Here is a 51,754-nt window from a genome sequence, read left to right on the forward strand (position 1 = left end):
TTATCAACATAAAAATAAAGGTTAATAAGTGGATTAATTAATTTTATCACACAAAAAGAAAAATGCTTCCAACAATCCTTTCTTTGGATCAACAGAAAATAATCATTAATGGACTAACCATCAGAATGGAGAAAGCTCTTAAGCTGCTCATATGTACTAAAATAAACCTGCAGATTCATAAATTGATACAATTAGAACATCAATTGAAAAAGTTGTGGACGCACTAAAGATTTATACCAGAACAATAAAATAAATTCTTCAATAATTAACTAACTTTTCTTCAGAAGTAGTCATATTAAGGTGGTTCATAGCAATGGCCAGGACCTTTTTTGGTCACCTATCAGGAATCACTAGGTAACTGGTCAATTAGTTACACCTTTAGTTAAGAATTAAAGTTCACTATTCAGTCTCCATCTCAGTGTTCTATATATATTGTCCATTCTTTTATTTATTTGAATGGCTTTGTGCACTTATTTATTTGAAAACCAATGCAGTATGATACTTACCTCCACATTGAGGAGTTTCTTTGAATGAAAGTGGAAGATGTTTTATTGTTTTGATATGTTCTGTTCACCTTCATTTTGTTTTTCCTTATTATAAGTGTTTTTTAAGTCATCACCCTGAACCAGCCATAAAAATGGAGGTTGGTTGATATGTGGTCCAGGGCACAATGATGCTGTACTCCAGTGTAAAAAAAAATAAAGTGAATCAAAATCAAATCTGACCAACAACCATGAAATGCACATATTTTAACTCATTTCAGTAAGTACTAATGTTTCTCATGAATGACTTCATACCCCAGGCTTTTCAGAGATATAACATGATCTTCATTTATGACAACCTTTCACAAGAGACACGGTAGGCATTAATTACTATAGTATATTTCATTACCAAATTGATGGCTGTAATTTAGAAGAGCAGTTACAAATTTTGGACATGAAAGGTAGTGAATTTGTCAAGATTTTATTTGTTGTTTAATCCATCAAGAAAAATAACACATTCAAACAGAACATAGACGGGAGAAACGACTCACCGCCCAATTTGGAAGTAAAGCCAGCACAGTGGGCGCAAGCCCTCGGTACATTCCACGTAACCCCTCCTTGCGAAAAATTTGCTCCAAACTACCAACTATTATGCTGCCTGCGGACAAATAACAATCATAAGCTAGAATCTCAATATTGAGTTTCAGCAGTTCAACCAATAGTAAAATAAATTCCCCACCGTTGTTTCATCCTTCATATATTACTATTAACAAACTGAAATCTAAAAACAATGGCAATAACTCTTCTTTCGAATGACAGGCTAAATACAGGGCAGGCAAACCTTACTCGTTATCTCATTTATACACCAGAGTTAAAATAAATCAAAGAAATAAAAAAGGAGCCGGAGGGAGGCTTGCGGTTATACCTTTAACACTTCCATTGGTGAGTTGCGGGACACCATGAACCTGAAACCTAGTTTTGATGACATCTAAAGGACACACAAATGTAGCAGCAATAACCCCTGCACCAAATTACATACACGAAAACAAACAATTACAAATCGAATTCAGCAGAACGGAAAATTGAAAAAGAAACTGCGACAAGAATAATATAATTGAGGGATACCGGCGGAAGCACCGGCGGCGGCATTGCAGAGGAGGCCCTTGGGATTGATATGATTAACGGGGTGGGCGTCGGCAGACATTGGCGGCGAAATCGAGGGAGAAAGTGGCGAAAATGAAAAAGGAATCCTCTCTGGAGAGGGCGGTGGCGGAGGAACAGGGTAGTCGCATGGCCTGAGAGTTAGGGCACAGGTGAAAGACAGAGTCTCTCGCTGGATGGATCAATCCTAGAGTTTTGGGATTAGATTAGGGTTTGGATGAGATCCAAGAACACGAGTCAAAAACGATCCTTCTTCCTCTACCACAACACCAAACCAAACACCAAATACATCTCTCTCTCTCTTTACTGGGTCCCGCCTAAAAGAATTCCAATGTTTATTTATTATGCATATCATTAATCAATTTATCTTCCTTATTAATGCTAAGAAGGAAAGAGAAGTTTAACCAGTTAGTTACCAGGAGTTCTCTCTTTTAATCTTTATTTCTCAAATATCACACTTTACTTATTTATTTTATTTATAAATAACGTAAAATATCAAATTATGATTTACAGTAATATTCTCCTTCGTTTATTTCACAATATTTAAATAACAATAACAAGCATAAATTATTATTAAATAATAATGTTCGTGTTTATTATTTAAATTAAGTATTTGCATTTATAATATAAATATTAGTTTTATTTTCTCTCTTTTGTTATTTAAAAATTATAAAATTAGTATTTATACTTAAATATTATTTTAATCATGTTAAATTATTATTTATATAATATTATTTAATTAATCACTTTTATAAAAGAATTATTAATTAAATAATTTTATGTTGATCATCATAATGAGAGATAAGAGAAGAGTTTTACCCGTTGATAAACAATGACAACCGCATAATAAATTGTTAATATATTCCTTTATTTTTTGGATTTGAAGCAATATATTTCCATTGTTTCAATTATATTAGATATTTAAGTCGTTTTGTTTTTATTTCTATCGCATTTAATTTATTTTTTATATGCTTAAGTCGACTTCTTTCAAGGTCATTGAACCTACCTCTATTTTGATCGATTTCTATTTGTTGGATCCAAGTTAGATATTTGTATACTCTAAATGATTGTATCATGACCCGATCATGACAGAATACAATATTACTTTATCATAGTTGTAGTTTATATTTTAAGTAAGATATAAAGAAATCGTAATGATAGAAAATGAAAAATTCGTACACAAATTTGTCTTATTCCTGAAATGTCTATACTTTAGACAAAACTGATAAGTAAAATCAAATGGCTAAACATGTAGGGAATTTTGCATATAGAAAAATTGTCCACGACAAAATAATTGACTTTGTATTATTTGATTAGTATGAATTACACTTTCATGACTTTCTAGCATATCAATGGATAAAATTTATCATGGAGATCTTATCAAGATATGGAGATCTTATAAGATATTTTATTTGAACTTGAAAGTTATTGATCCATCTGGTTGTTCAAGTTTACAAAAATAAATATCAAAATCAAACCTATTGATTATGTAACATTCTAGAAAAAACAACTTAATAATTAAATAAACACTGGTGTTTATTATGCATGTAAACAATTGAGTGTATAATTTTGAGTAAATAATGAGTTATTTTTCTTACTATGTTTGATTTTTTATAATAACTTTGTAATAATTTAGAAATTAATAAAAGTGATAAATAAGTTTAGAAAACCAATCCTAATTAATTGCATTATGTGACCCTGCATTATACCTTGTTAGATGAAGTTCTAAGTCATTAACACGAACGTCTAAGCTAATTATGTTATATTTATCACTTATGGTAAAAACATTTTATCTATTTTTTACCTAAACCTATCTTAGCCGAATTTGGCAAGGAAAGACAGAAGTCAAAATGGTTAAAAGAAGGGCATTACTTCTTGGTACAAATAAGATTACATCATTACCATCAATTTTACCTACATCACACTTTTTCCTTTAGATAATCAAACTAACAAATAATTAAACATTGTCCCCAATTATCCACATTGTTTGAGACCACTATAAATAGGAAGTTTGACCTCACAAAACTCATGTTTGTCATTACAAAACCAAACAACATTTAGGTAAAAAGAGATATTGTGTTGCTTCTTTTACAAATCAAATCTTTCATACTTGAAACCATCTTAGCTAAGTGAGAGTATGAAGTAGTTTTCCTTTCATTTTTTGTTAATATAAATACTTTGTTTCATGTTAATTAGTTTTAGTAAAATCAGTGTATTTTTGTGTTTGGAATGTGTAAATATATGTTATTAAGTGTTCTAGAATGTTAGAAATTGTATGGTTGAATATACTTTTTGTAAATCATGTGAAAAGATATTATTGATGAACATGAAAAACAAAATAGTTGATTGTTTCTAAATATAATAAAACATTTTGTGATTATAAAACTCTTTATGTCAATTATGCACAAATAATTAATTAACTTTAGTAAGCATCAATATCCTATGCATATTTAATTTATTACTTTTGAAAACAACCAATTAAATGTAGTAGTATGGGTTAAAAGCACCATTCTATTTAAAATCATTGATTAAGTGAATAAATTATGTATAAATTCACGGTCATATTTAATGATAAACATCTAATGTTTATGCCTAACCTAATCTGAGATTGAAAGAGGACCTGATAGCTATGACACAATATACCTAATTAATTCTGTTTATATATTATTAATAAGTTCTAATACAATTCTTGTAAAAATAGTTTTTAAGTTTAATTATACTTCACAAACCTGTTTAGAAAATTAAATTTCACTTCACTCATTTTGTTAATATTAGTGTAAAATCTTCATAAATATTTGTTTAGCTATTTTTTTATTTTATATTTGCAACTCGTTAAGCACATTCAAATATTTAACTATTTTTGTTTTATATTTAAAACTAATTAAGAAAATTCAAATTTAAAAGTGAAAGAATTAAATTTTCTAAATTCATAATGTTCTTATCAAATTTAACTGTTTGAAAGAAATTTAAAAATCTTGCTATACTTCTATAACACTTTTAATTTACTTAAATATTTTCATATAAATTATATATTAAATCATTAGTTAATTAAAACAATATATAAAAGTTGATACATAACCCCACTTTTTAATTTATTAATTTTCGGAATACATTTTTTATAATTTTAATATAAAGTTTATAAATTTTTTATTTTAATAATTATTGTAGTAATTATTTTTTATTACAAGGAAAGATGGAATCATTATTAAAAAAAATCATTAAATTGCAATTAATTTTAGAGACAAAAATAATTAGTTGCTGAATTAAATTACAGACCATTTTAGAGACTACAAAAATTATTGATATCTAAAGTTTCTATTACTCATAAAAATTTATAAAGTAGTTTTTAGATTGATACTTAGATACAAAGTTTTTATCCACTGATAGTTTAGATTCTAAATTAGTCTCTAAAAGAATAATTGAGATCAATTTAAAATATCTAAAATATTAGTAGCTGAAACTTTGGTAACTAATTTAGATACCAATCTAGAAATCATTTTATAAATTTTTATTAATAATAAAAACACTTTAGATACTAATAATTTATTAATTTCTAAAATAATATATAATTTAATTAATATGTTGAATAATTATTTTTTATCTAAATTTGATTATTATTTAATGATTTTTTTTATTGCGTGTTATATATATATAATTATAAAAATATCTACTTTTTTTCCTATAAAAAATTATATAGTAATACTTTACTAAAAACATTTTTTATCTTCAAATAAAAATGTAATATTAATTTAATAAAAGTAATTTGGTTTTCGTAGACAACTTTAATAAAGTTTTAAACAAATAATTAGTAGATATATATGTGTATATTTGAAAAAGAAATTTGTTTGGAATATTAATTTTCCTTCGAGAGTATAAATGATATTATTTTAAAGACTTAATACTATTTTAAAATTATATACTTTAATATTATTCTCCCCTACAACTTTAATAATTTTAAATACGTTAAAGACATATTATTTTAACATTATTTTTCTAATTATACAGTTTTCAGTGTAATCTGTATTTTAATAATAGTAAATATAAAATGATTAAACATTATGTTTAAAAATACATTATTGATCAGAATCATCTTAATAATAAAAAATTAATATAATTTTTTAACATAGTTCATGCCTATAATAAAATAGCAGTAAATTCACAAGAAGGATGAAAATTATGTATTTCCTAAAATTAAATTAAAGTCTAAAAATTAATATACAGCATGAACATTTTTTAAATATACCCACTACAATTCAAAAATCCAATATATCTTTTATAAAAAAAACAAATTAATAAAAAAAAAGTTTTGAAAACACTTTATAAATTATTTTTTGAAAACTGATAACATAAAGTTAATTTTGTAATTTAAGAGTATTTATTATTGATGAACACTTTTTAGAACATGATCGAAGAATAATTTTTTTCTTAAACAGGTATATAAATTTATCTATACATTATAATATATAAATAAATAAAATCATATTTTTTAAGGGAATTATATTCCATATTATGAGATTAAGTGATAACCCTAATAAGGTTAGGGTGCAATCGTATCCCCCCTCAGAGCAGATTCAACCTTGTCCCGGAAATCACTATCCCCACCAAAGCAAACTTCAAACTCTTCAGAAGGTGTTCTTTTTTGTTATCGCCATAGTTAATTGTTGTTTTGGAAGAATTGTGATAGATTCTGTTCTCTTGTTCTTCTTCATGTTTTTTTATTTGCCAGATCATGGTTACTCTTATCACTAACCAATTTCGGAATTATTACTTGATTATCAACCATAATTATATCTCCAGAAGATTACAATTATGCTTGCCTTGAACAATGCATGTGCACTGGTTATGATTCTGTATGAAATACTCATCAACCATGTTAGTGATATAAGTAATCTTGTGCTACATTGTAGAAATGGCTTTAGGAAACGGCACTGAACGCCTAAGAACAATTTGGACACCCGAGATGGATCGTTATTTCATCGATCTTATGTTAGAGCAGGTTAGTCAGGGCCGGGAAGTTGAGGATCATTTGTTTAGCAAAAGGGCGTGGAGGCATATGTCTTCAAAGTTCAATGCTAAGTTCAATTTTCAGTACGAAAAAGATGTTCTTAAGAACCGCCACAAAACGTTAAGGAATCTTTACAGGAGTATTAAGAACCTTCTTGGCCAACCAGGGTTTAGCTTGGACGAAAAGCGAAATATGGTCATTGCTGATGATCAGGTTTGGGATGAATATGTCAAAGTATTAAAATTTTACATAATTTTAGATGGTTTCAACTGTACTAAAGTATTTCGATAGTTTATTTTCTGCATAACAATAATGCAGGTAGATGTGAATGCGCTATCATGTAGAGTAAAAAAAAGCTTACCCAATTTCAAAGATTTGTGCACTATTTATGGACATGTGATGGAAGGGAAAGGTAGGTCTTGTTAAACACTAATTTGTATATGTCATGCTTGATTCTTAGGAGGTCCAATTTATGTTTCATCATCTAGTGAATGTGAATTTCCAGGTGATGCTGCATTAGAAGAGTTATCTAATTCAGGCGAAAGGGGAGCAATTGTTCCTTATGTATCAAAGGATGTATGTGAGGATGCTGATGAACTTCTTCGTGATGTTAGGGCTGATGAAGACTGTGGAATCTCTACCTTGGATAAAGCAACTGATGATTGTGAACAAAGAATATCGAAGGAAACAACACCCTCTTTTGGTACCCGGACCCGGACTTATTGGCAGCCACCGATGGATCGTTACTTCATTAACTTGTTGCTTGCTCATGTGCGAAAAGGGAATCAGTTTGATGGTGTCTTCAGCAAACAAGCTTGGATGGAGATAATTTCATCATTCAATGAAAAATTTGGTTTTGAGTATAGTTTGGAGATTCTTAAGAATAGGTACAAAACTCTGAGAAGGCAATACAATTTAATTAAAAGCCTCCTTCAGTTGGATGGCTTTGCCTGGGATGAAATACGCCAGATGGTTATTGCCGATGATTATGTCTGGCAAGATTATATTAAGGTGCGTATCATTTAAATCTGCTGGGAAATTGAACCTCTTTGGGCATACACTTAGAAGTATAATTTGTTATATTGTCAATAAGAGTTGCCTGTCTTTACCCGAGTTCCCTTTCATGACGATTTATGGAGTTTGGGATGAATGCTTCTGGAAAATGGTTTTGAGTGAAGTCTTATATTTTATTCTTGTTTTATTTTCCTGAAAATAATTGTATCTACTCATTTTTTTCAGATGCTTTCTTATAATGAATTTAGTAATAGACTCTCACTCTTCCTCTGCAAGTTGAAAAGGCAAAATCTACATATTTCATAAATTCTGCATAGCTTAAGGGTGTTTCTGGTGGTAAAGGTGTAAAGCAGATAGGTGTAGGAAGGTTTTAATTTTCATTTAGTGATAATGTGTCATGATAGATGAACATTAGGATCAATAAAAATATTTATTTTTACTCCTGCCAAGATTTGTCCTTCTTCACTGCATTGTATAAGATAAAATAGTCTGGAATAAGAAAATGAGAATAGGGTAATCTTTTGATTATTCTTAATGTTTGGATTTATTACCTAACTCAATCCCATAAAACCAAATTTTAAGGAAAGAGTTGTCTAAGTTTTATAAGGACTACATTGGTCATATCTTTAATGAATGTGAAATTTAAATCCACTAAGACCAATGCCTTAGTGATTGCACTTTGTGATGCTTTACTCAGCCATTTTGGTCTGCCCTTTTGTAGATAGTCCTTTTTGAGATATGGGTCACGAAGACAGGCCAGAGTTAAGGCAGGCTAGGATGCTTATAAGTTGCCTTTCCAACACTTGAATTATGTGAAAGCAGATGTTAGAAATCCTACGGTCACTATAGTATATAAGTATGTACAAATCTTACCTTATAAATTGGTTTTTGAGAATGAGTTGGACTTAAAGTCTATTTTCTAAACAGAAAGATAGACACAATATCTTGTGCAGGGGGGTCAAACTCTATATTTAGTCCCACAATTTTTAATTTAATAGGTGTTTATTTATTTCTTAACATGACAAACTGACAAGAGATTCTTTAGATCCTAATAGGTTTTACAATAATATACTATCCTCATTGGCAAAGCTTGTGAGCTAATCTAGGGTAAATAAATTTGTTTGCTGAACTGTGGTGGACTTCTAGGTGTTGAGCTTTCATAGATGATGTTTGAGCATGGAATGAAGTTCTTTCTAGAAAAGACTCTTCGACGCTTAAGTCAACAAGAAACCAAAATGATAATTATGAGCTTTCATAAATAATATTTGATCCTAGGTGATGTGCTTTGATAGATGATATTTGAGCCCTAAATGAAGTTTCACCTAGAAAAATTTCTTTGACGCTCAAGTCAGCAAGAAATCAAAATAATAATTATGAGTGATAGAGCGAGCATGAGAAAGAGATGGTACTATCTTGGATGAAAGCATGTATAACTAGGCCTTTAGGCCTCCATAGATAAAGATAAATAGTGGAAATGGATATTAAGTTGTATTTAGGAGACTTTCTTACTACGCGTTAGTTGAGTAGCTGTTATTTGTAATCAAGTGGTTACCAAATGACATTGGTTGCCTATATCTGAGATACTTGGGAGTGTGTAGGTACAAAATTAAACACCTAATTTCTATATTTTTGTTTGAATTCTCTACATTTTATTTTCATTATATTTTTCTAGATTCAAAATAAAAACAAATGCTTCTCACTTCATTTTCCTTTATTCCATGTACTTAAAGCCATGCAATGATTGTATTTCATATTTATCAACCTTCCCATTTTCATCCTTTCCTAGCATGCCTTGGGAAATTTCAATACTTTTCTAATATGTTAATTATTTACAAGGTTTAAAACATTTGAGGTGTCTATGCAGGTTCATCCTTATGCACGACAATATATGACTCGACCTTTGCCATACTATAAAGATTTGCGTGTCATATGTGATCCAAGTTTTGATGAAAAAGAATATTTTCTGCCTCCAGATAAGCATCAAAATGCAGTTGATTTTAGGATCGAGTGTCTTTCAACATCTAAAACTGGTCAGTCTCCATTTACACCCAGTTCCAATGAAGAACAATTTAGCGGTGTCAATGAGTTAGCTTATATAGGTCAGAAACAGAAGCGCCAATTAGAGAACTCTTCTAGTTCTACCAGTCCTAAAAAATCAAGGAATGATGAACAAGGCATGGCTGCTGCACTCCATGAGATGGCAGCTGTAGTTTCAACGGTGTCTGCAAAAAAGGATGATACCTCAATATCAATAGAGAATGTCATAGAAGCAGTGCAAGCATTGCCTGATATGGATGACGATCTGGTTTTGGATGCTTGTGATTTTTTGGAGGATGAAAGAAAAGCTAAAACATTTCTTGCATTGGATGCCAAGCTTAGGAAAAAATGGTTGATTAGGAAACTTTGCACATAGGTGTATCCTACTCCCCCCTTCATTTTTTCATTTGTTACTGATTTTGGTCCATATTCTAAAAGAAGTATTAGCTGATTATATTTTTTTGGGAGGATTCTAAGCAGATTAGTGCTACTAATCATTTTGAGAATAGAATTAGTATTTTGGAACTCAAATTAATTTGTATATTCATCATGTTTAGTTAATGACTGCACAAAATGCATATAGCAATACTAAGGTTATGTGAATGTAAAGTGTTTCAAAAACTTGCATCCTGCAATTGATTACAATAGATAGGAACTAGATATTTATTGCAGTAAAATAGGATAAATCCCGATTACAACAACTCACAAAACAAGGAAAGTAGGATACGAAGGGTAAACAACTGCAGTGCTTGAGAGTCTGCGTCCCCCTCATCCCTCCCTACCTTTCTCTTCTGTTTATCTTTGCCTTGCTTACTCTTTCCTTTTCCTTCGTAGTTCATACCCTCCTTGCTACATTAACAAGGTTTATCAACCCAGTTCCCTCTTATGCCCTCTACTCACACGTCCCACATGTTCTGACACATGAACCCTAATATAATCCCTTCCGTGAGAGTTTATCATCACAGCTGTTATTCCAGTTTATCAGAGGTAGCATAATGATGGTTATAGTTTTGCTAAGGTCTCATATTTTAGTTTGATGCCCTTTTGAACACTGGTCCTTATAACGTTAGTCGCTACTCATTCTACATATATGGACCCGTCATTTTACATTTTAATTATATATAATTCCTTTTTTGGATGATGAATTGGAAAAGCGTGTTCTAATAAAATTTCCCTTGTTTTTTAAACAAGAAAAAATGGGAAGACGGTATAATATTATTTTTATCTTTCTATGTTGGATGATCTTCCTTGCATTGCAAGCCAATCACTCATGGTATTGGAAAAACTACGTTTCCGAGCCTTCATGCACTCTAGCATCTGTTAAAAGTTACTCCGAAAATTACAACACTACAGATGATAAAATGATTCAACCAGGATTTGAAATGGTGAAAAGTGTATTAAACAGGATGAGTTAAGGCATTCATTTTACACTATAAAAATCAAACTACCGTTAAACATTAATGGAGTTAATACAATGGCCACATTTGTCAACGGATTAAGCAAATTGCACATTTGAAAACATCCATTGGTCAATCGACTACCAGAACAACTCATCATTATTGGCACGCTTTTATCACATAATTTAATTATAGCAAATAGCAAGAGTAAGGCATTAAGCTACTAAACCTGTTATTACAACGAAACACAAAATCCTGAGAGAATACAAGTGCGTACGCAATTGTTCTAAACCAATAATAGCTTTGTCTTGAATATACATTACATTTAATTCCTACATAAAGCTTACTACTCTATACTAGGTGTATCTCAGTGCCATAGAACAGGAAAAACATTGGTCCTGTGACTAAGAATAATTTTGAAGATTGAAACTACTATATATTTCCTTTTTTTACCCATTGAATTGAAACTAGTAACTGATGTCCTTAATTGTCTCAATCAGAAGCCAGAATCAAAGATAGTAGACATCAAAAGTCCCTGTACAAATTTACTGCGCTGTGCTTTCTCTATTTGGTCTTTGTCAGATAAATGTGGCTGAACATCCCTGCAATAATTAAAGTATTAGGTACATATTTAAGAGAAAGATGAAAGTAGTTACGTAAAATTAAATATCTAATAAATAGGTAAAAAGTCAAACAAGAGAAAGTCAACAAGAAGATAATGAATGTCTTATTAAAAGGTACAAGTAACAAAAATAACCATTTTCCCTGAGGTCCTAAGCTTAACAAAGTGTAGAAAGAAACAAAAAAAGACCAGCGGTTTTTCGGGTACTTGCATATGCAGCTATGTTTTTGGTTCGAACCATCATTTGCCTCAATGCACCTACCTATACTAGATGTAGAAGGATGTGGTCCAGACAAAGAACACTTAAATTGCCCCCTGATTGATGTATTATCATCACTACTGCGGAGCTACAGCTTTAATTGCATTAATCTAAAAATTACTTGAAAATAGCAAGCATATCCAACTGTTGCAGGGGATGCTTCTAATGATTTCAGGTGGTGTGCCTGTTTTGAGTATTTATAGATTATTGCTTCACAAAGTGAAAGGTGGTCTGCGATAGATTATTGCTTCACTGGATGAAAGGTGGTCTTAGAAAATCAAGTTTTTTGGTACTGTTGATCATCTAAAATAGGATTTTATTTTTTGGTCCCAAAACTGACTTTTTTTCATCCACAAACTCTATAATCATGGATCAAAATAAATTTGTGATTTAGTAGTTGATGTTTGACAGCACATGAATAATGCGAAAGGACACATAGTTGATAGAGTGATACTTCATCATACCTTTCTAACACTTTATCATTTGAGTGCACTTCTTCAACGCTTATTTCACTTGAAGAATCTGGCAGCACATTTTCACATTCATCAACAGCAGATGCACCACATAAAAATGACAGCCATGGATCACTTGATGTGTTGGAGGTAGACATCCCAGCAGAAAAAGATTGCCAGTGTTCATCTGGTTCACCCTTTCTTGAAAAGGAAAGATCTGGGTAGGATTCATCTTTGTAGCATTTTGATTTCAGCTGACTGTAATCTCCAGTAAAGGAAGTACATACTTGAATGAAGAACAAAGACTTTGGTAAAAAGGAGATAAAAGGGAAACAAACTAATACTATTTATCAATAAATAAAACCATTCCTATCAAGCAGATCAGAAAGGATATCTTAAACAAGTTCCCATGTTGTGCTGCTATATGATCAACGACATTTGACCCAATCCACACGGTACATACAGGACAAATCTGCATGAACAAACAGAGATAGAGATAGTTAGTGCAATTCAACAAGCACAAACATAGATAGTAATGCAAATTGTAAGCAAATTGAGAAATATAACAATTGTATAAGAAAAGAGTACACACACACATCTGAATTTTAAGGCTAATGCAAGTAGCCAGTACAAACTTCTAAATCCGCCAACTGAAACCTAAAATTAGGATAAATACTACAACAGATCATTTTATGCCCCTTTCTAACAAGTTTTGTAAATTATGTGATAATCATGCATAGTCTACCTAACACACTTGGAACGTCCCTGATATTGACTCGATATAAAATTATTATAAATCCATTAAACGTTTTGATATTATAAGCATGACCATTAAAGAAATTATCATGCAATGAAAAACAAATTAGTGATCTAATTATTACTAGGAATTGTTTGACAGCTCTGGATTATTTCTCATAGTTTGAGGGTGAAGAGGGGTTGCACAGTTGATGGATTTAAAAGTTCATGGTGGTTACTTGCAATCTCCCTAAAGTCCAAGGTGTGTGTGTGTGTTTGCCTAGTCATACTCAAATCAACCGACAATAAAGTAACATTATCAACTTTACATGGAAGCTCATTCTAGATGTGCCAAAGATCTAAATTGAATTCATGTGTGGAGTAACCACTTCAGGTTCTACAAGCTAAGATCTTGTCAGGAACCACATCTTTAAGGGCTTCTGCATAGATGCAAGATATATAAAAAGCTAATAAGAACATCAGAAAAAGGCTTCACTTTGACAAATCCCATCAATGGTTAGCCCCAAGTTAAGATAAACATGCTATTAGTCGTGAACTAGAAGTAATAATGAATATTTTCAGAGGCAATAATGGAATGCAGAAATGCAAAGGTCAATTTAAAAAGCTGTCTCATTTTTTCAAAGGAAAATTTCAAGCCTGTTGTCCGCAATGATGGCAAGGAAGCTATTGAATTAAATTACAAGCATCATAAACATGGCCGATGATTAATCGCAAGGTAATACTTTTAATAAAAATATATGTAATTTGATGGATACAATTAGCATATTTCAAATGAAACTACCAACACTAGTTTCTTTAGTTCTTCGTGAATTTGTTGTTCAATAAATCAATTAAAAAGCTAATAACTACGAAAGGAACTTTCTTGCAAAGCACCAAACCACCCAATCTGAATGAGACAGTTTCAAAACTATAAGGCTAACAATGAACTGAGATATATCTCTATAAAAACATACCAACTAGAATAGATTAATCACAGTCACGCAGCAATAAAGAAGCATCAACAACAAGGTAAAGGGTATGGAAAAAGTTCCCATGCAAAGCTAAAAAAACAATACCAAAGGGGAATCAATTAAAGTGAAAGAGAAATCAAATACCCCAGACTTGGCTTCTGTTGAATGGTCCAAGTCAATATGACAACATAGTTCAAGAAGATCAAAATCTTCAGCGCAAAAAGGGCATGGATAAGCCCACCTAAAATCCTCATCCCCATTGACCTCATCAAAATCGACGAAAAGCTCTGGTTCAACGACAAAGCAAAAAGGTTAAACATTTAGCCAGAACAAGACACCCCACAAAACCAAAACCAACAAAAACAGTATCCACAAGACTAATGAACAAAACGGAGGTTTGAAATAAAGAATCACCGAAGTGTGACTTGAGCCTGGATTGGTAGCTTCTGGAGGCAGTAGAGCGGCCAAAACTGAAATTCTCGTCTTCCATTGACTTGCGCTAAGTAGTACAGGCACACGATGGAAAAAAATAAAAGGGTATTTCCGCTACACGGCAAAGTTGTCTGAGAAATCGTTGTTTGTGTGTTTTATTGAGGGTGCCGGTGTAAGATGGGAGTGGTGTGTGTACTATGTGTATATATATATAATGTTAGTGTGAAGAGAAATAGGACGAGGAAAATACTAGGGACTTTCGGTTTGGGTTTGTGCGTGGTTGTTGCCTTGGGGATCTTAGCCTACAAGAATTCTTGTTATTTGAAATTTACCCAAACGCCCTCCGTGTCCCTTCTGCACCACCACCACCACATATTAATGTAGCCTCCCTTGTAGGCCAAAACCCATTCAAATGTATTCTAGTCTTACCCAAACAGGAATATAAAAGTATTTAGTGAATAAAATTAAAATTGAGTAAATAGCTTCATAAGATGAAAATCTGCATATTTGCACAGCTGCTTTATAAGCACCTAAAATATTGTTAATATTATTCTGTTATGGAATGGTATATTGTATTTTTGCATATCGTATAGAAACTAGTAGAATTGAAGCACAGAAGAATTATAACAATTTGGTGCAATTAAATAGATAAGTCTAAATATAAGTATGGAAATTATTAACCCATTTGATCAAATATTATTATAATTTATTTTTTAAATTCATATAAACTCAGGCCTAAAGGTAAAATTATTTTAGTTTGGACAATCCTAACTAATTTGTATTTTTTATATGTAATTATTTGAAATGTTTAAATAACAAAGGAAGAACTCTGATGTTAAGCGTTCTCGGCCGAGTACTAGGATGGTTGACCTCATAGAAAATCTTGATGTTGTATTTATTTTATTACTAATGTATGCCTAAAATGTGATTCTGTTTTGGTTTGTGCTGCGTTTACTGCTATAACTAATGTTCCTTTGATGCTTCGTAATCGATGAAATACTAATTATTGTGAGAAAATCAAGTTTAGGGTTACTAATATTTTTCGGGAAAAAAATGTATGTGTTGATAATTTGGCTAATTCATTGGTATAATAAGGTACCATCTAGACTGTTTTTAGAATTCTTTATGAATAAGTATAATATACATATGTATCGTTTTTGTTAACATATGAGTTTTGGTTTATTCTTCCACATTTTTGTATTTTTTTTAATAATATTTTTTTCATGTGATAACAAATAATTGTTGTTACTTGAGATGTCAAAATAATTAAGATGTCAAGTTGCACAATGATACCTAATATGAGAATTTTTATTTTAAAAAAATATTTTAACCGAAATAAAGTAGTTAATCTCCAAATTTAGAAAAGAAAAGGGGAAAGGAAGGTTTAAGAAAGTGTAGAGATAAGTATTATGTTATAATGTACCTAGGCATACCTTTTTATTAAACTTTATACTCATTTAGATTAAACGTGGTATCAATTATTTAACTTTTTATTTTTTATCTTCTTAAAATCAAATACCATTTATACTATCATGAGATGTAAAGTTTGGAAATCTTTTAATTAGATGATTTTACTTTTTAATAAATAACAAATAATTTATTTTATATACTCAATAAAATAAATAATCAGATAATTTTTCTTTATTTTCAAATAATTAAATAATTTATATTAAAAAAAATAACAATTACGTAAACTTTTAAGTATTATTTTTTTAAAATCACACATATATATATACATTTAAATTGTATTATTTTTATATTTTTTAATCAATTAATATCTCTATATCATTGTGTAGTCATTTTATAATTTTTAATTAAATATTTTAATTTTTAATAAATATGAATGTATTTATTTATTTAAATAATAAAAAAGTTGTTTCATTTTTGTTCTCGAACTAGGTTGGGGACTGGGAGAACTATTGTCTTCAGATGTCACTCGGTCGGTCGTATCTCACTTCCTCCTTCGGTTCTTCTCGCTGGATGACTCCTCAGGCGGTTGGGGTACCTGCAGATGACACTCCAACGCTCAAGTCAGTGGGGTATCGTATTCGGCTGGCTAGAATACTGTAGATAATGACGTACCTTCTTCCTTGGAATGCGTGATATTTATATTACCTTGATGGACTCTCGCTGTTTGATGACTTTTTACGGCAAGTGCACCGCGTTTGTCAAAAGTAATAATTGTCCCTAAGGACAAATATCGTCGATCCCACAAGGAACAGTGAATTATCGAGTACAATAATCGTTAAATATAAAAACAGAACAATTAAAAGAGTTTTGAATTAATTGTGTTGGCACTGATCAATAAGAAAACAAACAAAGAATTAGTTGTTTCAATTGAAAAAATAAGGATTAGTTTCATCTCTCTCACTCTCAAGTATTTTGATTAGCATGTCAATATTAAGTTCTTTGATTGAAATTGATGCCCGTATAAAAATCATTTATATCGATTCCTCGCATATAAAATCCTTAAGAATGTCCCCTAACTATCGATCCCTCGCATAATTATAAGAACAACTTAGAACGAAGCTCAGACGTTTAATAGCAATTAACATTTCAAGTCTATTCCTAGCACTCAAATATGTTAAGTATTGTTGTTTAGGTCCGAACCCTAAAAATACCTCCCGGTCAGATTTAAGATTCTCAATTTGTCACGGAAAATTAAAAGTAAAACAACAATACCAATAATCAATCAAGAACTGAATATTAATATATAAAATATCACCTCAATACATAAGAGTTTGAGCAGATTACTCCCAATTCCAAAGGGTAGAATTAGCCACGCATACTTCTATCACCTTCCATTCTCCCAATTGGGTTACAATTCACTCTATGGTGTTTTCCTCTCAATCTGGCACACTAAGGTTGAGCCTCTAGCCCTCTATTTATCCTAGTTTTCTAGGGTTAGGTTGTTTCCTATGTCGCGCTAATGGGCTAAATGATAAAACATAAAAAAGGCCCAATCTTTCTTTGCATCTTTTTCCATTCTGGGACCTTCTATCTTTATCTTTTTAGCTCAAATCATTCATCTTTAATCCAAATCTCCAATCTTCCTTAGAAATCTGCAATTAACACCAAATTTAAAGATCATAAAAAATGTAAAAAGGTATAAATTCATAAATTAGGGATTATTTTATATGTAAATTACCAATAAATCCTCATAAGTGCCTATATTTTAATATGAAATATTACAGCTTAATTCACTAAACAACAAATCAAATTAGAAACTTATGATACTTCCAATTTCAAATATAGAAAATTATAGACACACTCAATTTCCAGAATCAAATCAAAACAAATAAATGAAAATTCATCAAGGAATATCTTCTCATATGCTCACGGGTAAGTGTTTATTTCTCTTTATTTTCACTGAATCATAACAAATCACAGTTGCTTTTCATTTCATCTTCAAATCACAAACATATTAGAAACATGAATCTTGAGGTCTTTTCCAGGGTTGTAATGAGGTTGGGCTTCCAAAAAATATTGGTTTTTCTTAGATAACAAAATGCACATATTAAAGAAGAAGAACATATCTACAATTCAATTATAGAGAACATATATGTTATCTAATTACCACTTTCTTTCGATGTCACATTTTCCCTCATTTTCTTTCTGACTTTTCATGATTTTCATGAAATTTTTCTATCTTTCTTTTCTATTTATTTTTCTTCTTCTGTTCCTTTTTTTTCTTTTCAATAATAGGAAAAGATTCTTCTTCTTCTTCTTCTTCTTCTTCTTCTTCTGCTTCTTCTTCTTCTTCTGCTTCTTCTTCTTCTTCTTCTTCTGCTTCTGCTTTAGGTTGTGCCCTCCAACATCGAGGGTGAGATCCGGTCGGTCCCTGATGACGACCTCCTTGACGGCGGCATCAAGATGATCTGCCGGGGTCTATTTTTGGCCCGCCGGGGGGCGGACGCTCAGAGGAGCCGGGTCGAGGACATATCACGCCTCGAGCACGATCTCCAGGAGGCCAGGCACAACCTAAAGCAGGCCGTGGAGGCCAACACGACTTACGAAAAGAAGTTGTGTGCGCAAGCGGCCGAGCTGGAGCTGCGCCAGAATAGGTTGGCCGAGCTTGAGAAGGCCGACGCCGACAAAGCTGCGGAGGTTATTCTCCTTCGCAAGGCATTGGAGACGGCCGACCGTCGGGCCACCTTAAGGGAAGAGGAAGCTGCGGCCGAGCGCGAGGCCAAGAGGGCGGCGGAGGCTGAAGTTTTGAAGACTATGGAGGACACCATGGTGCTCATTGGCCAGAGCTTCGATCTTGCCGTTCGACAGGCCGAGGTGCTATACGGCGGTCCACCTCCTTCTGGTCAATTTGACCAAGACATGGAAGTTGTGGATGGCCGTTTGGTCCCTGTAGCGGCCGGTCCACCTCCTGGTGAAGAGGTTGAAGCTGATCCCTCTAATGAGGTTTTGAATATCGTAGATTAGGCGGCCAGCTTTTAATTTTGGACCCTTGGGGCCGGGGTGTGGCCCCCACCTATTTTCAGTTTAATATAAGTCTTTCTTTCTTCAATTGTTTCTGCATTTTCTGGACGATCGAGCCTTTATGAGCCGAATGGTTAAACTTAAATCGTAAAATTAACAAAGTAAAAAGAACTGAGCGACCGGTCGGTGGATGAAATCAATTGAGTAACTTGTGATAAGTGAAATCAACCAAGTGCGTGTAACGGACTTCGATAGGTCGGCCGTCCTTTAACGAATTCGATTTAGGCGTTTATTTTAGGCGGGCTTTTGCCGATCGTTGTGTATGCCTCGGGGGGTATGCCGGTTAAGGCTACATCCTGGCCGAAATGGGTGCAGGTTCGGGAGGGTATGCCGGTTGAGGCTACACCCTGGCCGGACCGTGTATGTTACGGGAGGGTATGCCGGTTAAGGCTACATCCTGGCCGAGTGGGTTCGGGAGGGTATGCCAATTAAGGCTACATCCTGGGCGACATGGTTACGGGTTCGGGAGGGTATGCCGGTTGAGGCTACATCCTGGCCGGACCGTGCGTGTGGCGGGAGGGTATGCCGGTTAAGGCTACACCCTGGTCGAAATCGTTCGTTGTATACACTTATGTACGAAACGCCTCGTTAAAACCTCTCTGACCGATGGATCGGCCGGGCGAGGAAAGAGTGCGTAGATTTTATTCATGTTTAGCTGAAATAAAACTTTAGGTGCGTGACATTCCACGTCCTAGGTACAATTTTTCCCGATAGGTGTTCCAAGTAATAAGCTCCCCCTTCTCCCACTTCTCGGATTCGGAATGGTCCCTCCCAATTTGATGAGAACTTGCCGTCCGACTTCCTAGCGTTGCTGCGCATTCTCCAGACGAGGTCACTTTGTTGAAAGCTTCTGGGCTTGACCTTTGAGTTGTATCTCCTTGCCGCTCGGAGCTTACATACCGCTTCGCGTATCTTGCTTTTATCTCGAAGCTCGTTCAAGAGGTCGAGGCCGACCGTCAGACTTTCCTTATTGAGGGATAAGTCGAAAAGTTGGCGTCGGATGGATGGCTCCCCGACTTCTACTGGTATCATGGCCTCGGTGCCGTACGTGAGGCTGTAAGGGGTCTCTTGTGTGGTGGATTATGGGGTGCAGCGGTATGCCCATAAGACCTCGGGCAGCTCCTCCGTCCATCTTCCCTTGGCAGTGCCAAGCCTCTTCCTTAGTTCGTTCAACAGAACCTTGTTGGCCGCTTTAGCCTGTCCGTTCGTCTGTGGGTGCTTAATGGAGCTTGTGAGGGATTTGATGCCGAGGTCGCCGTAGAAAGTCATGAGGCCTTGATCGATGAACTGTCGGCCGTTGTCGGAGACTATTGAGTGTAGTATGCCGAACCGGCACACTATGTTTTTCCACACAAAATTTTGGATGTTTCGGGCGGTGATTGTGGCTAGTGGTTCGGCCTCGATCCACTTGGTGAAGTAATCTACTGCGACCAGCAGATGCTTGGTCTGGCCTTTGCCTGGTGAGAATGGACCGATGATGACCATTCCCCACATGGCGAACGGCCAGGGTGATGTCATGCTGTGCAGTTCTTCTGGTTTTTGGTGGTGGAGGGGGCCAAACTCTTGGTATTTTTGGCATTTCTTAACGTAATTAGCGCTGTCTCCGTAGACGGTCGGCCAATAATACCCTGCGCGGATTATTTTGGCTGCCATCGTTCGGGCTCCGGAGTGGCTCCCGCACGCCCCTTCGTGGATTTCTTGTAGCACGTATTGGGATTGTTCCTTGGTGAGGCACTTTAGGAGTGGCATTGAGTGCCCCCTTCGGTATAGGTCTTGACCGATCATAGTGTACCGGGCGCACTGCCGTCTGATGTTCTTCTCTTCCCCCGGTTGGCATGTCCCGTGCTCCAAGTACTGAGTGATTGGGGTCATCCATGTGTGGGTCTCGGTGATTGTCATGCATTCGGCGTCACCTACACTCGGCTGTGCTAGTCGCACCTGGACGACCGATCGGTGGTGGCTTTGCTTTTTTGTAGATGCCAGGCGAGAGAGTGCATCGGCACGTTCATTTTCCTCCCGTGGTATGTGCTGGACCGCCACCGTGTCGAATTTGTTCATGACGTTACGGACGGTGTGGTAATATCGTTGGAGGAGGGGCTCATTGACTTCGAATTCTCCTTTGATTTGACCGACGACCAACTGGAAGTCGCTCTTGCATGCGACCTCCTGCGCGCCTAGATCATTTGCTAAGTTGAGGCCGGCCAGTATGGCCTCGTATTCCGCTTGGTTGTTCGTTGCTTTGAAGGAGAACTGGAGGGCTTGCTCAATCAGCAAGTCCCCAGGCCCCTCGAGGACGACCTCGGCTCCGCAAGCCGTTTTGTTGGAGGAGCCGTCCACGTAAAGGACCCATTTGGCTGAGGTTTCTGTGTTCCTGGGGAACTCGGCTGCGAAATCCGCCAGGCATTGGGATTTAATGGCACCCCTCGGTTCGTACTTGATGTCGAACTCTGAAAGCTCGACCAACCACCCTATCATTCATCCTGCAAGATCGGGTTTAGACAAAATTTTGTATATGGGATAGTTGGTCCTTACCCTGATTTCGTGGTTCTGGAAGTATGGGCATATTCTCCTTGTTGTCAGCACTAGGGCCAGTGCCACCTTCTCTATCATTTGGTACCTGGTCTCGGCTGCATGGAGCGTCCAGTTGACAAAGTACACCGGGTGTTCTTCGCGGTCCACCTCTTGGACGAGGGCGGCGCTGACCGCTTCCTCAGATACCGCTAGGTAGACTACTATAGGTAGGTCTAGGCGGGACTTTTGGATAACGGCCGGCGAGGACAAGAATTCTTTGAGCTGACCGAAGATTTGTTCACACTCCTCGTTCTAGCTGAATTTCGAAGTTTTGCGGAGCATTATGGCTATCGGCCTGATCCGTTCGGCGAGGCGGGGTACGAATCTGGAGAGTGCTGTCAGTTGGCCGAGCAGCTGTTGAATTTCTTTCAAGTTTTTCGGGCTTCTCATTTCCGTTATGGCCTTGCACTTGTCGGGGTTCGCCTCGATTCCTCTGTGGGTCAGCATAAAGCCGAGGAATTTGCCGCCTTCAACGCCGAACGCGCATTTCTCGGGGTTAAGGCGCATGTTGACCCTTCTTAAGGCGTCGAAGACTTCTTGTAGGTCTTTGATGTGTTGGCCGCACGAGTCGGACTTCACCACGATATCGTCCACGTACACCTCTACGCTTCGGCCGATCATCCATTTGAAAATCTTGTCCATGAGCCTCTGGTAGGTAGCCCCGGCGTTCTTTAGGCCGAACGGCATTACCTTGTAGAAGTAGTTTACACCGTCCGTCGTGAAAGTCGTTTTACCTCTATCGCTATGGTGCATGCTGATTTGGTTGTAGCCGGAGTAGGCGTCTAAGAAACTCAATATCTTGTGGCCGGCCGCTCCGTCTACGAGCCGGTCGATGTTGGGAAGGGGATATGAGTCCTTGGGGCTCTCCACGTTCAAAGGTGTGTAGCGGGAGAAGCGGGGTCCGCGATTGTCCCTTTTCTGGTCCCGACCGGTTCGGGACCTTCCTTGTCGCTCCCTATCTTCCTTCTTTTCCCCGCTTGCCTCGGCTCGGGCGTTGTTTCTGAATTCACGAAGTTCCTCCAGCTGCATGAATTTCGCCGCTCGTCGTCTAAGATCGTCGAGGTTGGTAGCAGGCTGCATGCACAAGCTGTCGGCAAATGGGCCAGGTCTGAGGGCGGTCAGCATGTGATGCATCGCCACCTCAGGGCTGAGGTTTCGAATGCTCATAGCAGTCTTGCTGAACCGGTCAATGAACGTTCTGAGGGACTCCCCCCTCTCTTGACGAATGCCGACTAGGGCTATGCATGTCAGATGGTGGGGGCGGCTTGTTGCGAACTGGACGTCGAACTTCGCTATTAGGGTTTCGAAGCAATCTATAGAGTGCGCTGGGAGCTTGGTGAACCAGCTCAGAGCGCTACCCTTTAGAGAGGTTGGAAAGACTCGGCAGAATACTGCGTCGTCCGTGGTGTACAGGCTCATGTGGGTCGTGTATGCGTCCACGTGCTCATCTGGGTCGGTCGTCCCATCATACCGGTCCCTGTTGAAGCCTTTCCACTTGTCTGGCAAGGGGGTTTCCATGACACGGTCGGTGAAGGGATGGCGTCTGTCCGGACCCGCCGGAGCGGTAGTGTTGATTGTCTTGCTGGGATGGGACTCTCCATCCATTTCTAGAGTGAAGTCATTCTTGGTGTCTTTCTCGGCTTGGATGCCGACCCCGGTGGCGTGGGACCTGCCGGCCTGATTAGTCATGGCAAGGGACGGCACCCCCTCGACCAGTTTCTTCATCCGCTTGTTCTCTTCTTGGAGGTTTTTGATTTCCTCCTCATTCTTCTTAGCGGCTTCCTCGTGCGCCTTCTTCATCTCTGCTAGTTCCTTCTGAAGGGCCATCATCATTGCTGTTTGATCTGCTTCGATCATGCTTGCCATGCTGCTGGTTGATACCATCTACTGCTGTGGTCTCTGCTAGATCTCCTCGACCCCACGGTGGGCGCCAATTGTTCTCGAACTAGGTTGGGGACTAGGAGAACTATTGTCTTCAGATGTCACTCGGTCGGTCGTATCTCACTTCCTCCTTCGGTTCTTCTCGCTGGATGACTCCTCAGGCGGGTGGGGTACCTGCAGATGGCACTCCAACGCTCAAGTCAGTGGGGTATCGTATTCGGCTGGCTAGAATACTGTAGATAATGACGTACCTTCTTCCTTGGAATGCGTGATATTTATATTACCTTGATGGACCCTCGCTGTTGGGCCGGATTAGGGGGTTACTTAGCGATTAGGGTTGGATTAGGTCGTTTCCTAACCACAGGTTAACCTTTGCTAATTGGGTCAACCTTTGACTTGAGCACCTCATGTCGGTCGGCCACGTGCGATGCACGATCGACCTCCTACCTTAAAGTATGGTCTTGACACATGGGTTGACTGGTTCACAAGACCGGTCGGTCATCCCGTACAATTTCAAAATGATTAAATAAATTATATTTTTACAAAATAATGGCTACATAATTTTTAATACTATTTTTTATTAAATTATATGTATATATTTAAATTATATTATTTTTCTATTTTTAATTAATTACTCAAAATTAATAAAATTGTATATATTTTAATTTAAAAATTTAAAGCGTATATTTCAAGAATTACAAACGTATATAGACCAATTAAAATTTACAGTTTTTATGAGATAAAAATAAAATTTAAAATAAAGAGAAATTAAGAAAAAAAACCCGAATAATTAAGAACACGTTAACCAATATTCTTCTGAGGTAAAACATGCTTGAAAGTTCAATATCTTATAGAGTAAGGTACTTACGGATGTGTTAATTTACTAATATAACCCTTGTTAGTGACTCTTAATCTGAAAAGCTGGTACCATTTTTGTTGCTGGTAGTTTTGCAGGGAAAGCAGAGAGTGTGGTTACTTGAAATAGGATTCAATGGCGACGAGAAATCGAACTGTGGAGTTTAGGAAGCACAGAGACGCCGTGAAGAGCGTGCGTGCTCCTCTCTCCTCCTCCGCATCTGCTTCTTCCACCGGTCCCGTCATTGAAATGGTTTCACTTCTTCCTTCCAATCGATCATCCTATGCTCCTTTAAGCACCGAGGACCCATCCACCTCTAGGTTTTCCCTTTTCACCAAGTCACACTCCATTTCGTTTCTGCAAAAGTCTTTTTGGGCTTTAATTTCGTATATTCACATGCATAATAGCGATGCCCTATGTGTAAGTGCCTTAAACCTAGGTGTTGAACGCTGTTGCATTTGATAGTTAATAACGCCTTTAAAATGTTAGGGATGCGTTTACTGTGGGGTTGCCACCGTCTTGGGTGGATGATTCTGAAGAAATAGCTACGGCTATACAACGTGCTCGGGTTAAAATTTCTGAGTTAACTAAAGCTCATTCGAAGGCCTTGATGCCTTCCTTTGGGGATGACAAAGAGGATCAGCGTCTTATTGAGACACTCACCCAGGAAATTACATCTCTTCTTAGAAAGTCTGAAGTGAGGCTGAAAAGACTTTCTGCTGCTAGCGGATCATCTGAGGATTCTAATGTTAGAAAAAATGTACAGGTAGGGTAATTTTGCTGTAGAAGTATTATGTACTATCATTCTATCATATGCCGTGCAAACTAATTTGTTCAGACTTTAGCTTTTTCTTCAGTTGAGGTTGCCTGTTATTGACTTCCTGTTCTTAAGGTCGATATAGGTTCTTCGGCAATTATTTGTTTTGGGTGCAAAAAAGGAAGTTACAAGTTAGTTTGTCGATGAGTAGGTAGCCCAAGCTCTGCTTGCTCTCAGTCAGTTCAGGACTCTGGTGACTGTTTTAAAGATATATAAGCTATTGCGTAGAGTTTATCATCTATTTGACTATGATTATGAGGCCTTATTTTGCCTTAGTCTCTCCCATCGTTTGAAGGCCTATTCATATATTTTTCTTGTTTCTCCTTGTTTTTCATGTAGTACTGTATGTGATGTGAAGTTACGTGTTATCCTCATTTGGATTTTGTTGTTGGGTGTTTAAGAGGGTTAAAGGACAGGGAAAGTGTAGGGTGAACCCCTATTCATGTTTGAATGTTACCAATTCACCAGGTAAAGGAAATAAGGGGATAGTGAAAAGAAAATTATTAAAAACAATATAAATTTATTATTTCACCCCTCTATTTTTTGAAAAAAAACCCTAATGTAATTTAACTTCATATACTTTTTCACCTTAGAAAAGTAAGGAGGGGTGTGTGAAAAATCTTCATTTCCTTCCCTACTTTTAGGTTACCCCGACAAGAGAATGGCTAATCAAGGCTTTCCCCTCGTTCTATTTTCCCATTATAATCCCTCATCCAAATATAATGTTAGTTTCATCACAATGATTTTACACTCTTTATTTTGAAAATGGTTTCTTTGGTGAGAAGTGGTTTCTAAATAGACAAGACTTTACTTCGATCTTGGTTGCTTGCTCAAAATTTTAGTCAATTTATAATATACCAGTTTTGCTTTTGACTTGAGATTGGTATGATTGGCTCTTTTGTATCTACTTTTGGCAGCGTTCCCTTGCTACAGACCTTCAGAACCTATCAATGGATCTTCGGCGAAAGCAGTCAGCATATTTAAAACGTTTACAACAACAAAAAGAGGTTGCGACTTTTTATGTGTAGCTTATTTTCCACTCCAAAATCTTCTGTATGCCGCCACTTTTGTTGGTCTGATTCTCTGTTTGATAACCTATCAATCTACTTTTGTATCATTTCTTGATTTATTTTCTTTCTATTGTTAACTCTATTGGTATTCAAATGCTTGAATTTATATCCTGATTCTGTTGTGTCTGCTGCATCAGTGGGACTGCGGTGTTATTTTTTGTGTTAGTTTTTATGTCGCTTCCCTAATGTCTATCTTTGTGTGTAATCATGCAGGGTTATGACGGGGTTGACTTGGAGATGAACTTTAACGGGAGTAAATTTGGATCACATGATGATGAATTCAGTGATGTGGTATGCGTTCTTTTTGGCAACTAATTTATCTGGCAGGACCATATTTTTTAAGATACCGTATGCTGTGTAAACAATTATAGGAGACGTAGGTACTGAGGGAGGAGAAGGATAAATTAAAAACTGTTTGCAGTGAGTATAATGTAATGGTTACGGTACAAATGATGAACCCCTTGTACTTGTACCAAATTCTGAACCCCAGTTAAATAAAAAAGAAAATGAGATAATAAAGGAAATATAAAACCAATCATTGAGATGATAAAGAAATGTCAATTAACTGTAAGATACTTACTCTTAAAATTAATTAAAGGTATTATTGATATATTTCATATTATTCTAACAGTGTGTAGGATGCATTTATTTTTATCTACCAAGTGATGAGTGGTGATTTATTTTCTTTCCTAGCAATTATTGATGCAAAATTCTAATGATGAAACTACTAGATTTCTGCCCATATGCAGTGATCTCTTCTGCCTTGTCAATTCAGAAAGGATGAATAATGAATAAGACATGTAACATGAATACTATATGCCATGGACATACGGCAAATTTTAAAAATTGTAAGACACAACATAGGTATAATATAACGTATAAAATTTAATCTAAATTAACATATATTAAAAATCTTTGATCACAAGAGAGAACTCATGTTTTAAAAATGATCATCATTCATTGTAAAAATAATAATATGTTAAATTTATCCAATTATTTCAGTGTCCAATTTGTATTGGCAAAAAAGGTTTTAAAAATAGAATTAAAACCTGTAAAGATGAAACCAAAAGTATTCAATGTATTTATGCAGTGTCTTACATGAAAATGTGTACAACACATGATTTGGCTGGCTAGTATTTTGTAGTGTCCATGCCTTTTAGCGTTCAACCTTGTCTGTTGTAAAAGGGGTGTAGGTGTGTGGAGGACTTCACCATTTCTTGAATTAACAAAAATATAAGGATATATTTACCACTTATTTGAATCTGAAATGATGTTTCTCTTGAAAGGAATAGCTTGATTCATTAGGTTCATTTTACTTCTGATGAAATTGTCTCTCTGGACAACATTCTATCATTACAATGAAGTTGACAGTTTAAAAGGAACATTAAATGATATGAAATGTTTACTTACATTCTTCTTCATCCTGGATGAATTTATATCCAAAGTAAGAGATAATGATATTTGTTATTTGATTAACTCCAGGGTTTTAGTGAAGAGCAAATGACAAAGCTAAAGAAAAGTGAGCAGTTCTCAGTGGAAAGGGAGAGAGAAATTGAACAGGCAATTTGAATGCATTCGGTGTGTTGCTTGAAGACTAATCACTTTGTGTACCATGTCTTACTAAGTAAAATTTGCTGTAGGTTGTTAAGTCAGTTCATGAACTTGCCCAAATCATGAAGGATCTCTCGGTCCTAGTGATAGACCAGGTGAATGCTCCACCACCCTTGTATAAAATGGATTTCTAGAATAAAAAGGTGACTCATGAAGCTGGTATTCATGCAGGGAACAATTGTGGACAGAATTGACTACAACATTCAGAGTGTTTCTACGTCCGTTGAAGATGGCCTTGAGCAGTTGCAAAAGGTTCTGTTTTCTCTCATGCTATTACTTTCTTGAGTAGACCTTACTCAGTCTTTATGATTGCAAATTGGAGTGCTTTTCTTTCGGAATCTTTAGCTGCTGTTTAGCCTGTTAACATCATTTTAAACATATACTTTGTGCATTGCAGGCAGAAAGAACGCAGAAAAAAGGAGGGATGATTATGTGTGCCACGTCGCTTGTTATAATGTGCTTTATCATGCTAGTTCTCTTGATACTCAAAGAGATCCTCCTCTAGTCATATAACGGACCACTTTCCCGGCCAGCAGCATGTTAATTCTTCCATTCTATGTGAATCAAATTGCATTCTGTTTAAAGACAACTATGATAATGCCCTTCAGGTACGGTGAATTTGTTTTTAAAGTGCTTGAGCTCACAATTTTGCCTCCTTATTGAGAGGCAAGTTGGTATGACATTGTACAGCATAGCATCGTGTAAAACATAAATAGTAGTTAATCTCGCAGTGGCCAATTTTCTTTTTAAAAAAAGGAAAGTAGTTCTAGATAGACACAATCTTGCAGGAGGATACGAAAGACGAAGCAGAAGAGCAACTTGTATACATCCGAAAGTCATCAAGCATGTTAATATTTTGTCAGTTTTTCTTTTTCTGTTCACCTCTTTACAAGCTAAATGCTTGCTTTCTGCCACTGTTTATATTCCGCGAGGGAGAAAATTTCAAAATTGTATAGTGATTTGGCCTTATGAGTATTTTACAGCAGCAAAGTTAAATGTTATTATTTTTATTTATAGGAATATAATATTTCATGGGTTTAAAAGTCGAAACTTAGATTTTATGAAATGTTAGCTAAGTTCAAATTTATGTTTGTATTAAATATTAGTGAAATTCATTCATATATTTCAACTAGAAATCAGATGACAACGGGGAGATAGTAAAATGGGTTTTGCTAATATTAATATTCTTTTATATGTCTGTTTTTTCTAGAAAAGTAATAGCATTTATTACTGTGGAAAATAATTCTCCTTTTTAGCAAAATTATCTTTATTAAAATACTTAGAACGGAAATGTAAATATTTTTACTTTAGCATATTATTATTAATGTATTATTGAACTTTTATATTTTGTATTAATTAGAATTTCTTTAGTATTAATTTTAAAGTACTTTATTTTATTTTATTGCAAGTACACGGACTAATCGAACTATTGATCTTTTTCATTTTCTTTCTTCATCTAGTGATAAAAGTGTAAATATTAGTGGCAACTAAAAGTTGAAGTTCTTTTTTGAAACAATTTTTCTTTTCATGTAACGATTGGATTAATCTGAATATGCTATCAATTTTTGAAACAGCTTTTTTTTATTTTCAAATATTTTTTAATAAAATGAATGGAAATAGTGCATCAAGAGACAATTTCTTCATTTTTATAGGAACAACACTGATTATGACTTTGTTAGAGTTATAAATGATGATGTCTTTGTTGGATCCACATAAAATGAGATACATATATGTGGGACTTGGGTACAATGTTGCTTAGGAGAATATCCTAACTTATCATAAGAAACCTTTCTCCTTGTTCTTTGCCTTCTGTGTCAAAAAATTTGCATGGTAGTATTATTTTTATTTTAAAAAGTAAAGAAGTCGTGATTCATATACAACTTTCACTCAATTTATTAAAAGAAAATCATGCTATTTTATACACCACTTCTATAAAAAAATAAAAAATAATTAATATTAAAATCGTGTTTTCAATGATAATTTTAGTAAAAAATCTAAGCAAAAATCATGTTTGACTATTCGATTTTTCCATTTCAAAGTCTCCATGCATTATTTATCCATTTTTGTAAAAGAATATTTGTATTCATTTTGATAAATTTCCAAAAAAAATTACACCAAATCGGTATACGGAGCATGTACAAAATTAGATTATATACAATTTAATTGTATGAGAATATATATAATATTATTTTTGTTATTAAATAATATGATCTTATAAAACTAAAAAATGATTATACTAACTTATCATTCTATTAAATAGTTATTTTGTGTATTGTATTGTTTTAGATATTTCTTTTACGAAGAAAATGAAAGAAAAAGCTTTGTAAAAATATATATGAATACGTGGAAACGAGAAATATTTAAAGTTAAATAGAATTTGAAATTGTTTAAAAAACCAACTGTAGAATTAAAACATACAGAAAAAAATATGGTATCAGTAATAATATTTTATTTTAATCACTAAAGTATAAAAAAAGTAAAACATGGAATGCGTTTCTTGTATTTTAATTACAATGATATGCTTTTATTTAATACAAACGTTGCAATAAAATTTTAAATATTTTTGGCTCCATGTTTTCCTTCAGACCAGATCTGTCTTTGTTAGAAACTATAAAATGAAAGCAACTATTAAGTAAATTAGTGGTCCAGATCTATCAACTCCAGAATGTAGTAATTCAGCGGTCACGATCTATCGACCGTTGCATTTAAGTCTCAAATCGACCGTTGCACCTTTCTTTGCTACTTCTACTTCTCTGCTTCTGCTTCTTTCTCCAATTTCAAATTCCACACTCTTAACAAGCTTATGTTGAGGCCATTGAGGATTTCCGTTTTCTCACTATTCCTTCTTTAATCTCTCACGCCTTCTCATTTTAGCAACATGGTCAAAACGGCGTCGTCCCCTTCTTCCTCTCCGGTCACCATTACGGTGTCGTCCGGAGGACGACGCAGAAGCATGGGACTAACCAGTCCCGTTCCTCGCGCCTCAGTCTCCACCAACAACCCAACTTCTCCTCTCAGAGCTTCCGGCGGAGGTAGGAGACTCTCTGGCGCCGGCGCTTCCAAAGGCGGTGGCATCGAAGAAATGAACTCTGAGTACGTGTCGTACACCGTTCACATTCCCCCGACGCCGGACCGCAAGCCCCTGACAATCTCGGAAGACGGAAAAGGAAGCACGAGTTTCATCTCCGGCACGATCTTCACCGGAGGCTACAACTCCGTGACGCGTGGCCACTCCTCCGTGGAAATCGAAGCGCTGCCGAAATCGACGTCGGTTTGCGGAAATAAGGGTTGCGACGAGGAAGCAATGAAAGGCTTGTGTAATCCGTGCGAGTGCGGGTTCAAGATCTGCAGGGAGTGTTACTTTGAGTCTGGTGGGAACAATGGTGGAGGAAAGTGTCCTGGGTGCAAACTGCTTTATAAGTATGCGAGTGATGATGAAGATAATGAAGAGGGAGAGGGGTCTGAGGGTGATGATCAGCCTCTGCCTCTGCCTTCCATGGCGGAGGTCAAGTTGGACAAGAGGTTTTCTCTTGTGAAGTCCTTCAAAGCGCAGAATCATCCTCAGGAATTTGACCACACGCGATGGCTGTTTGAGACGAAGGGGACATATGGCTATGGAAACGCTGTGTGGCCTAAAGATGGTTACGGTGCTAACGGGTTTGGACCCCCACCGGATTTTGGAAAGAAAGCGAAGAGACCCTTGACCCGCAAGGTTGGAGTTTCAGCTGCTATTCTCAGCCCTTATAGGTCAGTTCAATTCTAAACCTTTTTTCACACTTTCTTTTCTGCATTCTCTCTTCACAACATGCTAATAGTGGTTGTACTTTTAAAAAAAAATCTTGATTCTTTCACATACATGCGGGCTAAGGAATCAGACTGTAAACATGTTCAAGAGACTTAGTTTATTTATATGCTAACCATAGCATACCATGTTTCCATGTTTTAGTTCTTTCCTGCATTAACAATAAAAGGAAAAAGGCATTGGTTTGTATATCTATTATTTTTTATTAAAACATTTAAATCACATAGGATACTTGTGATTGCATCAGTGTTTAAAATATGGCAACTTATAACTATTTCTGTACTTGCCTATTTTGGTTGATGAATAAACTAGTTTCTAATGATTTCAGGATGCTTATTCTGCTGCGTCTTGTTGCTTTGGGTTTATTTCTTACATGGAGGATAAGACACCCAAACCATGAAGCGATTTGGCTGTGGGCAATGTCTATAACTTGTGAGCTATGGTTTGCATTTTCTTGGCTTCTTGATCAGCTTCCTAAGCTGTGTCCCGTGAACAGAGTCACTGATCTATCTGTTCTGAAAGAGCAGTTTGAGTCTCCAAACCTGCGCAACCCAAAAGGGAGATCTGATCTACCAGGAATTGATGTGTTTGTTTCCACGGCAGACCCTGAAAAGGAGCCTCCTCTTGTGACCGCCAACACCATTCTCTCCATCCTTGCAGTTGATTATCCAGTGGAGAAGGTTGCCTGTTACTTGTCTGATGATGGTGGAGCTTTGTTGACATTTGAAGCTCTTGCTGAGACTGCTAGTTTTGCTAGAATTTGGGTTCCTTTCTGTCGTAAGCACCATATAGAACCCCGAAATCCTGAAGCTTATTTTGGGCAGAAACGTGATTTCCTCAAGAACAAGGTCCGGTTGGACTTTGTGAGAGAGAGGAAAAGGGTGAAGAGGGAATATGATGAGTTCAAAGTGAGGATAAACTCCTTGCCGGAGTCCATTAGGAGAAGATCCAATGCTTACAATGCTCATGAGGAGCTACGAGTCAAGAAGAAACAGATGGAAACAGATGCCAATGTCTCCGAACCCGTTAAGGTTCCTAAAGCTACGTGGATGTCCGATGGCTCTCATTGGCCAGGAACTTGGGCATCAGCGGAACAAGACCACTCGAGGGGGGACCATGCTGGCATAATTCAGGTTTCTAGACATCTAAAATATCATATTTTAGTAAATGTGTTTATTAAAATCACTGTACATGTTTTTAGTTACACAGAATCAAACGAATAAAATTTCTGTAGATATTTATACTAGAGATTTTTTAACATTTTTATGCACCAGAACTAAAAAGTAAAATGACTAAATTTTAGTAGAGATAACACTTGAAATTTTAACATTTTTGTGGACAAAAACATCATTAACCTTGTCCTAAATGTTAAAGGACTAACACTGAATCCTTTCTGGTATTTGTGTAGGCAATGTTAGCTCCACCAAATGCAGAACCGGAATTTGGTGCAGGAGATGATGGAGATAACTTGATTGATGCAACAGATGTTGATATTAGGTTGCCCATGCTTGTTTACGTGTCTCGTGAAAAGAGGCCAGCATATGACCACAACAAGAAAGCAGGGGCAATGAATGCTCTTGTTCGCACCAGTGCCATCATGTCCAATGGGCCATTCATTCTGAATCTTGATTGTGATCATTACATCTACAACTCCTTGGCTCTAAGAGAAGGTATGTGCTTTATGCTTGATAGGGGTGGTGATAGGATATGCTACGTTCAGTTTCCTCAAAGGTTTGAGGGCATTGACCCCAGTGACAGATATGCAAATCACAACACTGTGTTCTTTGATGTGAGCATGAGAGCTCTGGATGGCTTACAAGGTCCCATGTACGTGGGAACAGGCTGCATATTCAGAAGAACAGCTCTGTATGGATTTAGTCCTCCTAGAGCCACAGAACATCATGGGTGGCTTGGCAGGAAGAAAATTAAGCTGTTTCTGAGAAAACCAAAGGTCTCAAAAAAGGAAGAGGATGAAGTTTCTGTGCCAATAAATTTTGATCATAATGATGATGATGCAGACATAGAGTCCTTGCTTCTTCCCAAAAGATTTGGGAATTCTACTTCTCTTGCTGCGTCCATTCCTGTGGCGGAATACCAGGGAAGGTTGCTTCAAGATTTGCAAGGAAAGGGAACACATGGAAGGCCAGTAGGTTCTCTTGCTGTGCCTCGTGAGCCATTGGATGCGGCCACTGTTGCTGAGGCAATAACTGTAATATCTTGTTTCTATGAAGATAAAACTGAATGGGGCAAACGAGTGGGATGGATATATGGTTCAGTCACAGAAGATGTGGTAACTGGTTACAGAATGCACAATAGAGGGTGGAGATCAGTGTACTGTGTAACCAAAAGGGATGCTTTTAGAGGATCAGCTCCAATCAATTTAACAGACAGGCTCCATCAAGTGCTTCGATGGGCTACAGGTTCCGTTGAAATCTTCTTTTCAGCTAACAATGCGTTATTAGCTAGTCCTAGAATGAAGTTCCTGCAGAGAGTGGCATACTTAAATGTAGGAATGTACCCTTTCACCTCAATGTTTTTGATAGTCTATTGCTTTCTACCTGCGTTGTCTCTATTTTCGGGTCAGTTTATAGTCCAATCTCTCAGTGTAACTTTTTTAGTATTCTTGCTGGGTATCACAATCACACTGTGTTTGCTTGCACTGCTGGAGATCAAATGGTCAGGAATCACTCTACATGATTGGTGGAGAAATGAACAGTTCTGGCTAATTGGTGGAACAAGTGCACACGCTGCTGCTGTTTTACAAGGGTTACTGAAGGTAATAGCAGGAGTGGAGATATCATTCACTTTAACTTCGAAGTCAGCCACTCCAGAAAATGAAGAGGATGAGTTTGCTGACCTCTATGAGGTGAAGTGGAGCTTTCTAATGATCCCTCCCATTACTATTATGATGGTGAACGCCATTGGTATTGCTGTAGGAGTAGCTAGGACCGTGTACAGTCCCTTTCCACAATGGAGCAGACTAGTAGGAGGGGTGTTTTTCAGTTTCTGGGTCTTGTGCCATCTTTATCCTTTTGCAAAGGGCCTCATGGGAAGAAGAGGAAAGATTCCTACCATCATTTATGTCTGGTCTGGATTGCTCTCCATTATTATTTCTTTGCTCTGGGTATACATAAACCCTCCTTCAGGAAGAACAGAAGATTATATGAATTTCAAATTTCCTTGAGTTTGTGGTAGACGAAGTTTCCTTGAGAGGTAGATGTGTATGTAGTAGATTAAATTCAATTATGAGTATAATTTTTAGTTTTTGATTTCTGATTATTTGTGACCTACCCTCAATGTTCTGTAGGTCAGATGAGAAATGAAGTTACTAACTTCAATATCTTGTAGCCTTGAATTTTACTGTTAAACATCTCAAATGATTGAGATGGTCTCCTCCTCTTCATCTAATGCATGCTTACATTTCAATAATTGTACTTATAATTTCCTATTCTAATTATAATTCACGCAGTCACTTTTTTACATTATATTTTTAGGAATGAACACATCATTTTTAGCTTTTTAGGTGAAACAATTAATTATCAAAACTTGTTAAACAATTAATAATCACATAATTAGACATTTTTTCATTTTTTTTGTTTTTTTTTTTATAATTTTAGGGATATTTTTTATATGTATAATTTTATTTTAAGTTTTTATTTTCTTAATTACTTTTGGGGATAATTATATTTTAAATTACATATTTACTTTTTTATATTATTGTTAAATATGATTGAGATGGTCTCCTCCTCTTCATCTAATCTAATGCATGCTTACATTTCAATAATTGTACCTATAATTTCCTATTCTAATTATAATTCACGCAGTCACTTTTTTACATTATATTTTTAGGAATGAACACATCCTTTTTAGCTTTTTAGGTGAAACAATTAATTATCAAAACTTGTTAAACAATTAATAATCACATAATTAGACATTTTTTTATATAATTTTAGGGATACTTTTTTATATGTATAATTTTATTTTTAAGTTTTTATTTTCTTAATTACTTTTGGGGATAATTATATTTTAAATTACATATTTACTTTTTTATATTATTGTTAAATATGGTTTGAAAAATCTATAATTATGATCGAAATTTTCTCAGGAAAGCTAGCTCGCATAAGAACGATATTAAACCGAAAGCTTATCAAATCAGAATTTGTATAAGAACCTTTTCATTTCCTGATTAGTAGGTGCCCAAGTCGCCACTAAGACATTGCATCTAACGGGATATAAGGCTCGTATTATTTATAGAGTTCACATTCATTATTTTATTTGCAAATACCTACAATTGAAATTAATTATATTAAGGTCAATAACTACTCATTTAACATAATTTTTTAAACACTAAATTCGAAAATATTTTTGTAAATTTTTTTATTTTTCATACAAACTATTCAATATATTTTTAAACTATTTAAATCAACAGAAACCTATAATGAACAACCACTCTTAATAAGTATCTAAACTTTTACATACTCATGTCAATGATCACTTATTTAACATAATTTTTAAACACTTAAGTTGGTTACATGATATTATTATAAATTTTATTTTATTCAATACATTTTTTAAAGTATATAAAATATATTTTTTATACTAAAATATTTTTATATTTTAAAAATGGAAAAATCTTTTACACGTGTAATTTACTCTTTTCCAGTGATCATTCACATTCAAATGACTGTGTGACAGTGGAGTCATCACTACCTCGGGAATTTTTTGACTTATTCTTGATAAGAAGTTCAGGCAATTATTGATGTAATCTTTTTAACACTTAATTGGGACAAAAGACCTATTTCTCATTGGCCACAAAAACACAATGTTCCTCTTAAGTGACAATCTGGGTTGTCATTTTGCCATTCGAATATCGCACTATAATACATCCCAATGTTTGGCCTCATCTAATGCCCCCTCTTATGCTTATCTCCACATTTCATATCCGCCAAAACACGTACAAAATAAACCAAAAAGTCGTGTTTGCAAATTGTGATTATAATAATGCCAACTAAAAAGAAAACTGATCTTTCACCTTTTGCCTGTAGCTTTAGCTCCATCGATAGACATGTCCTAACCCTTCATTAGAATAGTACATTATCTTAATAACCTCAACGCAGATCTAGAGAGACTTTATTCCCCACTTTAACTTATTACCATATTATTATATAGCAACAGCTAGCAATGCTGAAAGCCAACCACAATAGTTTTTATTTATTTATCATAAAACTGTCAATAAAAACCTTCAAAAGTTTAACTTTTAAAGTTTAATTCATACGGCAAGAAACTTTTGCGACAGAGAATTTCTAAATGCTAGAATTCTTAAAGCCTGCAAGTAAGCAATGGCCCCTTACTTTCCAGTTTTCACAACGAAAATGTTTAAAAAAAGGGCAGATGTGAACATTAAGATTAACGGAATTGGACCCCGAAACATCTCAGTGACAGTGAGAAAACACTTAACAGCAACAATGACTCCTAGACCCCTCATCCAATTCTAGCAGATGTAAAAATTGAACTTAATTTGTTCCACTCCTAGCTATCACAGCACAATCTTTTATGTAATTTTTTATTAATAAATGAAAGCATCGAACAAAGTCTGGATTGAGGAATAGGAGTAGGACCCAGTTTTTGTTTCATTAATTGTAGGATAGAAAAATGTGGGAAGCATAAATCCAATGATGGAAGAGAACACAGAAGACAGAGAATTGCCAGCTATGCATGCGGTGCAAGGGACAAAGCGAAAGTGACAAGCAATGAAAAAGAACGCAAAGGTTGAAAGATAGCTAAAATGTTCCGCCACTGCCACCCAAGCATGGTTTCCCCTTAGACTACCTGCCAACACAATCCAAAGGCAGAGGCTCCTTGGATTATTCTACTGCCTAATTTAGCAGCGTTGCCGGCCATATTGGATGCCTCATTTAGCCATCAACTTCTATTTTAGCCAGTAAGCAGCAGCACTCCCTCTCCCTCAGCATAGATACTATTTTACATGACTTATACTGTTTTTTATATTGAAGTATTGATATTTTTATTTAAAATATACCTTAGTTTTAATTTTATACTTCTTTAATTCAATAATCTACTTATATATTAGACCAAAATTAGACGTATCAATGTAAGAGTCGTAGAACATGATGATATATCATATGAAAAGATCATAAGATGTTAAATGATAAGAATAAAAAATTATTTTTCATAAAAAGGTTATACTTATATTAAAGTTAAATAAAAAATTACAAAAGTAACTAGAAGAAGATCTTCAATATACTATGATACGATGTTTAGTCTGTTAAGACTACTTCAAGCTCGTATATCATAAGTATTAATGGATTCAAGTTTTTCTTGTTTTTAGTTCTCAACTGTATTTTCTTTGCGAGAACATCTTTTTCAAATTCTGACTGTCAAATACTAAATGCAATGTAATACGGAATAAAATTGTTATTGGATACCAGGTCTATCTACTAAACTCCATTGGTATAGATTTAAGTATAAATAATCCTCACAACAATTTTCAGTTCACACTTGGGACCTAAATGTCACCAATTACTAAGAAATTAACAGTACACCACTTTATGTACAAGAAGAAATCGGGAGATCTAGTTTTTCTTTCTTTCATTTATTTTTATTTTCAAGTGAGGAATGACGGAAAAATAATAGAATACAAATGACAGAAAAAGCATATACAGAAGAAATACAGAAATAATAACATCTAACTAGGGACAAATGATGACAGAGGAGAAAGAAATTGAGTGTAATACGTATGTACCAGGCAGCAACAATTTAGTTAAGAGGGAGAGTGTGCGTACAAGTCAAAGGGAGCCCACAGAGAATCGAGAGGGCAAGGACGTTTGGAGTGTAAACGGAGCCAGGGTTTTCCACTACCGGACCAATGCAACAAACTAACCGGACCAGGGTGCAACCCACGGCAACTACCCTTCACGTTATCCCCGCCCAAACCGTGCTGGTTCCATCGGTGCTCAATGGGCGCCACGTGTCCCGCGAACACCAGCAAAAACGGCGGCAGCGAACCCAGCTCGTAGATCCGATCACTCTTCTGAATCTCCATCCACCTCTCGATTCTTCTCGTGTACCCCTCCTTCCTCCACTTCACCAGATCCATGACCATCACCCCCGTGTTGAAGTAACACGCCCTCCGCTGCGCGAACGTCCCCGATAAACTCGGCTCCGACCAGAACGCCGCCGTGAAGTACTTCGTGAAGTTCGCGTGGCAGTACTCCGGCGCGCCGATGGCGCGTGAGCCCAGACTCGCGCTCCAGAGCTTGGCCACGTCGTCCACCACCACAAGATCGGAGTCCAGGTAGATAACTCGCTCCACGCAACTCTCGAGAAGTTCGGCGAGGTAGTTCCTGGCGTAATTGAGAGGCTGCTCCAGCGCCTGGCGCACGGAGGAGGAGATCAAGTGGGAGACGGTGTTAGGATCGAAGTAATAGACGTTGAATTTCAAGTGCGGGAAGGTGGACTCCACTAGGGTTTGAAGATTCGTGTCGGAGACGAGGAAATGGAAGAAGACGTTCTCCGGACAGAGGGAATGGCGGAGGATGGAGTGCACGGCGGCGATTGAACCGCGGAGATATTCGACGTCGAGAGTTATTGCGACGTGGACTAAAGAAGGGTCGCACCCTTTTGTTTCGTCGGGAACCCAGGCGCATTCGTGGGCATTACGGAAGGGAGGGGCTTTCCGGAAGGAAAATCGGTGGGAGGATCGAATTGCTTCGGATTGGAAGGAGGGGGAGAGAACGATAAGAACAATGACAAACATTGCGGCGGAGAAAAAACCCGAGAATCTCGTAATCCGAAACATTTTATTTCTGTTTTTTGGTTTTTGCCCCCTCCTCCGCTAGGGTTCAGGTTGCGGATGGCGTGGGGGGGAAGCGAATTGGGGGAGAAGAATAATCCATGCGGAGCGGTGCTAAGGTGCGCACCGTGGCGCTTTCTAATCTTCCTCTGCTTCTGTTGTTGTTGTTGTTGAGGTCATGTGTGAGTGGTAATGGTAATGTGCGTTTGGTGTGGAAGGGAAAGGAGGCGATAAGGGAGGGAGAGGGAGTGTTTGGCGATTGCAGTTTCTACTTTCCACTTTCCACCACTCAAACACAACTCCACCCTTCAACAAACAACACTATTCCCAATTTTATGACCATTACCACTGTGGCATTGTTTAATGGCTAAAAACTGGATTAAATCAGGAATTACAATTAACACTTCTCCTCTTCTTATACTCTCCCCACTCCCCGCGTATACCATTTTCAAACCCCCGTCTTTTCCTCGCTGAACTGGATTATGCCAAAATCCAAAAATTAAAACTAAAAAAAAAAATTAAGCTCAACAACCAATTTTTTCAATTATTTAAACTATTACCATTATGATATACTAGCCCACATTTTACTCAATTTTATGATGATAAAAATTTAATATAAATGTAGAAATAATTTTACATATATAAATTATTTTGTATGAGTTGAAATTAAAAAATAAAAATAATAAGTAAAAGAAAAATAATAAATTGATTAAACAATTTTTTTTTTTAGTTTGAGTCTCTTTTTCTTTTAGTTTTTTCTCTTCTTTCATTAGTAATTTTAGGATGAGAGTGTGATAATGTTTATATTAAGATTAATATTGACTTGATGATAATAATAATAGTATAATTGTTTGAAATGGAGTTGTAGAGGATGATTTTTGCAGTGAACAATTTCCTTTCAACTAAATCAACACCACCATCTCGAACCGCTGTGAGGCACGACCAATGTTCTAAAGGACAAATTATTCATTTAAAATTGTATAGGGGTTTGCAGGTTTAAATTCATTAGGTGCATAATGCAAAACCCCTCCTTGAATTGAACTTTCCCTTATAAATGGGCTCATTGGCCTATTATACCAAGACTATTTCTTCCTGCACCTCCATACCTTCTTCTCTCACCTTCATAAATTTCTAAATTTCCAAAAATGCCCTTCTATAAAAATTATGAATTATATAATCTGGAAGTCATTTTTCAAATTTATAATTAGCTTCCGGATTATGTAATCCAAAAGCCGTTCTTCAGATGTATGATTACTTTCCAGATTACATAATCTGGAAGTCTTATTGTTTCTGGATTATGTAATTCGGAAGTCTTTTTTCAAATGTATTTCGGATTACATAATCCAAAAATTAATTTATGGAGATGACAAAAAAAGGATAAAAATGTATTTTCATATTGTGTATAATCGGAATTTTTATTTATTTTGATTTATAACAACAACATATCAACTCACTGATTTATTTTAACATTTCACGAAAAAATATTTTTTTAACTATTTTGTCATTGAAGAGGAAAAGTAAACAAATCAAGATGAGAAAATTAGAAAATAGGAACTTCACTTAACACTGTAGGGTTGAGCTGAATTGTTAAGTTAATAATCGAAATAATTGGATTAGGTATCTGATTTGGAAATTTCTCAACCATGCTAAAACATGAAAAATACTTAGTATTTCCTGAGATTATTTTCACTAAATTATATCGTAATTTTTTAAGTAAATAAATAAAAAATTACGTATCATGACTTAATATTTATTACGAAAGCACAATATAATTATGCATGTCAATAATAACATATATTTTATTCTTTTAATTAAATTCATATTTGATTTTTCTTAATCTTCTATTTTATTTATTTATTTATTACATATCTAACTAGACAATATTTTATTTCTTAACTGACTCGTTTATTTATAGATTTTACCACCCAAATCTTATTATTTCAAACCATTTTTGTCAATCAGCATATTTTACACATATTTTGACATTAAACTTTACTGTTTACACATTTCTACCTTATTTTTTAAAGCATTTTTCATTATATATTTTTAAATTTTTTACATATTTAACCATTGTATATAATAATAACAAAATAACACTGTTTAATAAAAAAATGATAAAATAACGTTACACTTTAAGAATACCAAACATTTTATTATACAAAAATGGTGATAATAAAATGTGCAAATATTAACAAAGATGGTGAAATCTACGCGAAAAAAACAAAAAAGAAAATGATACTGAAAATTTTAACGCAAAAATCCTCAACTTGAAAAGTAAAATTCACATGACCTAGTCCAAAAAATGTCTTTACTATGAGAGTATGATTACAATATTGGTTTCTCTCACTCTCTCAGGATAACACTTAATCTCACCGAAAAAGGATGAAATACAATGTCTTTCTAATTTATAATCTATGGTTGATATTTGTTCTCTTATTTCTCTTTATGTTGCTTTTTTCCCTTGCTTGTCTTTCTCTCCTTCACAGGTTCCTTTATATAGAGGACGAGAGAAAAACTTATTCATAAAGAGATAATGGATAATTAATATTTCTCACATTTTCAAGATACCTTGAAAACACCATCTTCAACTTTATACGTTGAAGTTCAAAATTTTCAAGAGAGATACAATTCCAAAACTTTGAAATGTTCATCATTAAGTATTCAATTAATCAATTACCAATATCATTGATCATTTGATCATTATCTCTCACTAAATTAAGAAGAGATTTTCTAACCATTACCATTAGTAGAAAAAAAAATTTGTTATGATAAATTTTTTTTAATAAGACAGGGTTTCAACCTATATCTGTTTAACCCTAACACAAGTTGGATTATCCACGCCATGATATCATTAAGATAGAATAGAGATAAAGTTCCAGTGTTTCTAGCGCAAGGACTCGTTGAAAAAAACACTTAAATAGCCTATAAATAGACCCTTGAGAAGGACTAACCCGATCCCATTACTGTTTATTGGGTCTATGCCAAACATTCCCAATAGATCCGCGTTTGCGTCAAGGACAAGTTAAGGCCAGCTTAGCTTTTAAGAGAATGTTTTTATTTATTTATTTTGATACTTAAAAATATAGTTTTTTTTTTCATTTTTTTTTCTCTTTATCATATTGTATAAAAAAAACTGTAAAAGTAGTTTTTTTTTTCAATTATACTATTTCCATACAAATCCTTAAAAATGAAATAAAGATAAAGCGTGTTTTTGTAATTAAAAAGAAATCATGAGAACGTGGTAACCATTGTGGTGATACCGTTGGGTGTTGGATCTCGTGGCAGCAGCTGTCCCTGTGCCATAATCAAGGACTTGTACATATGAACGATCATCTTCTGGTCGTACTCCTTCGGCGGTGGGCCCCTCCCGAAGCCGCCGGTGGTGGAGGTAGAGTCGCCGGCGCCGTAGCCGACGGCAGAGGCACCCATGGAGCTAGCCAGACCCAGCATCATCCTCATGTAGGCGTCTCTGACCCACAGCACCAACTTCTTCGGGGAAGAGATTTTGCGGATTTTCATCTTACGATTGATCTTTATGCGCCATCTTCTTCTTCTGTTATCTCCAAGCTGAACCGTTTCTCTCTCACGTTCTTCCCACCCATGCAGTCTTTGGTATCCCCCTATGCTTCTCCTCCAGTACTTCTTCAACCCCACAGAGATACCTTCCATTGCTTTATCCTCTTTCTCTAACTCAAACACAGAATATGTAGACCAAACCAAACAAAAACAGAAGAGAAAGAGCTAAGAAGGGAAAGCAATGAAGCTTGCCACATGTTGATGCTCTTTATATACTCGCTACACAAATAGAATAAACAATAATAATTCTTTCGTATCCACTTTTCTCTTACTTTCACCTTATAATTCCTTTTAATAATAAAATATTATATTTAACTAACAAAAATTAATATAAAAAAATTGAAATAAAATAATAATATTATTAGTTCTTAAGTAGAATGTGAAAAAAAATATAGTAGCATTCTAGGATAAAAGGAAGGAAGAAAAAGGATAAATAATATACTGTAATTGAATAAGAGATAAATGATGTAATGGATAAATAAACCAACATTTTCAATTATTCAACAGTTTTTAAAATCTTATTTTTTATCTTATTTTTGTTCGGAAAAAAACACTAAATGCACAGACTTAAATCCATGCGTTCATTAAGCTAATATCAGTAGTTTGGTGAGAACAGCTATCTAGTATAATGTTTACGTCACGTAACATTTAATAATAATGATGATAAAAGTGTTATTATTATTAGTTCCTAGCTATACACTTGAAGTTAATGCATACTTGTGATGGTTCCAAACCGAAGATTCATCAGAATTTGTTTTCGTGTTCTAAAAAGATTGTGCGTATCAATGTTTTAATTCATTGCATGAAAGGAGGAGAAATTATAAATAATAAGTATGAGAAAAGAGTGGTTGTTTGTGTAGTGAATGTTAAATCAAGTATACCTACTTGCACTTGTCTATCTAAAGAAGTTATAATTTGAGGATGCATCCTCTTTTTTTTTTTTTTTCTCTCTTTCATTCTTTTGGAAAGGAAGAAAGTCATTTAATTAAAGAAGCCCCTACAAACTTTTATATCGATTTATGCATAATTTTTAATATAAGTATGATATTATACCTAAAAGTTTTAGTACAACTTACACATTTTTCACTAATATACCCATTTATCTTTTCCTTTATTTGTTTTTATTGATGATAAGAATGTATAATCCTTAATGAAAACCTTAAAGGTATTCTACGTGGATAACGAGGTGGGGTAGCTTAAAGTTGACTTTTTGAAGGTTATCTTCCTTCATATGTTCCTCCGTCTTTCAGCTGGTGGTTGAGGAGACGACATTTTCATATTTTCGCCCATAAGTCCTTGTCATTTTTTATAAGTTTTTTTTTGGAAAAAAATCATTAAGTAATATTTTAAAATAAATATATTCTAATATTTAAGAAAAAACTTATCGGTTGTGGATAATTTTTAATTAAATAAAGCTTGAAAAGAAAAGTGGGAAGGCACCTGTAAATGAATTAATGTTTTGCGCATAGTGTAGGTATAAGTGTATAAATGTGGTCGGCATGCATGTGGAGGTATCAATTAATTTCCACCGAGTTACTTTGCTTTTATTAATTACATCATATCTGCAAACCAGATTAACCAGTTTCCAATAAATGCCTTCCTCCAAAAATATTCTTACACTAGTAATATTTGTTAGGACTGAAAATCACTGCAAAAACACCATTTACCACATTATATTTATTTTTACACCAATTTTATAATTTTTTCTCTTTCTATATCAGTTATAAAAATATTATTAATTATCATTTCAACTTGAGTTTCTCCATCATTCTCCTTTTTTAATTTTTTTTTTTTTAAAGTTCTTGTTCTTCTTGTAACAACACTTTATGAAAGCTATTCCCGTAAAAGTGTTGTGTTTTCTGTTATATTTATTACACTTACTTCCAGCAGTTGCGGTGATTAATTGAGTTGACATTGACGGAGACTATGGTGTTTACATGGTCATGTTAATTAATAGCAAAACATCACTACAATACAAAAGTTAATTAAAAAGTCTTATATACTGCTATTATGAGTCAATAACTGGTTCCTTATTCTTGTCTATATGTACTTTATTCCATACAAAATAAACTATCAGAATTAAAGTTGTAGTATAATAAATTTAGCTAAATAATACCGACATTTAGATTAAGTCAGAATTCTCCAAATATAAATATATTTTCTAGGTAGAGTACGTTTGAACGAGTATTTTCATAAATATTTTTAAAAATTAAAACTAAAATTTGATCACATATGATTTGGTCAATTAAGATTAAAGACGAATATATGTGCTTGAACTTGCTATCTAATTAAACTCTTAGTACTCCTAATATTTTGTAAATGTTCTACATTTATGACCAAATTTTACTCTTTAACTTTTGTTAGAAAGTTTTATTTTCTATACCAATTATAAAAATAATAAAAAAACTGTTATAAAAACTTCTTTAAAGAACTCATATTACACAATTTTTATAACTCTTTCTATGACAATTATACAAGAACCGTGTGTGTAATTGTTTTTAAAAATTGTTTGTTTTAATAATTTTCTTACCTACATAATATATTTCTTGGATGACAAATAAAATGTTTATTTAGATATTTTCAAATAAAACAAAAGGTTAAATATACTGTGGACAGTTAAATGTGTAGGTGGGAAGCTTAACACACTATTTTTATCCTATTATTACTACTAATTATTTTTTACATTTATTATTAATATTACTGTACCGGTGACGGTCGGACGACTGATTACATGTCTCAGTTTCTATCATTGGGCTGACCGATATCATGGTCCGCTTCAATGGGTCGACCGACATCTCAAATCCAGGTACGCTCAAGCAGAGTTAGTGAAGCTAAGTGTATTGGCGAGAGTTGAACGACTGATTACATGTCTCAGCCTCCATCACTGGACCGACCGACATCACGGTCTGCTTTAATGGGTCAACCGACATTTCAATTTCAGTTACACTTAAATAGAATCAATGAAGTTAATTCACGATTAAGGACTAGGTAAAGTAGCCATAAACGCAATCCAACTCCCTAATCTGACCTAATAAAAAAAGTTCACTAAGGTAATATAAATAGCACACATATCATCATCAGATACAGTACTCTGACAATCGAGTGTTGAATACCTTTACTGACTTGAGCGTCGAAGTGTCGTCTACAGATACCTTTATTCGATATTTACGAGAAGGCCGAAAGCCGAGGAGTATAGATTACGAGAAGACCGAGAAATAAAGCGAGTAGAGGTGAGGAAAAAAGTGAACGACCGACTAAGGAGAAGTTACATAAATTTGAAAGTTTATTTGGATTCCAAGGATCTAACTCTCAGTTATACCATCACTATAGAGAAGACATTTAAACTATATTATTTTTCACTAGAACTGAAGGATAATGAGAGACAATTGGGCATCTATTTCCATGTTTATTATTTTAAATTTTTAAAAACTTTCAAGTAAATATGCAGATTATTGTTGCTATAAAAGACTTCCTCATATGAGAAGAAACTAGGACCTGATTTAGTACGCCTCATATGTGAAGAAACCAGGACCTGATTTAGTACGCTAGTGGACAACAGAGTTCCACCCTTATTTAATTTTATTAATATAATAAAGTATTTGTCATTTTAAATTTAATTTTATTAATATAATAAAGTATTTGTCATTTTAAATTTAATTTTATTAATATAATAAAGTATTTTTCATTTTAAATGAGATCAGACACTGCACTCTATTTTTATTTTCTCCTTTCAATTTTAATTCATCTAAAAGTAAATAAAATAATTTCATTTTCAATTACTCTAAATTCCATTTTTTATTTATTTTTATTTCAACTCCTCATTCAAATTATTTCTCTATATTAAATTTCTATCATTATAAAAATTAAATAAAAAACAATTATAAAAATTAAATAAAAGACAAAAATACAGGCGCAAGATACTATTAATTTTCTTAATATATCTCTAAATATTGTTATTTTAATATTTTAAAATATATTTAATTACAAATTTATTTTTTATTATATTTTTATTTCAAAATTCTTAATTTATCTGACATAAAACAATTTATAATATCATTTTTGTTTTAATAATATAACGGAACGTCCATATCATTTCTATAGATTGTGAAAGTATCATTTTTGTTTTAATGATATAACGGAGTGTACATATAATTTCTATTCAATATACTCATCAATTTTTTTAACAATTTATATTTCAATTAAATATTTTATTATTAAAAACATTTGTAATATGATTGTTTCTTTAAAAGAGGGTTGTTATTTTACAAATGGTGAATTTTTGTCAAGAGAGTATTATGTGCACACTCAACTTCTCTTATTTCAGTATGATTAAAATAAGTACACATTTGATTTGCTATGATTCTCAGAATTCCTCCCCACGAAGAGCCCTCAGAACCCTCGAATGAGGTGCATCAGGGTCACCGCACATGGCCCGTTGCCGCCACATCTCCGCGGCCCTCAGCAGCGTCTCCTCCGCTGTCTCCATCTGCTCCGGTAGCCACCCAATGACATCGACGCCTCGTCCAGAATCTGCAGTCTTATGAGAGGCTCGAGATATCGGCTTCCGTGAATCCACGAACTCTATCTCCGATAAGGGAGATGCTTTATGGTGCTTATAGTAATCTTTATCGTCCTCTTTTCCTTTGTTTTCATCCTCCGGCCACGGACTTCCATCAAGGCCAGCACAGCTCAAATCTTCAAAACCTTTCCAACTATGCTCCCGTTTCTGCTGAATGTTTGGGTCCAATCGCTGGTTCACCCCCTCGCTCTTCAGTTTCGGGAAAGGTTCACATGGAGATTTTGGAGACTTCAACATCTCGTGTGCTTTGCTTGCTCTGCGTTCTGTTTCAGCAATCTCGGCATTCTTAGCATTATCATTTGTACTTATACCCTGCAATACGCATACCAAAAGTACGTGAAAATTTGAAACCCTTCGAGACAGAGAGAATGAATGTTATCACTTACTTGGGGTTGTCCCCTGTGAACTCTTGGCCCAGCTTCTTGTTCCCCGGAATGAATTTCAGGGTCTGCAGTTCGACTTCGAGTGCCGGAGCAAAATCCACGTTTTAGAGTAAAACGAGTGGTTGATGATAACGCAGAAGAAGCTCTTCTTGTTGCTTCTACCAATCTTGACTGCATCGCAACGTTGTTGCTTTGTTTCTATGCCTTGTCTTTGTTTTTGGACTTAAAACTGTTTGGGACACCTTGACATCAACTTAAGATTTAATGGGATTGGATTGCACCATAGCTACAGCGAAAAAAGAGAAAAAAAGAATGTGAGGGACGTTCTGGAAATCCTGCGACACGTGTTCTGGTTTTGACGTGATAATGTTTATCTGTTGCCACGTGTAATGTGTGTCTAAATTAAGAGAAGCACACTAGAAGGAAGCACATTTTCCTAGAATGCTCCATTTTTTTGTCGGAAAATTAACACTACTAAGAAAATGGTATGATGAAAACCGATGTTGGTTTGGGCTATCTAACAGTTTTGTGTCAGCCCAAACTTGGTTACATTGATTAATTTTTTTAATTTGGAATGAATTTTGTGTTTAGATCAGCCCAAGAGAAATGAACAGCAAACAGACTGAATGAAGGCAATTTCTTTCTCAACCATATCAATTCTAACTTGCACCCTATCATTTTCTCAAATTTCCAAAATTATCCTATCATTGTTAGAATTGATATGGTGCAGGGGAAATTGCCCTGAATGAAAACGTTAACGTTTGTTTACACAAAAAAAATATAATTACCACTAATTCACACAAAAAGTAACAATAACCTCAACTGAAATAGATATAATCAAACTATAGTTTCCAGTCCAGTACATGAAATTCCCATTATCAAATCTAATCAACATTTCCTTTGGATAATAATTTTATAAATTTTAAAATATTTAAATATATTAAACTTGAATGGATCATATTTCAATTTTTTTTTATAAATATTCTATTTGCATATAGCAATTCAAATTTCAAGAATTTTAATTTTCTTAGATAAAATATTTTAATTATCAATAAATACAAAAAAATATTTAAATAGTTGTTAAATTTAAAAATATTAATATTAATTTTTTAGTCAATTTTTATTGATGTCAGTTTTCGGACAAAGTTTTTTCAAAACTATTTGCAAAATAATTTCTCCATTAATAGATAACTGATATTATTTTCTATTGATATCAATCATAATTATTTAGATTATCATCTATCAAAATTGGTTTTTATGACGTTGATGGTTGAGAATATTTTTTCCAATTTTTATTATCAATTGAAAAATTCTTCATTTGATATTGGTAAAAACTAATCCTAGTTAGTCTGACTAAAACTTTTTCGTTAATATCCGGAATAAAAATCATAATAAAATATTAATAAAAAATAACATGTGTGAATAATATGTGTCTATGATAAAAAAAATCTCTGTAAACATAGACAAAAATTAATAAAAAATTGTAACAATTTAAATCATAATAAAACTTCAATCAACATCAATAAATGGACTTTAATTGACATCGAGAATTATTTTATTAATGTTTTAGTTTTAGTTAAGTCACATAATCAAAGTTTATCAAAGAATAAATTACAAAGATATGAGAATATGAAAAAAAAATCAAATTCTTATTTATTATGTTGAATTTAAATTCTCTATTTTAAGTAATTGAATTATTCAAATAAAAATTTTAGAACTTTTAATAATTTGTAAAAATTCCTTAAGTTATATGAATTTTAAATTCTATATAAAATAAACTATTTTCTTAAAAGTTCGTATTAAAAAAGGTCTGTGAAGCAAGCATATCAGTTATGAAATATTTCATAAAACTAAAAGAATTAAAATCCAAAATAATTAAATAATCTATTTAAATTTTAAAATAATCAAAAGTTGACTCAATAAATACTATTCGTCCAAAAAAAATATCACACCACCATCGTTTAAAGTTGAAGTCTATAAGCTAAAAATATATCAGACTCAAGCAACTGTTCATGAATAACACACAGCAACCACCACCGATGAATTTGATCACTACTTTTTTTTTTTGGTTAAAATATATAAATTGTTTCTGCCTCTCATTAATTTAAATTTAATATAGAAACTAAATATTTTTTATAAAATTAATTTTAGTTCATAAAACATAATTAAGACATACGTTTAAATTACTTCATCTTCAAATGTGTTTTTTTATCGGGAAAAAAAATTAATGAAAGATCTTTCTCGTATCTTATAAACAAATTTGCACCAATTCTTTTATATTACTTTTTATTTTAGATTGACTTGATCGTACATAAGTATTTATTATTTATTTTATTTTACAAATATATTATATGAATTAAAATAAAACAATGTAATTATTATGTACACATAGACTTGGGGAAACTTCTTGAACTTCAAGGGAAATTTTGACCTACTAATGGGAAGAGGTGGTACCATCTAAAGTAGACCAACCATATTCTCGATAAAATGTGATCCCATTGAATAAAGAAACTAAAAGTTTCCCTTGTTTCAAATAAAACATATATTTATTTCAAGCTCGAATTTAAACTCATTTATTATTATTTAATGAAATAATATCACAAAAATACTATTTAATGAAAGGTATCAAGTACACTCTAACCCCTATTCTGAATTATAGTAATTCTTCTCTCACAGAAAATTTCTTTGCAAGAACTATCTAAGTGTTGTTCATCACAACTTAGAAATACCCATTTCGTCATCCAAAATTTCGGTAACAACATAAAATATATACAAAAATTAAATATTTAATAAATTTTGTTAAATAGAAATGTTAAATGTTTTATTTAAAGTAAAAGCATGGAATTTGAGAATAAGAAAATTCAGAACCAAAATTATATTTAAGAATAGTAAGATATCGATATTAACATATTTTATAATATATAAATGGAGGCAAACCATTATCTTATAAATTATTTTTATAAAATTAAATTAAATTTAAAATTAATATTAATATTAATAGTATCCATATCTTTTTTATAAGAAGAAAAAGAAAAGAAAACTTTCCCTAACATAATAGCGCCTTAACATCCTAAACGATGTGGTACGTGTCCAAAGTTATGTATTTTATCATCTCCGACAGCTATATTCATACTAATGCTGAACTATTATTTTCTACTTTTCTTTCTCTTCTCAACACAAATCTTTGATCCAAACATTAGTCATTGATCAGAAAGTTGAATCCAGAGAGAGAGGCAAGGGGCCTATGTTTCTTAAGTTACACGACACAAATCACATGAATTGCGGTTTGGGTCTGACTCCAAGTGGAACAACAACCATGAACCCACTTCCAACTGTAAAGGTAAACCAGTGTGTCTTCTACGTGTGAATCTCTGGCCCCTCCTCCCAACACCTTCAGAAAGATGAGGTGCATGCAACACCAAATAAACATTTCTAAAACCCATCTCCAGTATTATTACTAGTAGTAGTACTTGAGAGAATAATTATTACTCCTTCAGAAAGACGCTGCACCTTCACACTAGTTCAGTGTCTTGCTTCTTAGAGCTCATACTAGAACCAATCTTCATGTTTATTAATGACTCTGGTCATCCACCAACGTAGCCATTGCATTCATGTCACGTCTCGATCATTGCTACTTTCATGCTACCAGTTTTATCTTTGGTCCATCAATTCCACTATATATATGTGCACAACCTTAGAAAGAAGAAAAATATATACGTAACATCTTTCGATATAAG

At 34.5% G+C, this 51,754-nt stretch overlaps 8 protein-coding genes across 10 annotated transcripts in view; 3 read left to right on the top strand and 5 right to left on the bottom strand.

Annotated features, from left to right (window-relative positions):
- The window catches only part of LOC137814772 (nicotinamide adenine dinucleotide transporter 1, chloroplastic), a 3,952-nt gene extending 1,959 nt beyond the window's left edge, over positions 1 to 1,993 (bottom strand). The window contains exons 1-4 of the mRNA XM_068617673.1: positions 1,608 to 1,993; positions 1,408 to 1,503; positions 1,034 to 1,140; positions 119 to 167 (exon numbers count right to left, since the gene is read on the bottom strand). Coding sequence (XP_068473774.1) covers positions 119 to 167; positions 1,034 to 1,140; positions 1,408 to 1,503; positions 1,608 to 1,686 — 331 coding nt within the window. The 5' untranslated portion in view covers positions 1,687 to 1,993. The remainder of the gene's footprint in view (positions 1 to 118; positions 168 to 1,033; positions 1,141 to 1,407; positions 1,504 to 1,607) is intronic.
- Positions 1,994 to 6,156: 4,163 nt separating this feature from the next.
- On the top strand, positions 6,157 to 10,320 carry LOC137814773 (L10-interacting MYB domain-containing protein). Of its 2 annotated transcripts, none has more exons than XM_068617674.1 (5): positions 6,157 to 6,272; positions 6,551 to 6,861; positions 6,940 to 7,060; positions 7,154 to 7,659; positions 9,527 to 10,320. In XM_068617674.1, exons 2-5 carry the CDS (start codon positions 6,553 to 6,555, stop codon positions 10,073 to 10,075), a joined length of 1,485 nt encoding a protein of 494 aa, XP_068473775.1. In that variant the 5' UTR covers positions 6,157 to 6,272; positions 6,551 to 6,552; the 3' UTR covers positions 10,076 to 10,320. The 2 variants fall into 2 exon arrangements, with proteins under 2 accessions (XP_068473775.1, XP_068473776.1); XM_068617675.1 differs by having other exon boundaries at positions 6,967 to 7,060.
- Positions 10,321 to 11,304: 984 nt separating this feature from the next.
- LOC137814774 (protein DEHYDRATION-INDUCED 19 homolog 2-like) lies at positions 11,305 to 14,845 on the bottom strand. The gene is made up of 5 exons (XM_068617676.1): positions 14,550 to 14,845; positions 14,280 to 14,422; positions 12,823 to 12,901; positions 12,442 to 12,688; positions 11,305 to 11,698 (listed from the first exon to the last, which is right to left on the bottom strand). The coding sequence occupies exons 1-5, from the start codon at positions 14,623 to 14,625 to the stop codon at positions 11,593 to 11,595; spliced, it is 651 nt and encodes a 216-aa protein (XP_068473777.1). The 5' UTR covers positions 14,626 to 14,845; the 3' UTR covers positions 11,305 to 11,592.
- Positions 14,846 to 24,372: 9,527 nt separating this feature from the next.
- Positions 24,373 to 28,889, top strand: LOC137814778 (syntaxin-43-like). Of its 2 annotated transcripts, none has more exons than XM_068617679.1 (8): positions 24,373 to 24,686; positions 24,856 to 25,132; positions 26,101 to 26,190; positions 26,467 to 26,544; positions 27,736 to 27,813; positions 27,894 to 27,959; positions 28,036 to 28,116; positions 28,262 to 28,889. In XM_068617679.1, the coding sequence occupies exons 1-8, from the start codon at positions 24,502 to 24,504 to the stop codon at positions 28,367 to 28,369; spliced, it is 963 nt and encodes a 320-aa protein (XP_068473780.1). In that variant the 5' UTR covers positions 24,373 to 24,501; the 3' UTR covers positions 28,370 to 28,889. The 2 variants fall into 2 exon arrangements, with proteins under 2 accessions (XP_068473780.1, XP_068473782.1); XM_068617681.1 differs by having other exon boundaries at positions 24,426 to 24,786.
- Positions 28,890 to 30,520: 1,631 nt separating this feature from the next.
- LOC137814776 (cellulose synthase-like protein D5) lies at positions 30,521 to 35,095 on the top strand. The gene is made up of 3 exons (XM_068617677.1): positions 30,521 to 31,611; positions 31,995 to 32,799; positions 33,075 to 35,095. The coding sequence occupies exons 1-3, from the start codon at positions 30,743 to 30,745 to the stop codon at positions 34,848 to 34,850; spliced, it is 3,450 nt and encodes a 1,149-aa protein (XP_068473778.1). The 5' UTR covers positions 30,521 to 30,742; the 3' UTR covers positions 34,851 to 35,095.
- A 3,023-nt stretch (positions 35,096 to 38,118) lies between these two features.
- LOC137814777 (probable galacturonosyltransferase-like 7) lies at positions 38,119 to 39,967 on the bottom strand. Its single transcript, XM_068617678.1, has one exon. It carries the CDS (start codon positions 39,483 to 39,485, stop codon positions 38,448 to 38,450), a length of 1,038 nt encoding a protein of 345 aa, XP_068473779.1. The 5' UTR covers positions 39,486 to 39,967; the 3' UTR covers positions 38,119 to 38,447.
- Positions 39,968 to 42,707: 2,740 nt separating this feature from the next.
- LOC137816093 (uncharacterized) lies at positions 42,708 to 43,148 on the bottom strand. Its single transcript, XM_068619188.1, has one exon. The coding sequence runs from the start codon at positions 43,146 to 43,148 to the stop codon at positions 42,708 to 42,710; it is 441 nt and encodes a 146-aa protein (XP_068475289.1).
- A 4,200-nt stretch (positions 43,149 to 47,348) lies between these two features.
- On the bottom strand, positions 47,349 to 48,289 carry LOC137816235 (uncharacterized). The gene is made up of 2 exons (XM_068619310.1): positions 48,021 to 48,289; positions 47,349 to 47,946 (listed from the first exon to the last, which is right to left on the bottom strand). The coding sequence occupies exons 1-2, from the start codon at positions 48,192 to 48,194 to the stop codon at positions 47,419 to 47,421; spliced, it is 702 nt and encodes a 233-aa protein (XP_068475411.1). The 5' UTR covers positions 48,195 to 48,289; the 3' UTR covers positions 47,349 to 47,418.
- Between the last annotated feature and the right edge of the window lie 3,465 nt (positions 48,290 to 51,754).

Source organism: Phaseolus vulgaris, chromosome 1 (genome assembly GCF_000499845.2).
Source record: "Phaseolus vulgaris cultivar G19833 chromosome 1, P. vulgaris v2.0, whole genome shotgun sequence".
Taxonomy (NCBI): domain Eukaryota; kingdom Viridiplantae; phylum Streptophyta; class Magnoliopsida; order Fabales; family Fabaceae; genus Phaseolus; species Phaseolus vulgaris.

What these genes read in the sequence shown, in the direction of transcription:
- LOC137814773 (XM_068617674.1), top strand. Translation starts at nt 6,553, where the DNA reads ATGGCTTTAGGAAACGGCACTGAACGCCTAAGAACAATTTGGACACCC. An exon ending in ACATGTGATGGAAGGGAAAG is followed by an intron (nt 7,061 to 7,153) that starts GTAGGTCTTGTT and finishes GTGAATTTCCAG; the next exon opens with GTGATGCTGCATTAGAAGAG. An exon ending in TCTGGCAAGATTATATTAAG is followed by an intron (nt 7,660 to 9,526) that starts GTGCGTATCATT and finishes GTGTCTATGCAG; the next exon opens with GTTCATCCTTATGCACGACA.
- LOC137814774 (XM_068617676.1), bottom strand. Translation starts at nt 14,625, where the DNA reads ATGGAAGACGAGAATTTCAGTTTTGGCCGCTCTACTGCCTCCAGAAGC. An exon ending in CAGGCTCAAGTCACACTTCG is followed by an intron (nt 14,423 to 14,549) that starts GTGATTCTTTAT and finishes TCGTTGAACCAG; the next exon opens with AGCTTTTCGTCGATTTTGAT. An exon ending in ACATGGGAACTTGTTTAAGA is followed by an intron (nt 12,689 to 12,822) that starts TATCCTTTCTGA and finishes CTGGAGATTACA; the next exon opens with GTCAGCTGAAATCAAAATGC.
- LOC137814778 (XM_068617679.1), top strand. Translation starts at nt 24,502, where the DNA reads ATGGCGACGAGAAATCGAACTGTGGAGTTTAGGAAGCACAGAGACGCC. An exon ending in ATGATGAATTCAGTGATGTG is followed by an intron (nt 26,545 to 27,735) that starts GTATGCGTTCTT and finishes GATTAACTCCAG; the next exon opens with GGTTTTAGTGAAGAGCAAAT. An exon ending in GCCTTGAGCAGTTGCAAAAG is followed by an intron (nt 28,117 to 28,261) that starts GTTCTGTTTTCT and finishes TGTGCATTGCAG; the next exon opens with GCAGAAAGAACGCAGAAAAA.
- LOC137814776 (XM_068617677.1), top strand. Translation starts at nt 30,743, where the DNA reads ATGGTCAAAACGGCGTCGTCCCCTTCTTCCTCTCCGGTCACCATTACG. An exon ending in GCTATTCTCAGCCCTTATAG is followed by an intron (nt 31,612 to 31,994) that starts GTCAGTTCAATT and finishes TAATGATTTCAG; the next exon opens with GATGCTTATTCTGCTGCGTC. An exon ending in ACCATGCTGGCATAATTCAG is followed by an intron (nt 32,800 to 33,074) that starts GTTTCTAGACAT and finishes GTATTTGTGTAG; the next exon opens with GCAATGTTAGCTCCACCAAA.
- LOC137814777 (XM_068617678.1), bottom strand. Translation starts at nt 39,485, where the DNA reads ATGTTTCGGATTACGAGATTCTCGGGTTTTTTCTCCGCCGCAATGTTT.
- LOC137816093 (XM_068619188.1), bottom strand. Translation starts at nt 43,148, where the DNA reads ATGGAAGGTATCTCTGTGGGGTTGAAGAAGTACTGGAGGAGAAGCATA.
- LOC137816235 (XM_068619310.1), bottom strand. Translation starts at nt 48,194, where the DNA reads ATGCAGTCAAGATTGGTAGAAGCAACAAGAAGAGCTTCTTCTGCGTTA. An exon ending in TTCACAGGGGACAACCCCAA is followed by an intron (nt 47,947 to 48,020) that starts GTAAGTGATAAC and finishes TGCGTATTGCAG; the next exon opens with GGTATAAGTACAAATGATAA.